General features: G+C 49.9%; 1 protein-coding gene and 1 long non-coding RNA gene across 2 annotated transcripts; both read right to left on the bottom strand.

The window, feature by feature from the left end:
• Positions 1-43974: 43974 nt before the first annotated feature.
• Positions 43975-46340, bottom strand: LOC144108556 (uncharacterized). The gene is made up of 3 exons (XM_077641763.1): positions 46258-46340; positions 44861-44944; positions 43975-44657 (listed from the first exon to the last, which is right to left on the bottom strand). Exons 1-3 carry the CDS (start codon positions 46307-46309, stop codon positions 43975-43977), a joined length of 819 nt encoding a protein of 272 aa, XP_077497889.1. The 5' UTR covers positions 46310-46340.
• A 13903-nt stretch (positions 46341-60243) lies between these two features.
• LOC144106344 (uncharacterized) lies at positions 60244-67961 on the bottom strand. The gene is made up of 3 exons (XR_013308977.1): positions 67757-67961; positions 62192-62280; positions 60244-60325 (listed from the first exon to the last, which is right to left on the bottom strand). It is a non-coding gene; the product is annotated as an uncharacterized LOC144106344 (long non-coding RNA).
• Between the last annotated feature and the right edge of the window lie 3602 nt (positions 67962-71563).

Below are 71563 nucleotides of genomic sequence, written 5' to 3'. Positions count from 1 at the left end.
ATGCAAGTAAATATGCCTGGTCGGTGAATCATACGATCCGTTCACAAGCATTTTCTTTTGTAAGGCTTGCAGTTTTAAGATGTTAGAGAGCGTTGTATTGCCCCAGATAAGGTGGCAGTAGTTGAGGTGGGAGTAACAAAATGCATGATATAAGGTGATCTTAGTTTTGATAGGTAGAATATGCCTATTTCGCGAAATAATTCCGACGATCCTGGAAATTGCTACAGTAAGATTATTAACGTAGTCATCCCACGTCATCGTGCTGCTGACTGTTACGCCAAGTGATTTGAAGGTATCTACATATTTTATGACAGTGCCACTGAGGTATAAGGAAGGGCGATGAAGTACTTGTTTTTTTTAGGCAAGAAGAGTATCGCTTTAGTTTTTTCTTTATCTTTAATGAGTTCACAGATGACCATGTGGCAAGTGATGAGAGCGCGCGGTTCGCTGTATCTGCTAGGCATTGTATATCATTAGAGGAGAAGAACAGGCTGGTGTCGTCTGCATAGATAATGTATTTTGCATGTGTGCTAATGTTGGGAATATCATTTATGTATATATATATTAAGCAAGAGTGGCCCCAAGATGCTACCCTGAGGTACGCCACTTGAAATTCTTAAGGTTTCTGAAGAGGAATGATTAATAGCCACGTATTGAGACCGCGAACACAGATATAATTTAATTAGTCTAAGAGCATGCCCTAGTATGCCGTCGTGCTCCAGTTTAGCGAAAAGAATATCGTGATTTAGGCAGCCGAAGGCTTTGCTAAAAAAAGCAAAAATGCCAAGAGTTATAGAGCTGCTCCTCAAAATTTTTTAAAATGTATTCTTTTTGGACAAGTAGCGCATGCTCTGTAGACCTGTATTCTGTAAAGCCATATTGGCACTCAGTTATTACGCAGTGTTTAAGAAAAAAAGTCCTGAAGACGGGTACGTATTAGTTGTTCTAAGCCTTTAGAAAAATATGGAAGCACAGAAACTGGCCTATAATTTCCCAGAGTGTTTGTATCTCCTTTCTTGTATATCACAGCTACTCTAGCTAGCTGCATGTCGGTTGGGAAAAGGGCTGCCATAAGTGCGGTATTGCATATATAACCTAGGCATGGCGTAATTATGTCAAGGGTGTATTTAACTGGCCGACTTTGAATATTATGCGCGTCAAGACTACAAGTGTCCTTTAGTTTTCTGCATATTTTAATAACTTCCCTTTCGTCCGTTGGTCTCATAAAGAGGGACGCTATTAATTTATCACCTAGAAAATTAGAGATGTCTGCATTGAACTGGCTACGACCGACTTCGGAGAAAAATTTATTAAACGAGTTCGCAAGGTGTGTACCTGATGTTTCTTTGCCATCAATTATTAAGCTTGTAATGTTTCTATTTTGTGGGTAGCGCTCTTAAGGTAGCGCCTTCTTTATGTGGAAGTGCTTGCTCTTTCCTGCGAAAACAAAAAAAAAATTGTAAGGAGGTGGGTCATCTAGGTCGCGTACTTTGTGGCGTCATCACAGCCTGACCACCGTGGCAGATGGCAGTTAAATTAATGATTGTGCGACCCAAGAGTGACTTGGGTGGCACAAGCCCCACCGGTGAACGGCAGCACCTGCCGTAGGAGGGCAGCATCGGTTAAGGCGGAGCTTGAGTGTCCCCGCAAATTTTGTGCCTTTCGCATGCGTGAGTACACGATAATTTGAGCAACAGCCAATTGTTCCCGGTATTATTTTTAACAAACGAACGCGCACAAGCAAGCCGTGTATTTCTGGCCCCTGTCTCGTTTGATTCCCAAAAGCAGGGCAGCGCACGCGCAGCATTGCCGCATTTCGCAAATTATGACAAGTACCCTACACAGCTCAAAGTTAACAAGTCTTGAAGAGGTTTATATGATGGAAAATGGAGGAATTTCATAAAGAGAACCGATAAAAATCAATGAAATGTTTTGACTTAGAACGTGAAGAGTTCCTAATATTAATTGATTTTCATAAAGATGGAGTGTACTATGTCTTTGGGGCCAGCGCTTCTATTGTGGGTACTACAGTTCCTGCAACTGGCCAGCGGCCAGTATGAAGCTTTGCAGAATGTTGAGCTTTCCATAAATTGCACGGCTGAGGTATACTGAGAGGGAAGTTGAGACGCTTTCTAAGAACTCCTTGAGAATCATGGATTCGAATGAAGGTTGTAGGTAAAGCATGCCAATTTTTTCTTCCATTAGCATTTAAAATGGAGACGTGATCATCGATTAAAGTAGCGACAGTATTCACGCTTCTCTTCAACGCCTCGGAGTACCTGCAGTTAGTGACATCACTATTGGTGAGATTTTAAATTTTTGGTGCCTTCCGCCACATCCTGCCGTCTTGTCGTCCGAAAATTAAAAATTGGTTTCTCGGGAAAGGAAATGGCGCATATCTGGCTCAAATCTCGGCGGACACCTGAACCGCGCCGTAAGGGAAGGGGTAAAGGAGGGAGTGAAAGAAGAAAGGAAGAAAGAGGGGCGGTAGTCGAGGGCTCCGGAGTGATTTAGACCACCTGGAAATCTTTAACGTGCACTGAAATCGCACAGCACACGGGTGCCTTAGCGTTTCTCCTCCATCGCAACATGGCCGCCGCGGTCGGGTTCGAACCCGGGTACTCCAGCTCAGTAGCCGAGCGCCCTAACCACTGAGCCCCCCCCCCCCCCCCCCCCCCGCGCAGCCAAGCCAAGCCACGCAGACGGCCAAGCCAATGCATGTGGCTACTGCCTACAACGTCTCCCCCGACAGAAAAGCAACCTCTTGGGAGGAATGACGCAACGTACACACCTGGTGTGCCGGTGGGAGGCGTCAGCGCAGGTTGTTTGTGAATCTTCTAGAGTAGCTGACGTCCCAGGGGGAGATTCCTCGTAGGAGGCGTCAGCACAGGTTGTTTAGGAATTTTCCTGAGAAACTGAAATCCCAGGGTGATTCATCGTATACGACGAATTCGCGGTATTGGGTTTCAAAATTCCGAAGTTTAGTGGCGTCTGGCAAACGGGGAACAAGCCTTCCGGGAGTCAGAGGAATCTTTGTCCGCAAACGCCTCCCCATCAATAGTTCAGAGGGGCTGTATCCATTTTTCAATGGAGTTGACCTGTAGGACAAGAGGGTCAGGTACGGGTCTTGAGGTCTCCTCGATTTGGCTGCACTTTCTGCACCAGTTCAGGAAGTGCGGCACTCTCGCACTCGATTTGACAGTGCAGCCAGTGCCACCTGCACTTCGGCACTCGATTTGGCCTCGTGCTGCACGAGTTCTTCTGCACTGCTGCACTAGCCTCCCGGCGAGTTCTCTTCTCGTGCAAGTAGTGCAAGGTGCTTGGCGCCCTCCGTAGCAGACGGCTCCGCGGCCGCTTGTTTTGTGAGCGGCGTTGAGACCATGGTTGAGACGGCCGCGTACCCGTGAAAGACGCGGCATCTGCGCCGGGCCCTCACCAAACAGCTGAAATGACAGTGCGCGTATACGTGTGTGTATGCGCGTGTGTGCGCGTGTCTGTGTACGCGCGTAAGCGACTGGCTGGCATGGGCATGGACTGCGTATGGGTTCGCATCTTTCTATCCAGCCTCGCACGTTGCTTACACCATTTTTCTTTTGTGTGCAATTATTATTATAGACGCAGCACGATGGAGCGCTTCCATAAGAGACAGATTGTGAGATGTTTTATAATACGTGGGCGATCGCAACGTTTGTGGCTCGCTGCGACATCAGTACCTCCGCTTACGACAGCGACTGGGATTGAGGTCGCCGTCAGCCCACACCTTCGCCTGCCACTTAGCCTCTGACAGTCACGTCGCCGTCACCGTCCGCAGAAAGTGAACGCGATATAGTTCAAATATAGATCAGGCAACTCTTGGCGGACAACCGTAGTCACTTTTCGATAGGACGGAAGCAGCCTCAATCATGCGCATGGACTGTAAAAGATCGTCTCGAGCGGTAGTCTAAATAACCTGTCTAATTAATTGTTGCCTCTTCGAAGTACCCGTTGAATCAGTGACGGTCGACCGGCCTGCGCCCCTTTAAACAACGCAACAGAAAGAACGGTGTCAAATTCTTCACCACTTTTGGAATTAACAAAGTTCATAGCCGCTCCACGAGATGTGCCACTTGGAGCAAATACACAGCGTTTAGTGCAGCTAGCACAATCTCGCGCATATGTGAAAACACGCGACAAACACCAACACGTAGTACATGGCCGCAGCAGACGAAAGTTTCTGCACTTTTGCACTCGATTTGGCCGCTGCACCGACAGCACTAGTGTCGGGCGACACTCGCGCCGCAAGAACTGGCACTACACTGACACGGCACTTTTGTGGACTAGTGCGGAAAGTGCAGCCAAATCGAGGAGACCTTTGGTGAAGAGCAAAACCGCAAAACAGGACGGGACTGAGGCAGGCGACAACACAGGGCGGTACTGACAACTAAGCATTTATTCAGCATTTATTGTTCCGCATGGAGAACTTTTCAGCGTTGTAAGGGAGCTCATCGAAGCTGGTGACGTGGTTGACTTCCAGAACTCCTGTGGTGTGTCTGTGGATTTCTCCTTGGAGCTGCTCAGGTTCTATTTAACTTCAACCATTGTCTCTTTTGATGGTAAACACTAAGTTCAAAAGAAAGGAATCTGTATTGGTTCCAGCGTTGCCCGACTGTTGTGCGAAATCTTTCTGGTCAATTTAGATGGAGTGCTGAAACGCAAGTTGACCCATGCCTTCATTTCTAGCGTTTTTATATACGTGGATGATTTTCTTCTCCTTTTAAAGCTTTCACCTAATGATGTATTAGTTGACGTAGCAGATGCGCTTTTGGCTGTGTTCTCTGGATGTTCACATTCTCTAAAGTTTACCCTTGAGCTTCCCCAAGATGGATATATCCAGTTTTTAGACTTAAAATTCGATTTTAATCAACATGACCATGTATGCTGGGATTTTCAGCCGAGATCGAAGAAAGCTTTATTGCCGTTCGACTCATCCCATTCAAAGCTCGTTAGACGGGCCTTGGCTTCTTCTTGTTTTAGGTCTGCGCTTTTGAAATCATGCCATCACAATGTGCAGCTCAGTTTTCTTCAACTTGAGCGACTCGAAAAGGCGGGTTTTCCAAGCTCCCTTTTAAGATCTGTGGCCGGATCGCTGCTCAAAAAGCTTCGCCAGACGGAAAAAGAAGACAACTTTTCCCATGTGCCACCTAGCCGAAATAAGTGTGTTGTCTTACCATATCTTCACACTATTTCCCACAATCTTAAGAAGATCTCAGGCAGATATGGCGTTGACGTGGTCATGTCTGCGCCCTGCAAGCTCTCAAAACTTTTTAATTTGGTGAGGAAGCAGACTTCAACGCATGTAGTTTGCGGCATGAGGCATTCGAAGAAGTACGTCTCATGCGCGACGGGGGTGGTTTATAAGATTCCCCTCAGCTGTGGTCGATTTTATATCGGACAAACTGGCAGATGTTTAAACATTCGTCTGCAAGAGCATGCGCGCTCCTTGAGTAGGCTCGGAGGACCTGCCCTGCTCGTTCATTGTCGCAGTTGTAAGGGCTGCTATCCTAAGCTGAATCGCCCAGAGATCATAGGAAGAAGAAAGGGGCAGTTGGAAAGGCAAATTGTCGAGGCTGTTGACATCCTGGAATCGGAGCCAGATAAGTGTGTCAGCACGCCTTCTGTGCCTATTTTTCAGAAAGAGTTAGCTTTTTTGTCAGCGTTTCACTAGGTTGTTTTTTGCTTGGTTTTGCGCAGGTTAGTTGTATCATTCTTGATTCCTTTCGCCGCACTGAGTGTTTTCGTCATGGTTGCCATTGAACTGTTTCTACATGCTTCATCTTCTTTTTATGATTTATGATTGCTTTCCAGATTACACGCGCGACTGATCCTTATAAGCTCTGCTGTGTTTCAATAAATGCTCAGTTGTCAGTACCTACCAACTGGCCTACACCAAAGTACTTCTAAGTTACGGGTCTTGGGTCTTCTTCATTGAAGTTGTGATGATTTTTACCGCAGCCTCAGCGAGTCCGTTGCTCTGAGGGTATTGTGGGCTTTATGTGACGTGTTTGAACTCGTATTCTTGAGAAAACTTAGCGAACTCGGAGGACGAAAACTGCGGACTATTATCGGAGACGACCACCTCTGGAATGCCGTGCCCGGCGAAAACTGATTTGCAGTGATTGATCACTGTACTAGATGACAGCTTCTCTAGACGAGCCAGTTCCGGATATCTGGAGTAATAATCAGTCACGATTAACCACCAGTGGCTGTTGAAGAAGAACAGATCCATTGCAACTCTCTCCCATGATCTTGAAGGAAACTCGGTGCTCCGAAGGGGCATTGTTCGGTTGCTGGACGTCTTGATACATTCCGGACAATGTTTTATCGTGATTGCGAGGTCTTTGGCCACTGTAGGCCACCGAACCGTGTCCTTGGCGCAAGCTTGCGTGCTCGTAATGCCGAAGTGGCCTTCGTGCAGAAGACGCAGAATTTCATTCCTGCACGTGAGTGGGACAACCACCCGGGCTGCGTAGAGTAGCAGATCGTCCTCCACGGTGAGTTGGCCACGATGCTCGTAGAAAGTCCTGACGTCAAGGGGCAAATCCCGTCTGGAAGGCCAGCTTTTCTTGCCGAGTCCTCGGAGATACAAGCGCACTTGATCTGATTTTTGGAACTCTTTCAGCCACTCAAGGCAGTGCTGCTTAATGGGAAGAGTTGTCCTCACACAGCGGACGAAAGCTTCGATGTCGCCCTCTAGCTCGGTGTCACCGGTCTGTTAAAGCGGCGCTCTGGAAAGCGTGCCAGCGGCGAGGACGTCTCTTTCCCAGAGACGTACGCCACCTCGTACTCGTACCGCATCATCCTCTTTTTGAGCCTCTGTAGTCGAGGTGCAAGGCCATCAAGACTCTCTCACATGAAGATTGGTACCAGCGGCTTGTGGTAGGTCTCGAGTGTGAACAACTTGCCGACGAGATAGTCACTGAACTTTCCGCAAGCCAAACCAAGGCAAGAGCCTCTTTCTCTATTTGCGCATAGCGTTTCTCTGTGTCAGATAGAAGCCGGGAGGCATAAGCGATGACCGAAAACTCGCCACTGGCCTGTTTCTGTCGAATAACCGCCCCCAATAAATAAGAAGAAGCGTCTGCACTGACTACTGTATCTTTTGCAGGGTCGTACACCCCTAGCACAGGGCGAGACGAAAGTAGTCGCTTCCACTTGTGAAACGCTTGCTGCTGAGGAATGTCCCAAACAAATTCCTGCTTTTTTGACAGTAAGCAAGTGAGCAGTTGGAGCACATCATGAAGCTTGGGTACAAAGCGGGCAAGATAGGCTGCCATCCCAAGCACCCTTTGTAGCTCGCTTCCGTTGGTGGGACTGTTCATCTTTAAGATGGCCTCAACCTTTTTGTCGTCCCGTTTGACTCCTTGCTGGGCAAGCTTGTGACCCAGGAACGTGAGCTGGTCGACGTTGAACAGGCACTTGTTCTCGTTTAGCGTGACACCTGCTCTTAGTTAGTAGTTAGGAACAGTGCGGAGTGTCTCCTTGTGCTCTGTTTCGCCTGAGCCCCAGATAAGGATGTCGTCCATATGACACACAACTCTGTTGACACCTTCCAGAAGTTTTGACATCTGCTTCTGGAAGTGCTCGGGAGCGGACGCGATGCGAAATGGAAGCCTGTTGAAGGAAAACCTCCCGAATGGCGTGATGAAAGTAGTGAGCTTCTTGCTGCCTTCACTGAGTGGTATCTGCCAGAACCCTGAATTGGCATACAGCTTCGTACCCGCCGCGGTGGCTCAGTGGTTAGGGCGCTCGGCTACTGATCCGGAGTTCCCGGGTTCGAACCCGACCGCGGCGGCTGCGTTTTTATGGAGGAAAAACGCTAAGGCGCCCGTGTGCTGTGCGATGTCAGTGCACGTTAAAGATCCCCAGGTGGTCGAAATTATTTCGGAGCCCTCCACTACGGCACCTCTTTCTTCCTTTCTTCTTTCACTCCCTCCTTTATCCCTTCCCTTACGGCGCGGTTCAGGTGTCCAACGATATATGAGACAGATACTGCGCCATTTCCTTTCCCAAAAAACCAATTAAAAAAATACAGCTTCGAAAACACCTTGGCTCCAGGGAGCAGCCCGAGTGTATGCTCAACAGAGGGAATCGGATGCCACTCTCGCAGGGCGCGACGGTTGAGCTCGGTGAAGTCGACGCATATTCTAACATCACCGTTTGGTTTTTGGACTACCACCATTGGTGCACACCATTCAGTCGGCTCATCAACAGGTGAACTGACGCCAATATTTTCCATTCGCTGCAGTTCAAGCCTTGTTTTCGTGTGGAGCGGAATTGGTATGCGGCGAAAGGTGCTCAAAGCAAACGGTTTCGAACCTTCGCGCAGGCGAATGTGGTGTTCTCTTAGTAGCTTGCCGAGGCCTTGAAACAACGAAGGAAATTCGTCACTTGGGCTCACCTTCTTTGCGACGGCGCTGACGAAGGTTAGCACCTGCAAGTCTCTGATGGCGGGCTTGCCGAGTAAGGGAGTGTGGACATCTTCCAACACGTAGACGTCTTGGAGCGTTTCACGTTCATGGTAGGCGAGTTGAAGACGCGCTACGCCCTTGGCTGCGAGAGGTCTACCATCAGGACCTTAGAGCTTTTGAGGAGCTACAGACAACGGAGGCTGATGTCGGAGCATGCTGAAAGTCGTAGGTGGGAGGACAGATTCGTCGGCACCTGTGTCGATATTGAATTTGACAGGCTGGCCTTGCATGAGGATGGTTGTCTCCCATGTCGACGTATCGAAGGACGAGACGGTTCCGAGAAATTCACCTTGGCTGCCGGGTTCTGATGCTTCAACGATGTCAACCCGGCGTGACATACAGACAGACGCGTAGTGGCCCTTTTTGTGGCAGCCCTTGCGTACCTTCGTCCACGGTGGACAGTGAAAGCGGGTGTCGTTCTTTCCCACACCAACGACACGATGATGGAACGCTGTCAGCTGGACGCGGATGTGGCCTTGATTCAAAGTGCTCTCGGCCGTCGTTGACGTGGGCAGCGTTCGTGGGGTGCCTGACTTGCTGTTTGCCTGATGCAACTTTGTTGACGGTCAGCGTTTCGGGGTGAAGCTCCGCTTGCTTCTGACGAACGCTTTCGACCTGCCTGGTACTCTCTAGCGCCTTCTGAAGAGTAAGGTCAGCGTCTAGTCGCAGTCTCGCTGACAATTTCTGGTCTTGAATGGCGATGACCAGTCTGTCTCGAACCAGTTCCTCTCGGAGGGGGCCGTACTCACAATGGTTGGAAAGCGTGTGAAGCGCAGTTACGAATTCTTCCACGTATTCGCCGTCGCTTTGGGCCCTCGTGTTGAAGCGTGCCCGTTCAAAATTAAGGTTGCGCCGCGGTATGAAGTAGTGTCGAACAACTTTAGGACGACTTCCAAGTTATGAGCGTTCTCACCGGAGGATTTGAAGGTTCCGAAGACGTCCTCGGCTTGGTCGCCCATCAAGTAAAGGAGCGTGTCGACTTGGTGTGACCCTGTTTTGTCGCAGAGACCGGAAGCCGTGTAGAAACGTTCGAAACGCTTCTTCCATTTAGGCCAGTCGGCAGGAGTCGTGAAGCAGAAGGCCTCGGGCGGTTGAATGAAGAAGGACGACATGTACTGGCCGCGTAGTCCAGGCCGTAGACGCTGCTGTGACGTGTGCCACCGTTGATGCGTGTCCCAGCGAGAGGGAGCAGCCCCGGCTGGGCTTACTGTGGGAATTGCGTTACTTCTGACAGCATGTTGGGTTGAGGAAAACGAGAGCGTTGAGACGGCGACCGGACAGTTCTCCCGAATGGTGATGACGCTCGAGAAGAAAAGGCGGAAGTGGAACGTGGCGAGGAGCGCGTGCGGGAGAGAACAGGAGGAGCAGGGACGGCGACGGACGTGTTCGAGATCTGCTGGCTTCCCGAGTTTCCAGACTTGGTCCTCAGCCGCAGACGTCCGGGCTACCAGACCTGGACAGCCGTCGTCGAGAGCGTCAGCCACCAGACCCAGGCGCCGCTGCTCCCCTCCTGTCCGGCAGCCTCAGAGCACGGGCCGCCTGTGTCTCCACCGCTGCTTACCCGGCCTACCTACCTGGGGGCCGCGCCTGTGTTCCATCAGGGCCTCGACCGGAGCCCATAGAGGCCCCACCACACCTCCTCGCCCGACGCACCATCTACCAAGCTTACACTTCGAACGCTGAACACTTTGGCGAACATCGAACGCGGAGTGAACGTTTTTTTTTCCTCAAGCTGTCGTTTGTCTTCCGCGAGTGTTGTCTTTGTTTGCTTTCCTGTTCATGTGTTCGTGAAAGCTTCCCTCTTAAGGCGTACATTAAAGTTTCTTTTTTTTCCACGTGCCGCCTGATCTATTTCTTCTTCCGTTTAACGTGCAGTAATCTAACCTGCAGTCCTTCCCCTCATAAGTTTGGTCGTTCACGACAGGACCAGGCGGGTTTTTTTTTATTTGTCTAGCGAACTTTTCTGGGCAGTATGAACGCGTCCGAGCTTGTGGCGGCAGGAGAGCGCATGGAGCTCCAAGGTGCAGAGTTGCGCTCTTGTGTAGAAGAGAAGCTTAAGAGGTCGCGAGATGAGAGGGCCGCTGTGCGGGAAGCTTCCAAAGAACGTTTGGAGAAAGAGGCACAGAATTTACAGTTACGAGTGAGGCTTATGGAGGGCGGGGAGCAACTTGCAGTTACTGAACCATGTGTTCCCAGGGCCGAATCATCTGGGCCCATGGCTCTGCCATGCTGGGAACGGCGAAGGTGCCTATGGCGTGTGGGGACGCGTCCGTCAACGCGTTGGAGATGTCGAGACCCACTTTACGAAGGAAACAAGAGGCGGACGCAACATTGGATGTGCACCTGAACGAAGTCGGCGAGACTTATCAAGGCAAGAACAACACCGCTTATACGTTTCACATCGAAGACGGAATCATACCAAGTGTGTCCCAGCCAGGCGATCGAGCAAGCAGTGGTACCGAAGTGCTTGCGCACGCACGTCCTCACGCTAGCGCATGAGAGTGCACTCTCCGGCATCAGGGCACAAGAAAAACTACAGCTAGGGTACTCAGTGACTTTTATTGGCCCGGGGTCCAGGCTGACATCAAAAGTATTTGTCAGGTCTTGTGATGCGTGCCAACGCACCGTGCCAAAGGGGAAGCTGAGCATCGCTCCAGTGGGCCGAACCCCTTTCACTTTACCCCACTTGAGCGAGTGGTACTCGACATTATCGGCCGTTCATCCCCATCCTCGTGTAAAGGGAAGCGCTACCGGAAAGGAAACCGGAAGGGGACCAGAAGGGAAAGGGGACCGTATTTTCCTCTATGTACAAACCTTCAGAATCCAAACCAACCATCAGTCGCTCAAGTAAGAGTCTAAAGCCAAACATTTAAACAGCTGCGTGTTCCGATGGATCCTCGAGCCTCGTGGATTAGAGCCAGCTGTGAGCTTGGAGGTGTTACTTTAGGCACAACACCAGTGTTTGTGACATTGTGCATAAGCACTTGGACGCATTTGCCCGCCTGCATTGTTGACTGCTTTGTTCACTGCTTTCGTATGCATACTCTGTGTCAAGCGCTTGTGGGGTGAACCGTGGACCAGTGTGAGCCAGCGGGTGATGCGTGCTGTACGTGTGTGGTAGTGTGGTCTGTCTTGTGGGGTGTGCCTTGTGCGGTGAAATGACTCCAGCACGTCAGCGACTCATCAACCATCAAGAGAGTGCCACCGTTCTTATAAATTTTTCCGCTGGAAAACACTTTTCGCTGGAGGGCTTCTCTAAGGAACTGGCGCCATACTGCGGCTGGCGAAGACGCTCGAGAACAAAAAGCGGAAGTGGAACGTGGCGAAGAGCGCGTGCGGGAGAAAACAGGAAGAACGCGGTCGGCGACGGACGTGCTCGAGATCTGCTGGCTCCCCGAGTCTCCAGGCTTGGTCCTCAGCCGCAGACGTCCGCGCTATCAGACCTGGACAGCCGTCGTCGACAGCCTGAGCCACCAGATCCAGGCGCCGCTGTTCCTTCCCCTCCTGTCCGGCAGCCTCAGAGCACGGGCCGCGTCTGTCTCCACCGCTGCTTACCCGGCCTACCTGGCCTGGGGGCCATGCCTGTTTTCCACCAGGGCCTCGACCGGAGCCCATAGACTGCGCTGACGCCCTGCCACATTTTCTCGCCCGACGCACCATCTACCAAGCTCACATGTCGAACGCTGAACACTTCGCCGAACATTGAACGCTGAGTGAACGTTTCTTTTTTCCCCTCAAGCTCTCCCTTGTCTTCCGCGAGTGTTGTCTTTGTTTGCTTTCCTGTGCATGTGTGAAACCTTTCCTCTTAAGGCTTACATTAGAGTTACTTTTTTTCACATGCCGCCTGGTCTATTTCTTCCGTTTAACGTGCGGTAGTCTAACCTGCAGCCCTTCTCCTCACAGCCTCACACCAGCTTATGTAATCCCATTTGTAAAACCATTGGTGTAGTTTTTATCCTAGACGTCTCTTTCTTTTTCTGTACAGCGATCGCTGTTTTTTTTCTTCCCTGCTTTTTTGTCGGCTCCGAGTGTCCCGCCGGTGCCCACCTGTCTAGCTACGCGTGCGGTGCAGGCTCTGAAATCACAATTATGGTTTTATTTCTCTCTTATCTCGCTTCATCCTCAGCGCGGTCGTTGGCATTTCCAGAAGCAGCTGCACGCCACTTCGTTCCGTCCGCCGCAGGCAATGCGCACGAGGCGCTCTCTCGTCGCCAGATCACTGCGCCGCGAAAACCCGCTGTGAAGCCGCGTGTGGTGCAATTTAACTTCCATATATAACTGCTTAAGCCCGAAGTAAACGAGCAGGCCCATTCCGCCCCTACGGGCATTTTTGTACACAGGAGACGTGCACGTGACGTACACGTGATGGCAGCTATGGCCACGTTAGAGTTAGGCCATGTTATATCACTGCGCTCCGGACGGGAAGGCGCGATAGCCTGCCTCTACAGCACCCGCGGGCAAGCTTCCTTGCAAGCAGCTCTCCCCGGAAAGAAAGCTTTCCCACAGCATCGCTTAAGAAGACAGGCAAGCGTTCTTGCGTTGAAGCTCATTTTTCCGGGGAAGTGCTCTACTTACAAAATGTTTTCTTTTTAATGCGAAAGCATTGCTAGTTCCATTACGAGAGAAGCCGGCAGCGTGTGCTAGTGTGTGTGCGTACTCGAACACGGTACGGAAAATTCCAGCGATGGCAAAACAAAAGATAGGGTGACGTCATCAAGCGGCAGTATGACGCACACAGCAATACGAGCACCGTCACTTCAGACAACCCTATGCATGTCGTGTTCTATAAACACTCGTCACTGGCCCACCTCCATGCGGCGCCAGTTTTCCTGGCATTCGTACCAAAATTGTGACGCAACCCTTCGTCGTACAGCGTTCCAGGTGGTGTCATACGATTTCTCGTTCCGTCATCGTGCCTCTGCGCCGAGGGTAATCGCGTTTTCGAAATTCTAAAAACTGATATGACTATTACTAACGAGCAGCTACAGGTCTCTAATTGCAGCTGGTAGCCTAACTGGTGAAGTTAAAAAGTGAATAATCAGAAATTAGTTAAGCGACTAAATAGTTAACATTATTTACATGTTTTCTGATGTCCGCCAACGCAGGCATTATTGTGCCGCAGAAGCCGCCTTCATACCTGAAATAGCCTATCTTCAATAATTTGGTTCACCCTCGCTGAAACACTATATAATGTACGTGGTAGAGTGCAATAATTAGACGATTAATTAACTAAAGTAACTGATACTTTTTATTGTTATTTTAAGGTTCAAAATTGTATTGCGAAATTCAAGGACGTTAACATCGAAGGTGAGACCAGGTACAAAATTTTCTTTATCGGCAATGTTGAAAGCTCGTTGCACGTTGAGTTGGGTTTTCGAGCGTTTCGTATTTGTAAAATAGCGTCCCTGCGCTTAGCATCGCCGCCGAAATAACATTAACTACTTCTACGTCATAAAATGCGCAAACGGCGGCTGTACTTTCGCTATTAGAAATGCACGCGATAGCATTTTATATATACTCAACGCGGAGAATTCAAGCCAACGAGCTTTCAAAATGCGTATTTTTGACATTCGATATTTCAAACCACCGTGCCGAAAACGAGAATTTACAAACTCTGTTCACCTTCGATGTTGAAGGCCTTCGATTTCTCAATATAATCTTTCCTCCTAAAATAAAAAAATAATAAACTGTATTAGTTTTTGTTCATTAATCGTGGACTTATTGGACCCTATCACGTACGCATACGTAATGTCCGTCTTGCTAAACAATCAACTTACATAGATCGCCCCAACACATCTGCCGTAACGCTTAAAATAAAATCTGTAAACGTTAAAAAATGACCTAGAATAATTTAGGTCGTTTCCTACCTTTCTTCGAGAGAGCGCGGACGCTCTGCGACTCTCTTCATTCGCGCGAAGTTTATTTAGTTAAAAGTGGATGCGAAGGTTCTCCTTAATCGAGTTACAAGCGAAACAGTTAGTTTCAGGTGAATTTTTTTTTACGTTGAGTCTATCGGAAGCAAAGAAAATATCCTCACATTGTCTTCATATCCAAGAATTCGTCTAAACCGAGTTTGTCTTACTCATAGTCTACTGTACATCTGTCACAAGCTGCCTTCCAAGCTGCGTCATTACATTATGGCCTCACTACACTATACGCGCCTAGCTTTCTGCGCACGGTTAATCGAAGATCACGGGTGATGACCTCATAGCTCCGGGCTTCACGGCCCCTTGACCTCGCGACCACGACCTCCTAAACTTCGTAATTACATTACAGCATCACCATACCATTGCTGAGCTTCTGGCGGATGTTTGCTCGAGGTAGGCCCATGGATAAATTCCTCGCACCCCTCGGAGAAGGGTTAAAAAGGGGAAGTCACTATTCCTGTCAATGAGTGCTCTTTGGGGAGGCAGCCTTTCGAGTATCTGTCGCAGTATCCTGGCACGCGCAAGCAATTCTTTGCAGCCCTGTCTTATTTACTCCCTCAGCATCATCTTTGGCTTCAAAGCGCTCCTACTAGGCTCGAAACCAACAAAACCCTCGACAGTGCTTCAAACAACCCTAATCTACACTATACGATAGTATGTGCTAGAGAAGACTGGCAAATTGAGGGGAAGACAATAGGCCCTCACAGCGTCAATTAAGGTAGCTGGCGCCGGTGCATGGACCTCGAAGCTGCCGTCGTGCACAGTTGTGGCGCTGTGGTCGCCACGGTAGAGCGGCCGAGCTCCGTGGCGGACTGCGCGGCGTCCACGCAAGAGAAGGCCAGTCGAAGAAAGCCGACGTCCGAGCAAACGAAAACGGCTTTATATACGACATTTGCACGGCAGTACACGGGTTAGGCACAGAGGCCGACAGCATGACGGGCTCGCTCGAACAGGCTAATGCAGCGGCAGAAGAGGCTGTCGCCGATAACGGGCCTGTGAACGGATCCCAAGGACTTCGTCAAAGAAAAGCGGCGCGGCGCAATCGCGAGGCCACCGTGCTGGATTGTGAAGACCAAGCTGTGAGTGTGGGATCATGGCCGCTCCAAATTCATCCAACTGCAGCACAAGCTGAAACGGAAGAGCTCATCTTCGGTGGCCGTGGTCATTGCAGAAACTCTGGCCGGCATAATCGCTACTACCCGCCGCGGTGGCTCAGTGGTTAGGGCGCTCGACTACTGATCCGGAGTTCCCGGGTTCGAACCCGACCGCGGCGGCTGCGTTTTTATGGAGGAAAAACGCTAAGGCGCCCGTGTGCTGTGCGATGTCAGTGGACGTTAAAGATCCCCAGGTGGTCGAAATTATTCCGGAGCCCTCCACTACGGCACCTCATTCTTCCTTTCTTCTTTCACTCCCTCCCTTATCCCTTCCCTTACGGCGCGGTTCAGGTGTCCAACGATATATGAGACAGATACTGCGCCATTTCCTTTCCCCAAAAACCAATTATATATATAATCGCTACTCGCTTTAAGACACGTACTTCTACTGTCGAGAGACTGCGCAGACCGAGAAGCGCATCCGCGTCACCGAGCTACCGCACGTCTGCTGCTTGCATCAGTTTGTATGAACTGAAACAGCTTGAGAATTTCGTACAGGTTGTAATGCCTCCTCCGCTTCGCAACTTCACGACGGACATCCGCATGATAACAATATAGGGCCAGGCATTGGCTCAGGGAACATATAGCGGCAAACAAGCTGCCTTCTATATGCAGGGCAGCTGTGTCGTTTTGCCCCGAGGTCTAGCGATAGCTTACGCGTGGGGGAACAGGACATGAACTGTGATGTCTTGTGCGTCTAGAACGAGAGCCGCCTGCGTTGTCCTTCCGCTGCGGTAGGCTGAGTGAAGTGTACGCCGATGAAGAAAGACCCGCCTTCAGTGCCGCGTCGCCAACTGTTCCTGGGCCTGCCAGCCCGTAAGCCTAGCTCATTTACTGCATTACGTAATGTAGTCACAGAATCGCAAGCTCCGCGTTCGTTTCTCGTTCACCCTCCTATAGTTACGGAGACGACCAAAGGAACCTTTCCCAGTAGCAGTTCCCGCAGTGAGGGGTGTGGAGTGAAGGATGATCTAGGCAGCGTTTTCGTGTGACCGCTAATTAGGAGCACTCTGAGACGCGACTGTCCTTACAGGATGCTCCCATGGGTATTACCCTCCGACCCGCCGCGGTGGCTCAGAGGTTAAGGCGCTCGTCTACTCAGCAAAAGTACCCGGGTTTGAATCCGACCGCGGCGGCCGCGTTTCGATGGAGGCAAAACGCAAAAGGCGCCTGTGTGCTGTACGATGTCAGTGCACGTTCCAGAGACCTCCACTACGGCACCTCTTCCTTCCTTTCTTCTTTCACTCCCTCGTTTATCCCTTCCATTACGGCGCGGTTCGGGTGTCCGCCCAGATATGTGAGACAATTACTGCGACATTTCCTTTCCTCAAAACCAATTTTCAATTTCATTTTTTCATTACCCTCCGGCCATTACGACCGTGCACTCCACATAAGCACCACTGTAAGCATCCCTGTAGCTGCAAAAGAGTATGAGCCGCCCGCTTATGCGCCCTTAAAATTGAGTTTGTAAAGAACTTTTACTGATCAAGTCACCGACACTACTTCCGATTCGCTGCATTACAGCAGGGGGCTGATAAACTTTAATAAATATTGAGCCATATATCCTAGACTATTCTTGGGTGGGCTCTTGGTCGCGTGAAGTGGCCGGCAGTCGGTGACGTCCTGCGACTTCCAAAGCCCAGCCCACCAGCTGCTTTTGGACAGCTGGGTCGGAGCTGGACACCGCGACCTCCCATCGCTCGAGGTCAGTTAGTTGCCACTCTGTTGAAGGCTGAACGCAGCCATTCTCAGCGTTAGAGCTCTCAGCATTCATCGCCAGTGTCGCGCCTCGCTTGGTTACAGAAGGACGTGGTCTCGTCTTACGACGTCTGACTGCGAGTCAATGTCGCCTTTGCATTAAGCCGCCAATGTGCTCCGGGTGTGTCTTAATCAGTTGCGCGATGCCCTTGTTGGCCGCACGAGAACGTGACTGCTACAAGCACGAATCCAGGTAAGTGAATTCAATTCATCCTGTGGTTAGGGCCACGAACACCTTAATCCAAGAAAATTTAAGCGCCATTATTTGTAGTGCGAGGGTCCGAACATCGGGATTAGCCGGAATATCCCAACAGACACCTGACACCCTTCCGCTTTGGGCGCTGTTGACGGCACTCAAAATGACGCCTACTTTGCCTTTTATTACTCCACCAGATCCCGGACATTAGGCTAGAGCACTTATGTCACACGTATTCCGACCCTGCTCACTGCTACTGGGTCAGGCTTCACTGAAGATGACAGTGTAAATAAATTTAGTTTGAGCGACGCAGGAAGGCACTGGAGAAAACCGTGGCGTTAAAAGCAACATATCACTAAGTCACTTTCCTTCATAATTGTTGAGCCCCTCCTAGACAGCAGCCTAACCAGCGCATGCACTGTCATATGCCCATTAAATAACTGCAACGGTGAATCTCTGGCAGTGACTTCGAGATAACACTCCATAGACACAATACGACTAAAATACGAAGGAAAATTATTCAGCACCTACTGTTTATATCTCCAAGACACTCACGCTGCCCCCAAAAGTACACAATTATCATACAGAAAACAAGCACACAAGAAAGCCAGTCAGTCAAAATGCTTAGTCCATATATTACTATCATGGTCGTGAATACAGCAAGCAAACACAAAAAACAGGCAGTGCATGTAATGGGATTACGTACAGGCAGCATGATCTGTGAAAATACTTGAGGAAAGACGCTAGGAGTGCGCTCCTGCAATGACGCTGACAACTGTGCTTGTCAGTGAAAGCAGTTCCAAGCTTCCCAGCACCTCCTTGACAGCTGAATCTCAGCTGTGCAGTCACGAAACTTGTACGATGTTGCAGAGGCTCTTCGTCAGGTCATCGGTCTTGTCACAAACTGCTTCATGGTAAATGCTAACACATTTGGAATAATCCTTTTTTTTTTATAACTGATAGAACGTCCCGGAGAAGAACCCTCCACAGGGGAAGCCGACATGAATGCTTTGAAGGAATTTCGGCCGCTCTGTTTGCGCTGCAGCATTGACTTTTACTGTGTCCTTTGGAGTCATTGCTATATGTTCGTGTACTTGGTCATCTGCTGCTGTGGAAGGTGACTCGTGTGGTCCTTGTCTCCGGGCTGTTACTGCATCAAAATGAGCTGCCGCTTCAAGTCCATGTTTTCCTGCTTAGTTTAGTCAGCATCAGGGAGGTTCTAATCAGGAGACTATGCGGTCAGATAACTAGTGAACCCACGAGGTAAGTCTGCATATGCCAAGGAGTGATAAAATAATTCTTAGTGTTTGAATCTTCGAAAGGGTCCGGTGTTTCCTGATCTTGAGCAGCATGGCCTTGAGTCCATTGATCTCTGGCACACCGAACGGCGCAACTCACCCCGTCACCATCGCGCTCGTAGTGCACAGGGTGGCCGCGGCCGCAGGGAGACGTGGATATCCAGTGAACCCACGTTGACACGTGATCGGAATCGCCAACTCTGTGCCTGCTTGCCATGTCCGGATGGTGGGAGCTCCTGAGCCTGGGACGAGACCTCCATAGCTACTTAAGTGTCGTCCACGGCGCCCGCGAGTGTCACGTTCTGCGCAGCCCATCACATGTGACGCAGCCGCGTTTCTTCGTCGACATTCAGGCGCTGGAAGCCCGGTGCTGTATACGCTGGACACGGGAAGCGTGGGCCGCCGGCACCTGAACGCTTCCAGGTCACAGGAGGTCGCCTTGCCAGCGCTGCGCGAAGGGCTCGCTCCGTCCCCAGCTACCACGGCGCTGCTGAATTCCACTGCGTCGCCACTGGCGCCCCTCAGCATACCTCAGGGTCGTGGCACCTGGCTGTCACCTCGGAAGTACTGCCCTATAGGAACACTCGCCTGCTCTCGAGCTTGACTGCACGGTGTGTGGTGCTGCTGGTGTCCTGCTCGCCCCTTTCCGAATGCGGCACATTGATGATGATGATGATGTCGTCCTCAGGCTTAATTGCACATACCCATGGCGGGGGATTGGCCAGGGTGGCGGCGCATTGCACCGGCGCTCTGCTCTTCTTCATTCATAATTTTCCATTTATGTGGCAAATACTGCTCCTGCGTAATTCCAACCGGAAATTTGCCATGAAGGCTGGTCGGCGAACAGCTGTGACTTTCTAGTAGCGCTAAATAAGCGAGCGTTAAAATAGCATCTATTTTTTAGGTAAATTTTGATAAAGCTGTAGTAACGAGCAAAAACCATGATGCAGGTGGCCTAGCGGAGTCGACTCCATGGGTGGTCCACGGCGTGTTTTTTCGCGGCAGAGAAGTCCAGTAGACATCTTTCTGTCCCTGAGCGTATCTCAAGATGCATTTTTTTGCACAATTTTATCCACCATTAAAAACAAAAACGAGGCAGACAGCTTATTTTAGTGCGGTAGCCCTATGCCGCTATAGCCTTTTCCTTCAAGGTCCCTCTGCGCGCCCACCGGGATGTGCACAACCTGCCCTAGGTGGCCCCCCTAGGGGGCAAGTGGGCTGTTGAGCTCACGTGACTTTGTGACATAATGAGAACCCGCCCACCCAATTGTGAGCAATCTGCCCGCCGTGGCAGGTGGCAGTTCAATTAAAGAGGCTCTCAAAGAGGCTCTTAATAAAGGTGCGGTATGCCTCGGATGTTATAGAACGCCGCTTCACGAATATCCTTCAGCGAGAATTTTTTTTAAATACGTTTTGTAGAAACTAGTTAACTGTAGTCAAATTTTCAATTCCAGCGTCGTCGGGCCTTTCCCCTCTCCTCTCATCACTTCTTGCACGCTCAAAGGTCGGCGCTCCGAGCGCGGGAATTCCTCGGGGAGCGACGCTGCATGCTGACTGGCCGTGGCCATGTTAGGTGCGTGACACCTGAAAGAATCTAACCAATGGCCATCTCTGAACGCAAGAACATGCGACGGAGCAGGGCGCGAGCATGAAAAAGTCGCGGAAAAGGATTCGCAAACTTTCGCTCGCGATTGTCGGCTCTTATATGTATACAAGTGTATTATTGGGGCTCAGGTGTTCATGACGCGAGAATGTAGTGATTAATTTGTTTATGTACTCTCCTGAGAAGGTATATCAGAGCCCTTTTAGTGATCTATCGCACATGCATAAGAATGTGTCCGGAAAATAACTGCACTTTCTTCGAATCGGACACTCATAAACTAGTATGAGGTGTTTCCCTGGTAATAAATGACTCAGAAAATTACTCCCTTGCAATACCGCAAATGCAATACTCCACAAAAAATGTAGTTCAGATGCTTGCATTTATTTATTCCTTTCTACTTTACAGACCCGCAAGGTCTCTGCGTAAGGCGGCCACAATTTGTAAATAAACACAAAATTGCGGAATCATCCTGACGAGTTGGAAACAAGAATGCGAGTCGTGTGCAAGGTATCATGTTATGTTAGTACTAAAAAATATTCACGAAAGTGTTTAATCATTTTTTTTCTAGGGACAAGTTGCGCCAACGATATATGTGACATGAAGGCGCCTGTATATGTGCCAGTAAACAGTTGTTATGCCAGTTGGCTGCTGGATGGCGTCAGGCGCACTGTGCAAGTGTGATTGCAATAAACAGCATGGCTCTGCATACCGGCCATGAGATCTAATGAGAATTTCTGAAAGCTACAATTCCGTATAGTCCGCGCCTCAAGGCACTGGCGACATATGAGATCGTCAACAGTAACGCTTTCAAGATCAGGAACGCAAGACTAGAATACTTGGAAACAATATATACCGCGTGTTACAAGAAATACTTTAAGTAATTTTCAAAAATAGGATTTTTGAGGCAGAAATATGGTTTTGTGGCTTGGTATTGCCAGTGTTGGCGGACGCCAGAAAACCGGGGATCTGGTTAACTAATGTCCAATAATAAGTAAGCTGGTTAACTAATGTCCAATAATTAAATTTTAACTATTAGAGTTAGGCGCCTAGTTGCAATTAAAGATTTTTGCCTGTCGTTAGTAACAGCTATATGAGCTTTTATAACATCGAGAACGCGATTACCCTCGGCACTGTGGCTCGACAAAATTTGTTTCCTTTTTTCGAGTAGTTACGTGCACTGGAGGGCTTGCTTTGCCTGCATGCTTTCGAAAGAGCATGTATATTTTCGCACGATGCAGCCATATTTTGTAGAGCCACAGCGGCGAAGGTAATCGCTTTTTCGAGATTCCAAACATTTATATGGCAGTTACTAGCGGCCGGCTACAAATCACTAATTGTGACTAGACGCCTAACCGTAATAGTTAAAAGTTAATTATTGGAAATTAGTTAACCATCTCAGAGACCATATTTTTGAAAATTACTTAGTCTTTCTGTAACACCCGGTATATATATTTTTCGAAAGTTCCGAGAAAAATGTGCGCCGCTTTGGCTCCTATTACAGCAATCACGCCAGGAGGCAGCCCATAATGGGCGCGCCAAGGCGCTGTTGCAAATGGGTTGCAAGCCCCAAGGGTAGCGTTGGCCTGGCGGCCTGGGGCACAGCTGGAAACATCCGAAGGTCCCGGCAAAGGATGAGTCGACTGCCAACAGAACAACTTGTTTATTCTGGCATCGCAAAAGAGCAGCCGGTCAGGGCGACCACGTTACTCGACGGAAGAAATCGAAGTCTCTTTGGCGTCCGGGGCAGCCGCCTTTATACCCTCGGAGTCGAGGGCAAGAAGGAACGGCTCGGGATGAGGCGCCCGATACGGCGACGCTCGGACATGTTGAGACGTGACGTGCGCGTCCGCCGGGCCGGCGCCGGTCAGACCTCCTCGCCTCCCAGTTGGGGAGCTCCTCTTCCCGGCTGCCGCGCTTTGACAAGCGTGGGCACCAACATTCACACACACACACACGCACACACGAAGACACGTGGCATTGAAACCTGCCTGGACGCGCTTGGCGGGAGGCGTTGCGGCAGCACTGAACGGGCCAAAATGACCGCCATTTTGAACGAAGCCCCGGCGTCCGTTGCATTCGCGCCGGCTATACCGCGCGTCGTAGGCGAAACGTAACAGACCGCCCCGCCGGGAGAAGGAGATCCCGATGGTCAGGGGACTGCATCCGCTGTCCGGAGGGATGTCGCTCGATGATGCTCGTAATCGAAATCGGTCGTCCCTCGGCGTTGCTTGAGCGCAGCGCACAGAGAAGGCCTCGTTCTCAGGTTCAGGTTCACACAGGACACTGCAAAGTGACTTCGGGAGAGTTGCCATTTTTGTGCTCGTTCCCAGCAAGCGTTAGAACTATGCCGAAACGCAACCGCTCAGTCAGCCAGCACGAGACAACCCTCACTAAGCTCTGCCAGGCTCTTTCCCCTTTTATACTACTGCCTAGTTCCTTACAGTAGTCAAGCAGCACTCAGAACACGTCCACAAATGGGAAAATTGCACAAGAAAGCACGTCATCACTTTGAAACACTAAACAAAAGCAATATGTTAAAAATCCTGCCTCAGGAAGAAAACATCAGTAACAAACAACTTTGAGGCGGATTCCTACGTTAGGGGCCTCGACTTAAGCCATCGGCGTTACCGTTGAGACTCCCCTTTTTGTAACGCACCTCAAAGGAATATTGTTGCAAAGCGAGGCTCCAGCGCAGGAGGCGGCCATTTTTGGGAGAGATGGTCTGCAGCCATTGGAGAGGGCAGTGATCCGTCTCAATGATAAACCTCGAGCCGGCTAGGTAGCATGACAATTTCTGAACGGCCCACACGAGACACGCACACTCTTTCTCGGTGGCGCTGTACGCCTGCTCACGACAGGTCAGCTTACGACTAGCATACAGGACGGGGTGTTCCACTTCTCCATTGTCCCTATGGCACAGTACAACGCCCATGCCTCGCTCACTAGCATCGCACTGAACAACGAACCCTTTTGTGTAGTCTGGCGATCGTAGCACAGGCTGGCTTGTTAGGGCACTCTTTAGGCCGCTAAAAGCTCTTTCCTTTGTCTCGCCCCAGACGACTGTTTGGGGCTCTGTTTTTCTTAGAGCATCCGTCAGGGGAGCCGCGATATCGGAGTACCTGGGGATGTACCTCTGATAGTAGCCCGCGACACCTAAAAACGACCGAATATCGGTCTTCGTGCGCGGTTGCGGGAAGTCTCGCACAGCGGCCACCTTTATTTCAGAGGAGCGGCGACGACCCTGTCCAATCACGTGACCGAGGTAGACAACCTCGGCCTGTGCTAATTGGCACTTGGGAGCCTTGACTGTCAAGCCCGCTTCGCGCAGGAGGGTTAGCACTGCCCGCAAGTGTGCCATATGCTCAGACCAGGATGCGGAGAATATCGCTACGTCGTCTAAATACGGTAAAGCGAATTATTCCTGTCCCCGCAACACTTTGTCCATGAGGCTTGAAAAGCAGTATGGCGCGTTCTTCAAACCAAAACTCAAAACTTTAGGACGGAATGTTCCTATTGGTGAAATGAACGCCGCATACCTACTAGCCTCTTCTGTAAGTGGAACCTGCCAATAACCCCTGACAAGATCTAGGGTGGAAATAAACTGAGCGCTACTAACTTTCTCAAGGCGCTCCTCGATGTTAGGGATCGGATAAATTTGATCCTTAGTGATGGAATTAAGCCTGCGGTAGTCGACGCAAGGACGAGGTTCCTTGCCCGGTACCTCAACTAAAATCAAAGGGGAGGTATAATCACTCTCACCCGCCTCAATAACACCGAGCTGTAGCATTTTCTTTACCTCAGCCTCCATAATATCGCGCTGGCGGGGTGACACCCGGTACGCCTTGGATCGTACTGGCTCTGGGGAGGTAAGTTCTATATCATGAGTAAGGACAGAAGTCCTACCAGGCCTCTCAGAGAACTGACCTTGAAACTCTTGTAAGAGTTGGTGTAGTTCGGTTTTCTGCTCAGGCGACAGCGGTGCTTTAATGATTAAGTCACTAATGACCTGATCAGTGTCTTCCCACTTCGTCACTGAGCCTAGTCCCGGAAGCTCGACCGGAAGCTCTTCTAACTTTCCCGTGTCGGGCATATCCTCTCCAGTACCTGGTGCCTTCAACGCTACAGGCTCAATTTTATACAGTTCGGACGTGCTCTGAATATCAGCTTGCTGCGCCTCCGACCCTTTCTCATTGTTCGACAACGTCGGCCCCGCAACTAAACTACCGCCTTTGCAGCGAGCTCCCGAACTCTCGATCTGGTTAAGGCCTGAACGCTAGCCTCACCAAACAAAAGCCCCTTCTCGCGCAGGAGGTGATCGGACCTGTTCGAAAATAGGTACGGGTACTGGGGGGGGGGGGGGGGGGGGGGGCAGCATAGATGACACTACGGCCTCCGTCTCAAGTGCTCCGAAAGGTCAATACGCACTTTTGCTACGGGCAGACACACGCTATGAGCTTCCACGGCTTGCTTGATCCATGCGCACTCGCCCGTGAACATATTGGGTTCTACGTAAGAGGGGTGAACTACATCCATTGTAGCTGCGGAATCACGAAGCACTCGGCACTCTTTCCCGTTCACGAGGAAGTCTCGCATGTAAGGCTCGAGAAGCTTCATGTTCTCGTCAGTGCTACATAATGACAAACACACGACTTTTCTTTTTGTTTCTGGACACTGCGCCGAAAAGTGACCCGGCTTCTGGCACGTATAACACGCGCGCTTGCCTCGTCTCGAACCGCTTTCTGCGTTCGGCTTCGGCTGCCTCCGTCTCCTTACGTTCGGTCGGACTGCTTTCACTCGCATCCGCACTACGTGTGTCCCCCCTTGCTCTCATGGGTGTGAACTTCGGCCTCTCAGACTTGGAGCCAAATTCACCCTTTTGACCGTCCTTAGCTCCGCGAGCCCGACGCGTCACAAACTCCTCGGCTAGCTCGGCGGCTTTAGCCACTGTACTAACGTCTGGCCTATCCAAGACCCAGTACCGCACGTTCTCAGGTAACAGACTATAAAACTGTTCCAGCCCGAAACACTGCAGAATTTTCTCGTGGTCACCAAACGCTTTCTCTTCTTTGAGCCACTCCTGCATGTTTGACATAAGCCTGTAGGCAAACTCTGTATATGACTCGCTTCTGCCTTTTTCATTTTCCCGAAACTTCTGACGGAACGCCTCCGCTGACAGCCTGTACTTTTTTAGCAGACTCGATTTCACTTGGTCGAAGTCCTCTGCCTCCTCTCTCTTCAAGCGAGCGACTACGTCGGCCGCCTCGCCGGGTAACAAAGTGAGCAAGCGCTGTGGCCACGTTTCCCGAGAGAACCCCTGCTTCTCGCACGTTCGCTCAAAGTTAACCAGGAACAAACCAATGTCCTCTCCAAGCTTAAACGGCCGCATCAGGTCAGTCATTTTGAACGATACCCGTTCTCCTGCACCGTGTGCCTGACTTCCATTACGAGCGCGTTCCATCTCTACCTCGAGACGCTTCATTTCCAAAGCGTGTTGACGGTTGGCTCAGTGGTTAGGGCGCTCGACTACTGATCCGGAGTTCCCGGGTTCGAACCCGACCGCGGCGGCTGCGTTTTTATGGAGGAAAAACGCTAAGGCGCCCGTGTGCTGTGCGATGTCAGTGCACGTTAAAGATCCCCAGGTGGTCGAAATTATTCCGGAGCCCTCCACTACGGCACCTCTTCTTCCTTTCTTCTTTCACTCCCTCCTTTATCCCTTCCTTACGGCGCGGTTCAGGTGTCCAACGATATATGAGACAGATACTGCGCCATTTCCTTTCCCCCCAAAACCAATTGACGGTCGCGCTCTTTCTCTTTTAGTTCTTTACTTTCGCGCTCGTCTTTCTCTTTTTGTTCTTTACGGTCGCGCTCTTCTTTCTCTTTATCTTTTTGTTCTTTACGTTCGCGCTCGTCTTTCTCTTTTTGCTCTTTACGTTCGCGCTCGTCTTTCTCTTTTTGCTCCCTCTCCTCAATGGTCTCAAGGCATTCCGACAGCTCGTCATCCTCAGCCTCCAACTCAAGAATCGCCCTTAGCAGTTCTGGTTTTCTGAGTTTGTCTGAGACATCCAGACCCAACTCTCTTCCAAGCTCCAGCAATTTCGGTTTGCGCAACGACTTCAAATCCATGGCTGCTCCGAATGCTGCTTTCTCTACTGCCTACTATTGTCTTGCCGCAAACTAACCCGGCAGCAACGACAACCACAATTACCAGCTCTGTTTCTGACACTAACAAAAGCCTGGCAAAACTCGGAAGAAGAAAGTCCCGCACTCACCAAACCTCGCAGCCAAGAATTCAGCGCAGTCGTTCCGCTGCAGGCAACCAGTCATCACACAGGGCTCGTTGCACTGCTCCCGGATGGTCGTTGTGCTGCTCAGCATACAGTTGACCGCATATCTTCGCTGCTGGCCTCCGTTGTCGCGATCCCACCGCTGGCAACCAGTTGTTGCAAATGGGTTGCAAGCCCCAAGGGTAGCGTTGGCCTGGCGGCCTGGGGCACAGCTGGAAACATCCGAAGGTCCCGGCAAAGGATGAGTCGACTGCCAACAGAACAACTTGTTTATTCTGGCATCGCAAAAGAGCAGCCGGTCAGGGCGACCACGTTACTCGACGGAAGAAATCGAAGTCTCTTTGGCGTCCGGGGCAGCCGCCTTTATACCCTCGGAGTCGAGGGCAAGAAGGAACGGCTCGGGATGAGGCGCCCGATACGGCGACGCTCGGACATGTTGAGACGTGACGTGCGCGTCCGCCGGGCCGGCGCCGGTCAGACCTCCTCGTCTCCCAGTTGGGGAGCTCCTCTCCCCGGCTGCCGCGCTTTGACAAGCGTGGGCACCAACATGCACACACACACACACGCACACACGAAGACACGTGGCATTGAAACCTGCCTGGACGCGCTTGGCGGGAGGCGTTGCGGCAGCACTGAACGGGCCAAAATGACCGCCACTTTGAACGAAGCCCCGGCGTCCGTTGCATTCGCGCCGGCTATACCGCGCGTCGTAGGCGAAACGTAACAGCGCGCGACATATAGGCTCACTAGGCGCGCTTTGCCGGTCGAGTGTTCGCGACAACTGTGTCAGAATCCGATTAGGAACGTGTAGCAGTAACCGTACGCGCGTGTGGGCCGTGTAATAACACGTGATAATAATAATAATAATTGGTTTTTTGGGGAAAGGAGATGGCGCAGTATGTCTCATTTATCGTTGGACACCTGAACCGTGCCGTAAGGTAACGGATAAAGGAGGAGTGAAAGAAGAAAGGGAGAAAGAGGTGCCGTAGTGGAGGGCTCCGGAATAATTTCGACCACCTGGGGATCTTTAACGTGCACTCACATCGCACAGCACACGGGCGCCTTAGCGTTTTGCTTCCATAAAAACGCAGCCGCCGCGGTCGGGTTCGAACCCGGAAACTCGGGGTCAGTAGTCGAGCGCCCTAACCACTGAGCCACCGCGGAGGGTAATAACACGTGCGCAAGGCAGCAATTACGGACGGCCACGTGTCGACGGCCGACCACCGAACAATGTCACAGCTGCTCTGTTCTCGTTACCCGGTCGATCCGACGGCAAACAGTTGGCGGTGCGAGTGCGTCTGGTGATACACGGGTCGTAAATGCCGCCAATAACGGACAGGAGGACGGAGTGTATACGATGTCTTCTCACTCGCCTTTACTATACTTACGTCCGATGTACAGCGTCGTCCGGCAAAGGAGACTGCGTATGATTCCGGCCGGCGGTGTTACTGCACTTGGATGGGAGATGCCGCGCAAAAAGTTCTCGTGTGCTGTGCGATGTCAGTGCACGCTAACGAACCTCGGGTGGTCGAAATTCTCCCGGAGACATCCGCTACCGAGTCCCTTATAGCGACGCTTTAGAGGAAACGGAATTAAAGAGGGGGAGAAAGAAAATCCGCAGAGACGCTTAGGACCGCTTATGTGGGAACGCGAAAGCATTACTGTCCGTGGGTGAATTGACGCACACAAACACGCACACGCGCGCGCGTATGACATCGCCCGGAACGCTTACGACGAACGGCTGCTTCACAATTTTAATATGAAAGTCTGGGAAGGCATACAATTCAAGGTGCATATGTCATCGGTTCGAATCACTGTCGCAAGCTAGCCTCCAACTTGACTAGCACATGTAAGTTATATGCAACGAGAAATCGTATGACACCACCTGGAACGCTGTACGGCAAGTGGTGGAGTCACATTTTTGGTACGAATGTCTCGGAAACTGGCTCCACATAGAAGTCGGCCAGTGGCGAGAACATATAGTCGAACGACATGCGGTGCTCGACTTTTTGTGTGCGTCATACAACTGCTTGATGACGTCACCCATTTTAACGCGACAGCGTTCAGGAGTTCGCGTCGCAGAAAAGCCGGTGTCGTCGGCGTCGGTCGTGAGCGAAAAATCCCCCCTCCTCCACAACTACAACCCAATCAAATATTACAACCCAATCAAAACAATACCACAACCCAATCAAAAGCGAAATCCAACAGATTGATGCGATTATACGCAAAGCATACAAAACAGCACTCCATCTACCGCAATGCACATCCACAGAGAAGCTTTTAGCACTAGGACTTCATAACAACTTTGAAGAACTGAGAGAACGTCGCCCAGTTGCAGAGACTACAGCAGACTCCGTCTAGCAGGGAGCTTCTGCGGAAGTTGGGATGCAACGAACAAATACAAGAAATCCAACGAACCGCGACTATCCCGGACGGCATACGAGGCGCAATTAGAGTGACCCCCATCCCCAAGAACATGGACCCCAACCTACAGGAAGAACGCAGAAAGGCGAGAGCCGAGTACATCCAAAAATCACTAGCCCGCCAGACAACAACGGTGTATGTGGACGCAGCCACATACCCCAGAAGGACGGGACAAAACCCCAACGCGGTAGCGGCTGTGATAAACTCGGACATGCGGGAAATCATCAGCGCGTCGCTACGGGACTGCACGGTAGTCGAGGCTGAAGAAGTGGCCGTCGCTCTAGCGGCAGCGGAGGGCTACCGGACTAAGCGATCCTTAACAATACTAACCGACTCTCAAACGGCATGCCGACATGTTAGGCAGAATAGGTCACAGAGCGCTCCGCATACTCCGCTCTGGGGACCGACCCAAACAAAGCGCAGAAGAAGAACCAATAAAACATACGATGGTATGGACGCCGGGACACGCGGGAGTGGAAGGCAACCAAGCGGTCGAAAGGGTAGCTCGAGGGTACACTTTTTACCGAGCTCCGCCCACAAGCACGCGGTGAGCGGCGAAGAACGCAGCGCACATCCAAAGCGCGTTCACCACGAAGCTTGCGGCTTGCTGCCCGTTCGTTCGGCGCGGAAGCTATGGCTGGCGTTCGTGGCATCGGGTTTGTCGAGAAATGACTGATTGAAAAACTTTATTTCAAAATATATACAGGGAGCGAGTGGAGCGGTCTTTAAGGGGCCGTTCCTTACAAATGCTAGGTGGGCTGCTCATTACAGCAGCCCATTGGCGGTAGCTGCTGCTTGGGCGCGCCCGACCAGTGCCTTTTGGCTCTTCAGGTCAGAGAAGCCGAGCAGGGCCGCCTCCCAGTCCTCCCGGGTACGGTTGGGGATAGGGGGAAGATGCGGGGTTGATGGCATGCCCACACCATATGGTAAATGTCCGAAGACTTTTCCCTACAGTGCGGGCGCTCCCCTGTGCACGCAGGGTCGAAATGTTTGACGACTGCCGCGAACAGCAGTGTTTTAGTATAAAGGCGAAGGAGTAAGCGTTCCTCCGCCTTCGTGAGGCCCTTGCAGGGCTTAGGAAAGATTGCGTGGCCGAAAGGGTAATACTGGATGATTTCCTTGAAGGTAAAAGGCGGATTAGGGTCGGAGTCCGCATCGGGGGGAGGCGAGGGCGATGCCCGGAGAGTGAGCGCGCGGGAAGCGGCGTCGGCCGCTTCGTTGCCCTCGAGACCCTTGTGCGCGGGAGTCCATACTATTTTGCGGGACACTGGAGCCCCGAGATAATTACTATGTCGAAGTATTCGGTATACCAAATAGGGAATAAAGCCCCTTTCGATGTTCCTGCAGGCCCCTCGCGAGTCGGTAATGATGACCCGCGAGTCCTGATCGGCGGCGGCGAGCGCGATTGCCACCTCTTCCGCATGAGTAATGTCTTATGGTTTGAACGTAGAACTGCGGTGTTTTGGTGGACGACTGCGGCCGTGCACCAACCCCCATGGTGTGGGCTGGTGGCGTCCGCGTAGAATACTCCGTGTTTGTTTCCATAGTAGCGTGCCAAGGCTTCCGCCCGCGTGAGGCGCCGCCCACTACGGTCGTCTCGTGTCATGTTGGCTGGAAGAAGGCGTACGTGCAGGGCGTATCTCCAGATTTCGGGGATGCGCACGCGCTCTTCCGTTAGTGTTGGGTGGTGGATGTGAAGTCGGGCAACCAGGCGGCGACCCGACGGCGTCTTTGAGAGTCTTGTGTAGTGCATGGTTTGTCAAGTGTGCTTCTCGGAGCTCCACGAAGGTGTTGACCATCCCCGTGCCCAGGAGGCGCTGACTGGACGTGGTGAGCGGGAGGTCGAGAGCACGCTTGTAAATCTTACGGAGAACCACCTCAAGGAACCACAAGGAATCGACAGGTTACGAATGCGCGCGCCAGCCGCAAGGCATCTTTGCTCCGTAACCCCCCGCGGTTATTGGAAACCCGGTGGATCATGCGGCCCACCTGGCCCCCACCTTGCGCAATTTGGTCAGTGTTGTGTCGAGTCTTGACACGGCTTTGTTTATTGATAGAGAGACCCAGTACTCTGATCTCAGCGTGTTCTGGGATGGGTCCGCTCGCTAGGGACAGTTCGATTTTGGTACATGTATGAAGAAAAAGGGGAACGCCGACCAAAAGGTTGTTTAAAACGAAGACGTTTCCGTATGGAAGGCTTCCGTATGGAAGCCGAAACGTCTTCGTTTTAAACAACAACCTTTTGGTCGGCGTTCCCCTTTTTCTTCATACATGAATCTTCTACCCGACCAGACGAGATTTCGTCAGACTTTAGATTCGATTTTGGTAGTGCTTTTCGGCGAGGGTCGCATGTGCACAAATTACAATTTGGCCGGGGAGCAGGCAAGGCCGCAGCGGCGGGCGTAAGTGTCCACAATCTCCGCCGCTTGCTGCAGGTAATAGGGAATAAAGCCCCTTTCGATGTTCCTGCAGGCCCCTCGCGAGTCGGTAATGATGACCTGTGGTAATGATGGCACCAATGTCTCCTATCGATCCGTGCTTAGCCTAGATGATGATGTCGTCGGCATATAGCGCATGCTGTATGCCTTCGACACTTTCCAATTGAGCCGGTAGTTTCATCATTGCCGAATTGAATAGTAGAGGGTAGAGGACCGTGCCCTGCGGGGTACCACTCGTACCTAATTGGTAGGGGCCGTGTTATTTATCTTGTATCCGGATATAGATTGCCGGGCGGAGAGAAATTGCCTAATGTACTGAAACGTGTTGTGTCCACAGTTGGTTTGGGAGAGGTGCGTCAAAATTATGTCGTGTGTTACATTGTCGAAAGCCCCTTTCAAATCGAGGACGAGTACTACCTTGTCATTAAAGGGGTACGTGTTCGACGGGATTCAGAATTTCGCGGTCTAATTCAAGCAGGACATCCTGCGCGGACCGGTGCGGGCGGAACCCGAACATGGTGTCTGCGAAAACAGTTTGGTTTTCCAAAAAACTCGGGCAGTCTGTCTCGCTCCATAGTCTCCATCAGCTTTCCCGCACAAGACGTCAGGAAGATGGGGTGGAGGTTGTCCGTGTTTATGGTTTTGCCGTCTTTAGGAATGAAGGTGACCAGGGCGGTCTTCCATTCGATTGGGAGGTGTGCCTAGCTCACGTAGCCAGACTGAGTTTATGTCGATGTGCCGACGAACTACGACTGCAACTTGAGTCCCGCGCGTTTCAGCAAGGTGCCTGGCACCGCCTCTAGGTGGTTTGCCGCTCCGCGCGTCCGTTTCCCGGTACATAGCAGAGCAATTGGTCTAACGGGGAAGGCGTCGAGCCGAACGGGGGATGGTGTTCCGTGGACTCCCTGGCAGTGCTGCAACACGCTGTCGCGTTCCACTCTTAAAGGCAGAGCTTAAGCGTCCTGCAACTTTTTTTCTTGCCATCGTTGGGATTTTCTGTACATCTGTGAGTGCACACACACACTCCACCCGCTTTTCTCGTAATGAGACTAGTAATGCTTTCGCATTGAGAGGTCCGCGCCTTTGCTGCACTACGTTATTCTGCTCATTTGCGAGATCACTACAACGCACCACTAATTATCACTTGCATTAACCGCTATCATTGTTATATGACTTATAACGAAAGGGGTTAAGCTTAACTTGAGGACAATGCAGCGAGCTATGCAAATAAAAATACAAGTGTAACGTTAAGATGCCGGAAGCGGGCAGAGTGGGTGAGGGAAGAAACGCGGGTCAATGACATCCTAGTCGAAATCAAGAGGAAGAAATGGGATTGGGCAGGGCATGTACCGCAAGATAACCGCTAGTCTTTAAGGCTAACGGAGTGGATGCCAAGAGAAGGCAAGTGTAGCAAGAGGGGGCAGAAGGTTAGGTGGGCGGATGACAATAAGAAGTTTGTGGGGATACGGTGGCCGCAGCTGGCAATAGACAGGGATAATTGGAGAGACATGGGAGAGGCTTTTGCCCTCCCGTGGGCGTAGTCAGGCTGATGATGATGATGTGTCTCCAGTTAACCGTGCACTGTGCTAGCTGCGGCCACCTAACCTTCGGCCCTTACAAATGCTACATAATGCCACGGACCAGCGAAGACGAAGCAGTAGAAGGGATAACGAGGTTTAAGAGGACGAAAAAGAAGAAGAAGAGAACGAGGTGGAAGTTGGGTGCGTTCGACGCTATCGGGGACTGACATGTACGCCTGGCGTGAACCGACCTTAAGCAAAGGTTTTGCGGCCGTAACAATATTATCAAACCGAACACTGCAGGGACATTTCACGCTCACGCTCCAACGAACGAGGATAGGAACCGACTATTATGACTGGAAGCTTGTCAGCGAAGCGCAACTTCCACGACTAACATGCAGATCAGTGAAGAAAGTACCATAGCTCCATATGCTATTGATACCAGTTCAATCAATGACGGCCTCGGAACAACCACTGCGTGAGGACGGTTACTACAGGAAACCGACCCTTATGACAAACGTTCGGGAACGTCGAGCAATAGCGCGCGCTCTGCTGAATGGGTAATAAGACCGTATCCATACAGCTATAAATACCAGCTCTGCGGTACCTATTTAGGTTAAAAATGAGCGATTGTGAAGAACAACCTTATGCGCAGGAAATTGTTCATTGCCATCCTCCGTCAGGTTTGGAAGCATGCGCTCCTTCGGTAAATAAATGACGCACACACTGCGAGAAAGCCATCCACAGCGAAGGAGTATTAAGTAGTAAGTGGTTTTTATTAAAATAATGATAAAAAGGAAGGAACAGATTGTTGCTAGCCCCGGCATCTGCCATCGATTCTGCAGCACCCGAGCTGGGGCCGCGGAAATAAAGGATAGCAGGCAGAATGGAGAAATGAAATGAAAGAGGTGATGGGACAGGAAGAGAGGATAGGGGGGAGAAGTAACATACACAAACTATTTACACAATAAGAAATGTGTCCAGGTTGTGCGCGTGATTGGTTCATGATAGAGCAATAAAACATTGTAGGACGCTTAAGCTTCGTCTTTAAGAGAGACAAGACAGCGTGTTGCAGCGTTGCCAAGAAGTGCACGGAACGCCATCGCTGTCGCGTTAAGGAGGAGGAGGAATAAACATTTTATTGAGATAGCAGACTGAGGTCCTTGCAGGTGAAGCCCCTATTCCAGGGCCCCACTGGTTCTAGCGGCTCGTTCGGCTTGGTCCAAGGTTGCCTGCTGGCTTCCCAGGTCCTGCCGGGCGAGTCGCGCCTCCCACGACGTTTCAAGTTCGTTGCGCGTGACGAGGGGTGTTTCCCTCTGCTGGTCTTTGTTTGCAATGCCAAGTGATATCTTTGGGTGTTGGTGTGTCGCCGCACCAAGGACAGCAGTCATCGTATTGGGACGGGTGTATTTTGCTGAGTGTGTGTATGTTGAGATATGCGTTGGTTCGTAGGCGTCTCCAGTCCCTGGATTGCCAGCGTGTGAGTTTAGGGTGGGGTGGCGTCATTGTCTGCCTGGCGCGTCTTTGGCTATCGAGGAGCTGTCGCGTTAAAACACACGCGCACAGCACTATGCTGACTACAAATGGAGTGGGGCGTCCAGTTGTTAATCGTCAAGGTAGCACTCGCGGAGCGTTCGCTCACTGCGTGTAACTAACTACCTGGCGGAGAACAGACGGGACGTCAAGCCCGCCTGTTCGAGGAACGCAGAGGCTCACCAAGGTTCGCTCACGGCACGGAGCAAGACTATATTGGAGGTGAAACTCCCGTCAGAGCGAGCGAGTGTCACAACTGTATGCGCCGACGGGGTCGCATGCAGTGGCGGCGCCATGTGGCGCCTCGTAGAAGCCGCAGCGAAAAAAAAAAAAAAAAATGCAGCGCCCGGGCAGGCGCTTTGGCGCGCTCTCCGGCAGCGCGCGCTCAAAGCAGACGACAAGCAGACGACACGGGTGTGTGCTTCAGCGGGCGCGCCGTGACGTTGTATTTCCGAGCCCTTAAGTAAAACAGCAACAGTTCTTGTCTGTGTCTGTTCGAGGGCCGTAATACTAACAGCGCTGCTACGCACAGTGCGGCCTCCTTCGGAATTTGCTAGACTAATGGTACCTTCGACTGGTCGCTTCAGAGCGCTCTGTAGCGCTCTGAGAGGCGAACGCGCATTCGGCTGGTCGCAATCTGGCGCTCTGACCACGTTCGGCTGGCTCGCGCTCACCGCTCGCCTCTCGCTCAGAGCTGCTCGAGACGCTCCGGCTTTTTTCTCGGAGCGACTGGGCGCTCCCGCAGAGTTGTGGTCACGTGACAGATATTCACCCTATTTCGACGGCCACCGGTTATTATGCATCGACGAATGCGAAGGCGCCAATAGTTCCGTTCCGTTCTGAAGGTTGGTCCTTCCTACGCGATTTTTGTGCCGTAATATATAATGGCAAAGCGAAAGCATATTGCTACATTTGGCGCCCCGTCAAAGCTTCTTCTGGACTTAGGAGACTGCAGTGACTCCACTAGTTCAGACGAAGACTGTGGAGCTTACGAGCTGATGTTCGTCAAACTCTTAATAATAATTGGTTTTTTGGGGAAAGGAAATGGCGCAGTATCTGTCTCATATATCGTTGGACACCTGAACCGCGCCGTTAGGGAAGGGATAAGGGAGGGAGTGAAAGAAGAAAGGAAGAAGGAGGTGCCGTAGTGGAGGGCTCCGGAATAATTTCGACCTCCTGGGGATCTTTAACGTGCACTGACATCGCACAGCACACGGGCGCCTTAGCGTTTTTCCTCCATAAAAACGCAGCCGCCGCGGTCGGGTTCGAACCCGGGAACTCCGGATCAGTAGTCGAGCGCCCTAACCACTGAGCCACCGCGGCGGGTATCAAACTCTTCGGTGTTCCGAAAAAAATACCGAAAGTAACAAACTACTTGGAGACAGTAGTGCGGCTTTACTCCGAGGAAGAGGTAAGGAAAAGGTACGTCAACATTATGAAAGCTGCTGTCTATAAATGCCTTTTCTGAACCAGTTTCGCAGGAATTTTCGTCTCCCTGAGAAGACATGCCGTGAGCTAATCGAGAGATTCTCGGGGTCTCCGTTTTACCCCTCGGACCGAACTCACGGTGGCTCTGCGGTGAAAACTGCAGAAGAGCACATTCTCTCCTTTCTTTGGTGAGCAGTCTTTTGTTTATTCTGTATACTAAATCGAGAAAAAAATATGTTCTTGGGGTGCGTTTACCGTGCTGTTTTGTACATACCAAGTCGATCGGCCGCATGGCTATTCTTTAAAGCGATAAAAAAAATACTGTATATCCGTATTTTGCAGGCATTCTTTCTTGGTAAAATGCCAGGATTGTACTTAAGTGTGTCCTCCATTTATCACTTTAAATTTTGTTTATTTAAAAAATTCTTTTTAAGTTTTTCCTTATTTTATTCTGTTTCTAGCTTATTTATTTTATTTTTCTTATAATAAGTAAGCCTTCTATGCATTTACATCGTTTTTCATTGAATTAGTCACAAAACCTGCTCCAAACAGCACTTATTTTCATTAATTAAATTTAATTAATTGCAATTCAGCACCCAAACTTTCTTCATTTTCAGGAACTACTCACGCACTGCCTAACACAATCAAACTTTTGCACATTTATCTCCACAGAATGACATAATCGTACGGACAGAATTTGCGCACAATTCTTGCTGACGCAACATAACCATAAAATGCTTTCAGAATAATAATTATTTAAACTCCACGACTGATGTCTACTGACTATTCGCGAACTATATTGCAGTCAAGGGTATCACTAGGAAATAATAAAAAAAGATGCCAAAGAAGCTTCACTGTATATAACCACTCTTTTGCACCGTGATAAACATAATCCCATTCATTGCCTGACAAATATGTGATTTCTGCTGGAACTAAAGAGTTTTTGCTGCCGCCACCACCTTTCCGTCATATATCCTTTCTCGTCATTCTTGTAGCAGGCAGGCGATTGTTGCAGCTGATAATACGGCATGTCAACCACGCCTATTCAAAACTTGCACAGGTTTCCCAGAAGGCGGCAGTGGGAAAAAAAAGGATTTCCTTACATCTCTTTACCCGCCTCTTCGATCGTGCTTTATGAAGTGCTTCAGTGTCTGGAGTGCCGCCAGGCATTTCAAAGTGCTCTGCAGGGACGAAGCACAGCGCATCTCCGCACACATATCTTTACGCTGATGCTCTATGAATGTACACTATTCTTATGTAATGGTAATTTCCAGGTACGCTGGCAACAAGGCGTCAATGCGGCAAGTAGCCACCCTTTTCGACATGGCCGAATCAACAGTGCAAGTGGTAATCACAAGAGTGATGGAATTTCTGTGTGACATTGCCCCAGAAATCATTTACTTTGGAAGCGACAAAGAAGCTGTGGCTCAAGAATTTGAGAAAGTAAGCCCCTTGTACGATGTTACAATTCGTTAGGACTGATGTTTGGGTGAGTTGGTATGCCATTTGGAGTTGGTATGCCAATTAGACAAGGACTGAAGGAAAAAGTGCCCGTCTATGTGTTTCTTCCTTTAGTCCTTGTCTAATTCGCACTGTTCTTCCTGATGATGTTACAAGCTTTCTAGGGATTCTTTTTTTCTAGGTCTGCCTAACAGTTGTGGGCAGGTAGCTGACGCAATTGCTTATTAGGTTGAAAGTCAAACTCTCAGCATTTATACAGTAGAGAAGAAAAAGCATTAGAGTAGCATGCATATAATGCTACACAGAAATGTCATCTTATGCATTTCAGATTGCTGGCTTTCCGAATGTGGCTGGCTGCATTGACGGCACCTATGTTTGTACGCGATGTCCGGACAACAAGGTTAAGTCTACCTATGTAAACAGACATGACCAGGTGTCACTGACAATGCAAGGAATTTGCGGCTCAAGGTGCAGATTTCTGGACGTTTTCACTGGAACACCCAGCAAAATACACGATGCCAGAGTCCTCAGGCTGTCTACAGTGCAGGAAGAATTGCCAGTGGTTTGCGAAAATAACTAGTACCACATCTTAGGCGATGCAGCATATCCAATAAGGGAATATATGATCACACCTTTCAGGAATTATGGCACCATGACTCGGGCAATGATTTCGTTCAACTACCGCCATGCTGCAACACGAGTGAAAATTGAGAACGCATTTGGAATGCTAAAGCAACGATTTCGGCAGCTGCGGTTTGTGGAATTTCACACTGTGGACAAGATAACCCAGCTCATCCTCAGTTGCTGTGTCGTTCATAACATTTGCCTGGACGCTGGCGACTGTGATGTGCCAAGTGATGACGATGTGGATGGAAGGCATTGCAGGCACAAGCAAGCAGACTCGGCAACAGACCAGCAGACACAGCAAACTGCTCGTGAAAGTGCCCTTCGGAGGCTTGGAGAACTGAAAAGGGAAGCTCTGGCACAGCTCTTCTGAAGCTGAAATGATGTTGAGAACAAACGATTGCATTGCCCAAACTTTTATCGCACTTTTAATTGCTCTGTCAAGGCGTTTATTTGAAGCACAGGTCGGTTGGTCTTGGTTGTACGGCGACACGACGGGCACACTCACAGGCGTCGTTCGAAAAACCCAGCTGCACTTCGTCTGCTTCTTCGTTGTCCCGCTTGAACTCGTCCGCTTCTTCGCTGCGCTGCGCCTGTCGGTCCCATTACAATTACTCTCCCTCCGAAAAAGGAGCCATCCTGGCGACTTACGGAGAGGAGAGGATGGGCGGGTCATAGTAAGGCTTGAGGCGCTCAACGTGCACAGTTTCGCGCCCCCGGCGACGGTGGTCCGAAGAGGGAACGAGCGGCTCAACGATATAAGTCACCGGAGAAGTTTGGTGGACAACCCGGTAAGGTCCGTGAAAGCGAGACAGTAGTTTCGTGGCGAGGCCGGGAGTGGAGGAAGGCACCCAGAGCCAAACGAGGGCGCCAGATGGGTATGACGCTGGAGGGTCCGGGGAATCCCGACGGTGCTTCTGATCCCATTGTTGCTGTGTGGTGAAAGAGCGGGCAAGTTGCCGGCATTCTTCGGCATACAGGTGAGCTTCGGAGAGTAAGGTGGTCTCGGAAGGGCCAGGGTGATAAGGAAGGATGGTGTCCATGGTGGATGTAGGCTCCCGGCCATATAAGAGGAAGAAAGGAGAAAACCCCGTTGTTGTCTGAGTAGCTGTGTTATACGCGTACGTGACGAACGGGAGCACTTGATCCCAGTTGGAGTGGGCGGTGTCAACGTACATGGCGAGCATGTCACTCAGAGTGCGGTTGAACCGCTCAGTCATGCCGTTGGTCTGGGGGTGATAGGCGCTGGTGTAGCGATGAACGATTTGGCATTGCTTGAGCAGGGCCTCGACGGCGTCCGAGAGAAAAACACGGCCGCGGTCACTCAGAAGTTCTTTCGGGGCGCCGTGACGAAGAACAAGACTGTGTAGAATGAAGTGAGCGACATCGTTTGCGGTAGCAGATTTGAGAGCCGACGTTTCGACGTAACGGGTGAGATGGTCAACGGCAACGATGATCCACCGATTATTAGCCGAAGTAGTTGGAAGCGGGCCATAAAGATCAATGCCGACGCGGTCAAAGGGACGGCCAGGGCAAGGTAACGGCTGCAAAGGAGCGGCGGCGGGGTGGGGAGGTTTCTTGCGACGTTGGCAGGCGATGCATGACCGAATGTACTGACGTATGTAGCGGTACATACCTCGCCAGTAGAATCGCTGACGAAGGCGAGCATATGTTTTCAGTACACCGGCGTGGCCGCATTGTGGAGCGGAGTGAAAAGAGGCACAGATTGTAGCACGGAGGTGTCGAGGGATGACCAACAGCCACTTCCGGCCGTCGGGGAGGTAATTACGGCGGTATAAGAGGCCATCACGAACGGCGAAGTGGTGGGCTTGGCGGCGAAGGGTCCGGGTCGAAGGATGCGGCGAGGGAGTGTTCAGGAAGTTTAGCAGCGAGGTTATCCAAGGATCCTTCAATTGTTCGGAGAGCATATCAGGGATGTTGAACGAAGAGAATTCGTAGGCACAGACGAGGGCAGAGGTTGACTCGCATGGGAGTGGTGAACGAGAAAGGGCGTCGGCGTCCGAGTGCTTGCGGCCGGAGCGATAAATGACGTGTATATCAAACTCCTGGAGACGTAAAGCCCAGCGGGCGAGTCGGCCAGAAGGATCTTTGAGGGAGGATAGCCAGCATAGGGCGTGGTGGTCTGTGACGACATAGAAGGGCCGGCCGTAAATGTAAGGGCGGAACTTGGCAATTGCCCAAATGATGGCGAGACATTCTTTTTCTGTAACAGAATAGTTTGATTCCGCCTTGGTGAGGGCGCGGCTGGCGTAAGCGACGACGTATTCCGGATACCTAGGCTTTCGCTGGGCAAGAACTGCGCCCAAGCCCACACCGCTCGCGTCAGTGTGAACTTCTGTCGGACAGGCGGGATCAAAATGGCGAAGGATGGGGGGAGAGACCAGCAGGCGACGTAAAGTGCTGAACGCGGTATCGCAGGCGGGGGACCAAGACGAAAGGTTCGGGCTGCCGGCAAGAAGCTGCGTTAAAGGGGCGATGATACTGGCGAAATTTCGGATGAAGCGGCGAAAATATGAGCATAAGCCTATAAAACTGCGAAGTTCTTTTAAGGTGGTTGGTTTGGGGAAGTCAGCGACGGCGCGAAGTTTGGCAGGGTCAGGAAGAACGCCGTCTTTGGAGATGACATGACCTAATATTGTGAGCTGCGTTGCACCGAAGTAACATTTTTTCAAGTTTAGTTGGAGGCCGGCGTCAGTAAGGCTAGTGAGTACGCGCTGAAGGCGGTGCAGATGGGAAGGAAAATCTTTGGAAAAAACGACAATGTCATCTAAGTAACACAGACAAGTTTCCCATTTGAGGCCACTGAGAATAGTGTCCATCATCCTTTCGAATGTGGCTGGAGCATTGCAGAGGCCGAATGGCATCACATTGAACTCATACAAGCCGTCTGGGGTGACGAAAGCGGTTTTCGGCCTGTCGTTCGCCGCCATCGGGACCTGCCAGTAGCCGGAGCGTAAGTCGAGGGATGAAAAATACTCCGCTCCCTGCAAGCAATCCAGTGCGTCGTCGATTCGGGGTAGAGGATAAACATCCTTGCGTGTGATCTTGTTGAGACGGCGGTAGTCCACACAGAACCTGATGGAGCCATCTTTTTTCGTCACCAAGACAACAGGAGAGGCCCAAGGGCTGTGAGAAGGCTGTATTATGCCGCGCCGAAGCATGTCGTCAACATTGTCACGGATGACGCGGCGCTCGCTCGGCGAGACTCGGTACGGTCGCTGACGCAAGGGAGCGTGGGTACCAGTGTCAATTGTGTGAGAGACGGCCAATGCGCGCCCCAAGGAAGGCTGGGAAAGGTCGAAAGAGTTGCGGAAGCGGCAGAGAAGTTCCAAGAGTTGGTCACGGTAAGCGGACGGAAGGTCGGGAGCGATGGTACGACGAAAGACGTCGATGGAAATCGGATCGGGCGCTGTCGCACAACAGGCTAAGGCAGTAACTGGGGAACAGGCACGGGTATCGAAGAACTCGGAAGCAAGAGCAGGGTCCAGTTCTTCAATAGAGCCGAGGCATTCGCCGCGAAGAACAAACGACGGGTAAGAAAATGGGTTGGTGACATAGATGGCGCAGTGGCCATCGGAAATCGAGACAACGGCAAATGGAATGAGGAGGCGCTGATGGCGAGTGGGTGCTGCGGTAGGTGTGAAAAGAACAGGACCGCTGAGGAAAGAGTCGGGGCGGAGCGGAACGAGAGCTGAAGAGGAGGGAGGTATGTCGGTGTCGGCAGCTACAAGAAGCTTAGCGGAGCGCACAGGTAGGTCACACAACGAAACATCACACAGGGGAGAAAGCTCAAGTTCCGCACGGGCACAATCAATCACTGCACGGTGGGTCGAGAGGAAATCGCAGCCGAGGATGACATCGTGAGAGCAGGCGGTCAGCACAACAAACTCGATGGTATAGGCGACGTCGTTGATAGAAACGCGGACCGTGCAGGCTGCGATGGGGTGGATGCGCTGAGAGGTGGCCGTACGTAGTGAAAAGTCAGACAGCGGCGTTGTCACCTTACGAAGTTTGCGGCGAAGAGCATCACTAATTACTGACACTGCAGCACCCGTGTCGACGAGTGCGAGAACGGGGACGCCTTCAACAGACACCTCAATCACGTTAGCAGGAGAACACAGAGGACTTAAAAAGTTGGCAAAACACGCAGTTCTTGCCTCCTGAACTGCGGCAGTCAGTTTTCCTCTGGGAGAGGGTCCGGGCGGCGGAGCATCGGAGAAATGGAACGTCGACGAGGGGAAGGCGAGCGACGAGTAGGGTACTGGGAGCGATGTGTAGAGGAGGCAGAAGAGACATTAGGCAAGGGCGGCCCGGAATCGTAGAGGAAATTGCGCATGAAATCGCCAGAACGAGGAGATCGCTGACGGCAAAAGCGTGCGACATGGCCCGGAAGACCACAGGAATAGCATATCGGTCGATTGTCCTCGGTACGCCAGGGGTTCGTAGGGTTTCGGCGGGGTCGACGAACCGGGACCTGCGGCGGGGGTATAGACGGCGGTGGAGCATAAAAGGCCGGGCTGCTAGGGTTGGCGGCAGAGGTGGGCCAGCGCCGTGTACCGGTGACTGCTTCAGCATAGGTGAGCGGCGCTGCCACAGGAGGAGGTGGGGGACTGGATGGCAGAACTGCAGCGACCTGCTCCTGAATAACACGACGGAGAGTGGGCGTGAGAGATGGCGCCGGGTCGTGCGGAGGGCAGACGGGGTCGGGAAGGTGATGCAGCAGAGAAAGCTGGCGAGCGACCTCTTCGCGGATGAAGTCTTTAACCTGCTGCATGAACAGGGACTGCTCAGCAGACGAGCCACCAAGGGCCAAGCCAGCAAGACCCCCCGCAGGCGCGCCGGACTGCCGCGTAGATGCGCGTTGCTTGCGGAGTTCGTCGAAGCTTTGGCACAGCTGGATGACGGTAGCGACGGAGGTGGGGTTCTTCGCCAGCAGCATCTGGAAAGCGTCATCGGCTATGCCTTTAAGTATGTGGTTGACTTTATCCCCTTCGGACATGGAGGGGTTGACACGCTTGCACAGGTCAACGATGTCCTCGATGTAGCTTGTGAACGTCTCGGAAGGGAGCTGAGATCGAGCACGAAGACGTTGCTCGGCGCGAAGCTTCCGGACGGCGGGGCGGCCGAAAACGTCGGCGAAGCTTGTTTTAAAGGACGACCAGGTGGGAAGGTCGGCCTCATGGTTGCGAAACCATAGGTTGGCAACGTCCGTTAGATAGAATAGGACGTTGCTAAGTTTCACGGAATCGTCCCACCGATTGTAAGTGTTGATGCGCTCATAGGAGGCCAGCCAATCGTCGACGTCTTGGTCATCGGTGCCACTAAAAGGAGAAGGGTCACGCTGGCGCTGCACCCCGTGACAGAGTACGGTGGCAGGGAGGGGCTGCGATGGTTCACTCGGACCTTCCGGCATGGTGGCGGAGACGAGGAGCGTTCCACTTCGAAGTTCCAGGATGAGGACCGGGACGGGAACCGAGGCACCTCCACCAAGTGTCAAGGCGTTTATTTGAAGCACAGGTCGGTTGGTCTTGGTTGTCCGGCGACACGACGGGCACACTCACAGGCGTCGTTCGAAAAACCCAGCTGCACTTCGTCTGCTTCTTCATTGTCCCGCTTGAACTCGTCCGCTTCTTCGCTGCGCTGCGCCTGTCGGTCCCATTACAGCTCAAACTTTTATTGCAGTTTTATGAACACATGTTGTGACTTTCAACAGGTACAAACAAAGAATTCTTGAATACAGCACAGTTTGACAAGGAAAATTCTTGAATAAATATGCTCTTTCAATCAAGAACAATTTCTTATTTTGAGTTCAAAATATCCTTCAGCACTGCCATTTGCTCCGCATCAGCTTTGAGTAGTGCCTGGTGCCTGTCTACTTTTCTCTGTTCTCTTTCTTCGCGCCGAGCTTCTTTTTCATTGTTGATCTTTCGAATTTCCTCAAAAAATAATGCCATTTCCTGCATCCTAGATGTGCTCGGGCGCATCTTTCTGTCTGTGCGGTACCTTTTATTTTCTTTCTCCTCAAATGATGAACCAGAGTCTACCGTAGGGTCATCAGATGATATATCATTGACGCTTTCCTCGATGCCATCAGAGCAGCTGACACTCGAAGGAGCTGCACTAGCAGTGTTTGAGATGGTCTTTTTGTATGAAACTTTTCCCACACCTCGCAGAACTTCAGGCTCAATGCTGTCATCAATTGCTCTGATAGCTGCAAATTCTTCTTCATACGGCACTGCACAGCGAGACTGTCCAGAAGTTCCATTATTTCTGTCCTCATTGCGTTTTCGTTTGGCCAGCGTCTTGAACCTGGTCTCACACTGGACTCCTGTGCGAATGACTCCAAGAATTCTCTGTATGTCTTGAGCAATCTGCTCATACATCATTTTCTTGCTGCGGAACCTCCTTTGAGGCCCCACCTGTGGCGTGTAGCGTACATAACAGTCCAGAAGCAGCTTTGTTTCACCTGTAGTCCATGGTCCTGTCACAAGATATGAATAAAAAAAATTAGCACATTTGTAACATTTGATGCTTGCAGTTAGCTTGCTCTACTATAGATGCAAAATACACATGCACTAATACTACTGCATGACAAATGTTATTACAGACATGCAAGGCTTTGCAAGAAGGTAAATGATTTCAAATCGAAGACATGAGATTGCACCTGGCGGTATATATACATACCATAAGGTGACGTCATGCTGCTGCTCGACTGCTCATTTTCAGGCACTGTGTGCAGCTGTACTTGATTTTCGCTTCCTTGGCTCTCTGTTCAGGAACAAAAATTGGGAAATATTTAAATTACTTCCTCACGCATGGATTATAGACAGAAGGTAATTTATGCCTGCTGAGTCTGCGACAGAAACCGACAAAAAATGTCACAATATGTAAAGTGTGTTAAATCCAATAGCTGTCAAGAACAAAATAACCCACGTCCTCAGCCCTGTAAACAACATATACTTTCCTGGTGAGCTGACATAACCGATGAAGTTTGTTATGGTTTTGTTTCTGGTTTATGGGAGTTTACCATCCAAAGCGACTCAGGCTGTGAGGGACGCTGTAGTGGAGGGCTCCGGAAATTTCGACCACCTGGGGTTCTTTAACGAGCACTGACATCGCACAGTACACGGGCCTCTAGAATTTCGCCTCCATCAAAATTCTACCACCGCGGCCGAGATCGAACCCGCGTCTTTCGGGCCAGCACGTGCCATAGCCACTGAGCCACCGCGGAGGCTGCAGTTTATTATGAACCCGGTACTAAATTTCATGTGGGAACACATTACATTTTGGAGTTTCACTCTTGCTGATGATTCCACTGAATATTATGAAGTTTCGCTATGTACACATACCGCTCCACGCTGCCCGAAAAAACCACCTGGGCCGTTGTTGAATCGGGCTGAAGTGTACGTTTTATACTGGTCGACACTCCGCGTAATCGTGCAACGATCAGGCTTTTGGCAGCTCAAGCCGCCGTGCGGCCTCGGTGCCCATACCTAGTTGTGCACGAAAAAGCCGCCGCTAGCCGTCATTACTTCCTCTGACACATATGTACCATAGCACGGAGTACGACTTGTAACAGGTATCAGATGGTACGAGCACATGCTACGGGGCAGAGAGCCCGGCACTGCTGCTGAGTCCTGAACGTACTGCAAGCCTACTACACAGCTGACGAGCAGCGTGCCCGCATACTTGGTGCTGTGCACTGGCGCATTCATTCGCTATCAAGCGCACATGTCCAGGACAGGCCACAACGCAATTCGTAAATGCACCTAACAAATAAAGGTTGTTTCAAATGCGAAACTACAACGCTCGCAATTTCTACTGCCGCGGTGCACGCACCTGTTTCGCGCGGCCAGCGCGACAAGGTTCCAACGAAAAAGTAGGAAATTTTTCACTACGTCGCGCCACTTGTCGTAGAATTCGCTCAGTCATAGCATGTGAAACTGCTTTAATAATGTGTACTTCGAAAGTGAGGCGCCCACACCACACCATGCTGACCAAGCGACACAAAGCCTGAGCGCGGGAAAGAGCCAGTTGTGGGTTTGAACGCACTGTGCACACTCTTCGTATTGCAAACTTACCGTCGTAAAGGGAGAATAACAGCTGCTGCGCAGCGGTCGTCGGGGTGTCCATACTGGGAAGCAGTCAGGACGGTAGGGATACGTTCGTGGACTTTCGCTTGCACTTCGTAGGCAAACAGAAACTGTCACTCCTGTTGGGAGCGGGCGTCGGCTGCTTGGCGGCGCTGTGGTCTGAGATTGGAGGAAGTAGCCCTTTCCTGCGATTTCCGTCCCTCTCACTGCTCTGAAAAGCACTTGCACATTCAGCTGGCGAGTCTTGCATCCTCCTCAGATCGGGAGAGAGAGAGAGAAAAACTTTATTGTCCAGAGGAAATCGGGGCATGCCCCTGGGTCCCCGCACGACCCCACTTCACTCAAGTGTTTGTCCCTAAGGTCCATAACACTGGCAGCCCGGCCTGTGGCGATGGTCTGCACGGCCGGGTCCTCTGAGTGCAGCAGGGTCTCCCAGTCCTCCCAGGTCTTGAGGTCCTCTAGGCCGCGCGGGGGAGGGTCCGCCGGGCAGAGGGAGAGGATGTGGAGGGAGGAGGCGAAGGGTTCTGGGCACAAGGTGCAGGCAGGAGTGGGGAAGGAGGGATGATAGTGGGCTAGGGTCAGGGGTGAGGAGAGTGTGTGTGTCTGTAGTTTGCGCCAGAGTGTTGCGTGTTTGTTATCTAGGGAGGGGTGGGGCGAGGGGTAGAGCTGGCGCGAGGCTCTGTAGGCCTGCGTCATCTCGCTGAACGAGTGCATTCGCTCCCTCGCGAATCCCCGATCCGAGGCCACCTGAACCCGGTTTAAAGAACCGCGGGCTAAAAGGTTGGCGGCCTCGTTTCCGGGATTCCCGGAGTGCGCAGGCACCCATATAAGCTCTACATGGCGGGGTGGGGGTGCATCGGGCGAGTCCAGTATGCGAAAAGCAGGGACGTGGACTCGGCCTCGCGCAAAATTTAGAATTGCAGTTTTTGAGTGTTAAAATGTACCGGGCTTCCGTGCGGGTGATGGCAATTGCAATGGCGGCTTCCTCTGCAGCCTCTGGGGCGGTGTCTCGGGGGAGAGGTAGTGTGAGGAGGGCGGATGAAGAGGAGTCCACCACGGCTGCGGTTGCTTCGTCACCCGTGCAGGCGGCGTCCACCCATACGGCGTCCGCCTCGGAGCCGTATACTCGGTGGAGTACCTTCGCACGGGCTCTGCGGCGTTGCTCATGGTGGGAAGGGTGCATATTTTTTGGCAGTGGCTTGATGACCAGCTCTCGGTGAAGGGATCGAGGAATGGGGAGGAGGGTTGGGTCGTTGGCCGGTATTCTGATTCCGAGGGAGTACAGGATATACCGGCCTGTGGAGGTTTGTGTAAGCCTTATGTATTGGGCCTGTCGATGGGTCTCCACGAGTCCCCCGATCGTGTTGTGGAGGCCCAGGCCTAGTAATCTGTCTGTGGGGGTGTTGAGGGGAAGATGAAGTGCGACTTTGAATGCCTTGCGGATCAAGGCATCCAAAACATTTATGTCGTGTTTGGATAGTTCTAGGTATGGGGTAGTGTAGAGCACACGGCTGAGGACAAAGGCATGAATGAGGCGACAAAGGTCGCGCTCCTTCATGCCTCTATGATGGCCCGAAACTCTGCGGATGAGATGCGATATCGCGCCTGCAACCTGCTTGAGTTTCTTGAGGGTGGTGGTGCTTTTGCCATCGTTCTGGATATGCAGGCCCAATACGCGGAGGGTGTCAACCTCCGGTACAGGGTCCCCATTCAGTTCGATGGCAATGGGGGAGCGGTGGTTCTTAGGCCGGATGAGGAGCAGTTCGGAATTCTCTGGGGAACAAGACAGTCCGATGTTCTGTACATAATTTTGGGTGAGGGTGGCTGCTTCCTGTAAGATGTTCTCTATGTCGCCGTCACTGCCGTGGGTGGTCCACAGTGTGATGTCGTCGGCATAAAGAGTGTGCTTAAGGTGGGGAATAGTTGCCAATTTTCGGGCGAGGGGGATGAGGGTGATGTTAAAGAGGAAGGGGGAGAGGACGGACCCTTGAGGGGTTCCGATACTCTGAAGCGTGTAGGAGGGGGAAGAGAGAGGGCCAAAATGTATCTCAGCCGTGCGGTCAGTGAGGAATGCTTGAATGTAGGTGTACGTGCGCGCACCCACATTCAATGGAGATAGGGCAGTCATGATCGCCTGATGTTCGATGCAATCAAAAGCTTTGGAGAGATCCAAAGCTAAGACTGCCTTGGTGTGACCAGGCAGAAGCGGGTCGAAAATGTCATGTGTGAGTTGAAGCATGGCGTCCTGTGCGGACAGATGGGGGCGGAATCCAACCATGCTATGCGGGTATAGATGGTTGTCCGCCATGTGCGCTGTGAGCCTCGCTAACACAACATGCTCGAAGAGCTTTCCGAGGCATGAGGTTAGCGAAATGGGGCGAAGGTTTTGAAGTGTAAGTGTTTTGTTTGGTTTGGGTATGAATATTACCATCGCATGGCGCCAGGACTGCGGGAGGATACCCTCCCTCCAGCACTGGTTGAAGTATTGCGTAATTTGGGTGATCGATTGGTCGTCCAGATAGATTACGGAGCATGGAGTTTGTGATTTGGTCGGCACCAGGTGCGGAGTTGGTTCGGAGAGTCAGGAGGGACGCTCTGACTTCCGTCTCAGTGATGTCTGTGTCGAGTGTTGGATTGGCTGGTCCTGTGTAGGCGGGTAGATGTGTGGGGGCACCAGGAGAGGTGTATGTATTCTGAAGTGTGTTTATGAGGGCCTCGGGATCGTCAATATGTTGGTGTATGAGGCGTGTCACGTGGTGTTGTGTTGATGATTTGGTGTTTGTGGGGTCGATGAGGTGTCGGAGGAGTTGCCATGCGCGTTTGCTGGACAGGTTTGCCCCCGCTCCGGTCGCTCTAACTGAGGGAATCGGAGCGACCAGTCGAAGGTACCATAAGATGGGACGCAGGTGTTTTGTTCGAAATTGCAAAAGCGGTTACAAGTGTTGCAGGGAGGAGGTGAACAAGGTGAGAAGTTGTTGCCGCTTGTTGCCTTCTCGACTGACGTGTAGTCATAAACGCTGCGCCATACGACGCCCGCGTTCTCCTCCAGCAGATGAAACTTAGCGTGCTCACATACTCGACGAACGTGAAGGCATGTTTGCCTTCGACGAATGCCAGCAGTGCTTATACCCATCCAATCAAAGTCATCGCGCGGGTGTCAAACAAAAGCCCTGCGTACAACCAGATGCTACAGCTAATTTTATAGCGGTCAAGGAAAAGAACGCGTCTTATTTTTTACTGTGCTCAAAATGGTTGAAGCGTAGCACCAGTTGCTCTTTGGGCTACCAGCGGTAAAGAAGCGCGCGAGAGTGTCCTCAAGAGAAGTCAGGCGCGCGCGGCCGAACGGGAGCAACACGCTCGACCGGCTGCCCTGGCACCCGAAACGGCAGTAGTTCCTTTCCAGGCCGCCAGGCGCCGCCAGCATGATAGTGGCGCCGCGGGCTTGTGACCTTTCCTGGTCGCCGCAGACAGCGGAGTTTCCACTCCTATGTAGTCTTCCTCCGTGGCTCACGGGTGCGCGCACTGCCTTGCGGCCACAGTAGCGTCTTGCTGGAGTCTGGTAGTATGCCCAGCGCCCTATAGGCCGCAAGCATCAGCGTACGAGGCACAGTGAATGAGCAGGTGCTCTAGTGTTTCCACTGCACCGCATCCGTCACACACATTTTACTCGTCGTCGCGAATCCGTGACGCTCCCGTCGTTCCCCGGGCCACACGCAGCCAATGCGCACGCGGAGGATCATTGGGTGGGGTGCTGGGTCGTGGATGGCCGCACGCACGTCCCCCAGCGCAAGGGGCAGATCACTGGGAGGTAGCTGATGTGCAGCGGTCGCGAGGTCATCAGATTCTTCGTTGCCGGCGATGCCGCAGTGACCGGGCACCTACTGTGCACGCACGGCGCATCCTCTCTGCGCGAGGCGCTCGATGCGCGAATGTCCCGCACTAGTGGGATACCGCGGCCGTTGGATTGCAGGCGGCTGAGGGCGGCGCGGGAGTCGCACAGCAGAGCACTCCTGGGCGGCGGAGGGTCGAGGGTGAGTAGCAGGTCCAGCCCGAGCCGAATCCCCATTAACTCCGCCGTGGTGGAGGAGCCCAGGAAGGTTGCGTGTTGCTGGCTGTGCAGTCGCAGGGCGGGGAATGGTAGCCGCCGCAGCAAGGGAGCAGCTGTCGCGGGCCACTGAGCCGTCGGTGTACACGAGGAGATGGTCCTGGAGCTCCTCGTGTATGACGGCTCTGGCCAGCTGCTGCACAGCACAGAGGGGTGTGCTGCGCTTTCCCGCAATGCCGACGATCTCTCGCTGTACCCCCGAGGCAGCAGGCCAGTGCGCGCAGGAGCCGTACGGGGGTGGGCATTGGGTCAATTGCTCATACTCGAGCAGCGCCTCGCCCATTCGTGAGCGCGGGTGCGAGTGCATATGCTGCAGCAGCGAGCCGCCGTCCGGTGCGCGGTGAAGCCAGTCGATGTGATTCAGTGCCCTGCGCGATGCTTGGAGAGAAAGGGCATGAAGACAGGAAAGGCGTGGCGTCTGTATCGCGTTGGGTGAAGGAAGGTATAATGCGGCATTCATGTGGATGTGGCATTCAAGCGCACGGCTACCGAGCCGGAGTTCCCGGGTTCGAACTCGACCGCAGCGGCCGCGTTTCGATGGAGGCGAAGCGCAATCGCACAGTACACGGGCACCTTTTGCGTTCGAACCCGGGTACTCCGTCTCAGTAGCCGAGCGCTTCCTTTTTTTTTTTTCACTCTTACCTTTCTCCCTTTCTTCATGGTGCGGTTAAGGTGCCCACCGTGAAGTGAAGGTTACTGCGCCTTTCATTTCCTGATAACCAATCTCTTGCGACCACCGCGTTGGCGCAGTAGTTAAGGCGCTCGTCTATTTATTTATTTATTTGTTTATTTACAGAATACTGCAGACCGAATCGGTCCAAGCAGGAGAGTCCGAGATCACGGTGTAAGAGTGTCCGAGATCGAACCCGACCGCCGCGGCCGCGTTCCGATGGAGACGAAACGCAAAAAAAAAAAATTATCGGTGGTTTAGCTCTGCTATGCGTAGCGAAAGCTGCTGCAACGAGCAAGGCTTCTCTTCCTCCATGGCTTGCAACTGACAGCCGAGCGCATCGCCTCCCATATTCAGGCGTTGTATATTCGTGGCGTCAACGCGCAGGGGGGTAGGGGGCGAAACGGCGGAGTCGGCGGCGGCGCTGCTGTGACGTCACGCGCTGCGCACCTGTGGCGAAACTCGCGCTTGCGCAGTAGGAGCAGATGGCCGAGACGGGCGAAATCGCTCCAGCTAACGTAGTGTTGCTTTCGCTACAAAATTAGCTGCGGTTTAACTACTGCTGCCTCGTTAGAGAGCGAAAGCTGTGGTGTATCAGGCAAATAGACGCGACTTGGCGTCTGCAACGTTGAGTGCGTTCCGCACACTGGACAGGCAGCGCGCCCACCCTGCCACACTGGCAGTTGGCTGTTAAATTAATGGTTCATCGCAAGAGGTTGGCCACCCAATGAACGCTGCGGCCTATTTTACCGCCCTCTACCGGAGAATCCAAAGGTCAAAGGTAAAGTGGCGCGACACCAAGGTGGACCTCACATGGCGAGGCCTATAGCCACACTCTGGCTCACTTGAAGGTTAACCGGCAACGCACGGCCAATCGGCTTTAGCTATAGCGTATGTGCAGCTTTCGATTCAAAAGGCGCCCCTGTGCTGTGCGATGTCAGTGCACGTTAAAGATCCCCAGGTGTTCAAAATTGTTAGGGCGTAAGCCTTTCTTAGCTCGAGTGCCGTGGACGGAAGTTGTAGATGGAAGTTTGTGGACGGAAGTTGTCCGCACGAACTGTCATAAATTTTATGGTAAATAAAACAAAAATGCAAAAGTTTATTAAGCAACACTTCTTAACCTATATGTAATGAAATAAAAAAAATGACTGGGACTTAGCTAAGGTTAAGCCTAGATATCTCGAAGCGAAAAGGTTCGGTGACGCTTATGGTTTAGCTTATGGTTATGCTTTGCTGCGTCGTTTAGCGAGACGTTCTTCTCGTTGTTCGGGTGTCTCGGACGCTCGTTGAGCTCTCAGCCTTTCATTTCTTCTCTCCTTTTCAGCCAACTCCCGTGGTGTCACTTCTGCATCGGTAGTATCACTCTCTTCTCCTTCCATGTTGAATGCGCACGCCTATTCTCTTGCAAGCGGTTACATAGTCGGCCTCCGCGATAAACACGCGCTTGCGGCGAACGTCAAACGATGACGCATAGCGCGCGGCAGTGGCCACATGCGCCGCGCGTGACGTCACGCGCGGCAGCGGCGAAAGGTCAGGCGACGGAGTCGGCGGCGGCCACCTGCGCCGTGCGTGATGTCACTCGTGCTCCGACATACACCGGCTCGCGCGAAGCGCGGTTTTGACTAGCGTAGTGAAGCTTTTCGCTTCAAAACCAGAAATGGGGAAAATAAAAATTCCCGCCGCGGTGGCTCAGTGATTAAGGCGCTCGGCTACTGATCCGGAGTTCCCGGGTTCGAACCCGACCGCGGTGGCTGCGTTTTTATGGAGGCAAAAAGATAAGGCGCCCGTGTGCTGCGCGATGTCAGTGCACGTTAAAGATCCCCAGGAGGTCGAAATTATTCCGGAGCCCTCCACTACGCACCTCTCTTCCTTTCTTCTTTCAGTCTCTCCTTTATCCCTTCCCTTACGGCGCGGTTCAGGTGTCCAACGATATTTGAGACAGATACTGCGCCATTTCCTTTCCCCCAAAACCAATTATTATTATTATTATTACTGTGAACTATAGTTTTAATAAGCCTATGCATCGTGCTTAATGCCACAGTCATTACTGCCACTGCAGGCCGTCTAGGCGGCGCAGCAGTCGCCCTGTCCGCGACGTCAGGATTCGCAGAAGCGCACTACCATGAGAAAGTGACCTTCAAGAACGAAAAAAAATACGTTTGAAACTGTTCTACCGTGTTTCCCAGTGCCACAGCCGGGTGTCAGTTTTTTGGGGCAAGGAAATTTGAATTGCCGCAAGAAGAAACGGTCGACAAAAGCGAGCAGACCAGTCATTTAACGTCCGCTGAGAACGCACAGCGCACGGAGCACCGTTTGCGTTCCGCCTCCGTGCTCACGAATATCGCCTAGCGAGGAAAGGTATCGATTAGCAAGGGAAAAGTATTTGGACTTATCACCGAATGGGAATGCATAACACGAGTCATCAACACACGAACGAAAGAAGAAAACAAGAAATCAGCGAATGCATTGGGTGCCGCGTTGCGTAATACGCCAATTACTTTCGCGCGGTGATACGACTCGGGCCCCGACGCGACTCCCATGCCATGCCGGGCTTCGCGAGTCCTGTTGTGCAACACGCCAGCCTGTTGCCACTCTCCGCCCCTTCTTCGTGTGTGTGATGAGCTTCACCGGGGAGGCATAAATAGGAAAGACGAGAGCACGATGATTGCGACCTCGCTTTTTTCACCTCTGCGCGTCCGGGTTGTGGCGGCGCGCGCACGCTGTCTTCGCGGTCCCGGATCAGAGCTTTCGTAACGGCCGTCGCCGCGTATGCGGTGTGCAGCTCTGGACGGACGCGGTCACGTTGACGCCTGGCAGGCTGGACGAGTGCACCCGTTGTTACTGAACGGCAACAACACCGGCAACTACAGCTTCTGTGCCGAGCCTGGATCCCGGGAATACACTCCAGGATTCGCAGCTGGCGCTTACGTGTCTACGATTGAGCAGCCTATAGTGCAGCCACGTGACGGGTATACGTGAAGGGGAGAGAACGAAGAACTCTAGCGCCATTACTATGGGCGATTTACGATAGTTATTTAACTGAGAGGCTGCAATTCAGCGGGCATCCACCTGACCGCAGGGTGCGCCTACAGAAAGCTATGCAGCTTTGTCAGTGTCATCGCGCATAGAGAAAAACTTGCCATGCTGTGGGACCAATTGATTTTTAACAACGATGATTCTGGAAAAGTGTGCAGATAGATGTAGATAGGGTGGAGGAACGAAGGGCTCTTTAATGAAAGAGCAGGCGATTTTTTGGCCATTGTATGTAAGGTGCTGACATATATGCTCATCGCAGGGGACGCGGACTCGGGGGAGGGAGGAAGCCAGGGGGAGAAGTGCGCAGAGAATAGTAAACAAAGAGCATAAATAAATTGCAGTCCCGGAATTTTGTCACAAAAATGTGAAGTTGTGATAAAAATATTTTAAAGCTTTTTTTAAAGGTCAATCTCGTGAACCAAGGCCGCATGCATGATGGGAAAACCCGTCACGTGGCCGTGCTCGAACACAGGTAACGACAAAGTTCTATGCATTGGCGCAGCAACGAAGGGCAGAGGAAGCGTTTATGGTATTAAAGAGTTTATCGTCCCAAAGCGGCTCCGGCTATAAGGAGGAACGCCGTAGTGAAGGTCTCCGGATATTTCGACCACCTGGGGTTCTTTACCGTGCACTGACATCGCACAGTACACGGGCCTCTAGAATTTCGCCTCCATCGAAATTCGACCGCCGTGGCCGGGATCGAACCCGCGTCTTTGGGGTCAGAAGCCGAGTGCCATAACCACTGAGCCACCGCGGCAGCTGAAGAGGTCATTTAGTCGTTATTTACAGGGGAGGCGGTAGTTAAGTGCCTTTACTCTCAGCTGATAACACGCTGCAATCTATCATTTACTGTGCATGCCAAGTGAAAAATCATCATCATCATTAGCCTGACCCCGCCCACTGCGGGGAAAAGGCCTCGCGCATGTTTCTCCAATTAACGCTGCTTGAAAAAAAAATGATTAGATTACTCCGCTTCCCGATGGAATTGCGTCACCAGGCCTGGGGTGCGCGGCCTGATCTAGGTGGCCAGAACCGACGACAGAACCGACAAATAATTATAGTGCATACCTTGAGGACTATGTTTGGAATACCGTCGGGACCTGAAGCTTTACCCGGCTCTAATTCAGTATCTGTTCAAAGCTGTCAATTAAGATGTCAGTAACACATATGGCGAAACTGGCAATTCACTAAGTGACGAACTTGAAAAAAAAAGAGATACTCATCAACCAGATATCAGTATGCTTATGGATAATACCTTATATATTGACAATTATTATCATAATATTGATTAGTGATACAGCCTTATGGATATCACTGTTGACGAAAGTAGTGCCGAGAGTAAGCGGTGGAATACCGACGTTCGGTTCCGAAGCGAAATTTGGTTACGATTAGAGTCAGCTCGAAGCTGTGCGATCCGCTCCACACGGTTTTGATAAAGGAAAAAAAAAAAAAACCCAGCTCAGTGGTTTTCCAGATTCCCTCTTCAATTGCCTCGTTTTGTTTTCTATGTGGCGTCGATATAAGAATCAAAAATACGTAAATTGGTTTTTATTAGTTAAGCGACATTTACAGCTAGGCACACTTGATTGTGAAGTCCGGGCCAAACATTAGCAAGAGTGACCGGTGACTGGAGGAGTACATCAGAGGCATATAAATTATGACTAATATATTCTTCCTCTTTCATTGTCTCCTTTGGGGTCGTTCCATGTCAATACTGTTTTCGAAAACATTGTGGTTGGTATAAGGTGTGCATGAGGCAAATAAATAGTATTAGTGTCAGACGTGAACAAGGCGCAAGAAAAACAGGATGGCGCAATACGCTCAGCAAGGAAGCATTTCTTTCTATATATAAATCTCGTGTGTTCTCCGACCTCTAAACAGTAGGCTTGTCCAGAAAAGGGACCAAGTATGGCTATTATACCAGGTATTTCAGGGAATTTAAGACTTTCAAAAATTTTCAAAAATAGACTTTTCGGAATAAACACATAGCAACCCACCTTTTTTCATTTATTTAAGTATTTTACTCATCTCTCACTTCACAGTTTTTATGCCCTGAGGCAATAAAAATCGCCTCAAAAAAAAGAAAAAAAAAACGGCTTTTGCGGCATAGTATTACCAGTGTTGGCGGACACCAGAAAACCGATGAATCGTCTTAAGTAGTAAGCTGGTTAAATAATTTTTAATAATTAAAATTTTAACTAGTAGAGTTGGGCGCCTAGTTGCAATTAGAGATTTGTTGCCGGGTCGTTAGGGTCGTTAGTAACATCCATATCAGTTTTTAGTATTTCGAAAACGCGATTGTCCTCGGCGCTGTAGCTCGACTAAATCTGGCTACATAGTGCCAAAATACATGCCCTTTCGAAAAGCATGCAGGCAAAGCAACCTTTGCGGTTCATATGTAACTAGTAAAAAATCGAAATTTTGTCGAGCCACAGCGCCAAGGGTGATCGTGTTTTCGAAATTCTGATATGGCTATTAATAACCACCGGCTACAAATCTCTGATTGCAACTGGGTGCCCAACTCTACTAGTCAAAAAATTAATTATTAAGAATTAATTCACCGGCTTACTATTTAAGACGATTCACCGGTTTTCTGGTGTCCGCCAACACTGGTAATCATATATGCCGCAAAAGTCACAATTATGCCCAAAAAGCTTTTGAATATTTTTCAGTCTTCCCAGAAACACCTGGTATATAACCCCGGAGAATATACCTGCAAAATTTATCTAGTTCAGCGCTCCGTCGTCATTGGTCAGGCGAGGAGACAGGTTCCAGAAGGTTCGGGCCACTTCTGCGACCGGGCGTCTCCGTTACCGGGCGAGGTGGAGAGGGCATCACTTGATACGCGCAAGGTCACAGCTCGCTGCATCTGTAATCGGAGATCTCCGTTCTTGAAAATGCCACTCCGCGCGCGGGCGAATTTTCATTCGCGCCGCGCCAGCTTTATAAATGTGCGTCGATTTTGGTTACACCCAACGGCAACGAAAGATGAAGCAAAGAAAATCTTACAAGCAAGTCTACGCAAAATCTTACAAGCATTCAGACCCGCCGTGGTGGCTCAGTGGTAGGGCGCTCGTCTACTGAGCCGGAGTTCCCGGGTTCGAACCCGACCGCGGCGGCCTCATTTCACTACAGAGAGTGTACGTTAAAGATCCCCAGGTGGTCGAAATTATTCCGGAGCCCTCCACTACGGCACCTCTTTCTTCCTTTGTTCTCTTGGTCGGATTGGTCGGATCCTCTATCCCTTCCCTTACGGCGCGGTTGGGGTGTCCGCTGAGATGTGAAACACTGCGCCATTTCCTTTCCCCCCAAAACAATTTCAATTTCACTTCGAACATATTCAGCTTCACGTGCCGCCCAAATTTGTCGGTGATGTCCGCAGGTGGTGACCATGCTGTTTTCTTTTGTACAGCGATAGCTCTACCTGACACCTTCCAAGGAATTCAGAAAAAAAAGAAATAGGGAGAGACTAGGGGAGAGGACAGAAATAGGGAGATACTCAATAACTGTCACTCTTAGTGGTTCGAGCTGTGGGAAAAGGAAAGTCATAGAACAAAGAGGCGCCGTAGTGGAGGTCTCCGGAATGATTTCGACCCGTCCCCCTCCTGGGGATTTTTAACGTACGTGCACTGATATGACCTCCTGCATGTTTGTAAACAAACGAGGCGGCGCTGCAGTCGCTAGCGAGCTCGTGGTAGGCAAAAGGGCGGGGAGTGGCGTCGCGGATAGGTGTTGAGTGCGGGTTTTCAAGGCTTGTAGGCGCGTTTCCAGTTTCTGCGAATCAGAGCAATGGTCGATGCTTCCAACTTAGTAATTTGTCGAAGTACACGAGCTCGCGTTGGCCGCGTGTGGCCTATAAAGAGAAATAGTTTGCTACTGTGTATTGTATATATCGTTAGTAGTAAACATGTAGAAAGCGTTCCTGCCGTTTATTTATGCGGTAGGCATTGAAAAAAAAAAACAAGTTTTGACACTCTGCACTAACCGGAATGATTTTACTTTGGGACAATAGTGAGGGGAAGTGCTGGCCTTGTTTCGTCGGTGCAGACATGCGCTCATCGTCTGCTGACATACGTATGTCGCGCTGTGCGAAAAGTGGGGACAGCGTCGTGTCCCTGATCTCCTGTCTCGCTTAGCGCTGTTTTTAGCTGCATGACCACGCACCAGCCAGGCCGACTTGTCCTCTTGTTAAGCTGGTCGATTTGGTGAAAATTTTTTATTTCTAGAATTATTTTCTTTCCTAGCCCTGAATTCGTTTCGTGACGAAAAATTATAGCAAAATATTGAGTACAAATTTATAAATTACGCTTTATAGAAGTGTGGTCCTCAAAAATTGTGAGGTAATTTCTTTGATTTCAGTGCCGCATTTCTTTGACCAAAGCGAAAGCGATGATGCCATAAACGAGGGAATAAACTTTATGGTTCGTTTTCTGACCTCTCACATTTTCTGCGACTGGATCACTCACCTTCGTAATTCGCATGAAAAATCCATTTGCCGCAAACTATTCCTGAGACGTTGAGGAGCGTAATAAATCTCTTGATTTTTTTCCCTACACGTGCAGTACTGTGTTATTTTTTGTAAGAAACGTTTTCATGTAACTATGCATGCATAAGTACTGATCATATAGAAAAAGAACTAATCGCGTCATCGTACAGAACAGGGCTTTATGTACATGCTGGCATAAAAAAACTGTGCACTATCTACTTAATTATTTGAAACCTTGGGGGGACTTGACGACGGTGTTAATTATAATTACCCAGAACTGCACCAGGTATAGCTATAAATAAAAGGAATTACTGAAACTAGCGTAGGAATTTCATATTTGCACCAAGTTTAGTTACATATCGCATGCATGAATAACGAAAACACTTTTCATTGCCGCGTCCCGTCTCAATCTCGCCACATGTCTGTTAGTAGCACGCCTGCGGCTGCTCCTTTGCAAACAAGCTTAGCGATCATGTACTACCTCATGAAACATGACACATTCATGATGCAATGAAAAAGCATATGGCGTTTAGCACACTTAAGGTACGCTATTCTAAGCACACCAACGCGACCGCGCAAGATTGACACAACTTACCAGACTTCTTTCTACTCGAATGAAATAATTACGTCGTCATATCAAGAAACAGTTTCAAGTAAATATTAAATTTCATAAAACGCGCCATTAAAACATGGTGTGCTATTAACAAAAAAACGCATTCCTTGGGGGCGAGTGAACCTGTCGGGGCCCGTGCACTCCGGCTCAAGGTGGTAAGTACGTGTGCAGCTGCATATGTCTTTTTTTTTGTTGAGCAATAATCAGCCTACTATCCTGAAGTTCAGGTGAATGAACGCAGTAATTTGCATGCTATTAAGTGCATTGAGTGGCAGTGCCGATCGACTCCCAGACTTCGCGCTTTACTTCCCAGCCAACCAAGTTATGTCCAGTGGATATTCATATAATATCCTCCACAAGATATCAGATGTCCATGTGATGTTCACAAATGCTCATATTACATCCATGTAATGTCCATACAATGTTCATTTTGATTATAGTGGATGTCCATATAATGCTCATATTATGCCCACATGTGACGATTCCTAGACATTCAGAGGATGTTAACCAGATATTCTGCCAATCTATTTTCAGGTTGGGGGCTGGATGCTGTACCATTTATTTTGTGCGCTGTACAGCTTACAACAAAACAAATATGATGCATGATATGACAGAGAGATACAAAGCAAAAACCAAGAGTTGCTCATTACACAGGAAACTTCAATATTTTGTACATGATCTGGGAATAATATTTCAAATAACAGGTGCATTATGAGAAAATTACACACTGGGCTCTGACCAATGCAATAACATAAACATGCCACAAAGAAGTGTCATTTTCTGGTATGCAAGTTACTTGAAGTGTCATTTCCAGTATGTGCAAGATAGAACATTCATGTGTAGTGAAGTCCTTAGTTTGTGCTCTCTGTGACTTTGTGATCTTTCATCATACTCATTCTGTTCTTGTAAGCTGTACAGCGCATAAAATAACAAAGGGTAATCAAACAGCTGCAGTTCTCGTTTCTTCAGAATATTGCACCTCGAGGCAGTACGCAGGCAAGGAATATGCACAGCACAGGCTTCGAGTACAGAAGAACGTCAAGGAATTCAATCACTTGTTTTGCCCTCAGCCATATTTTATTGCCCAGTAGCCATAATGATCAGCGTCTGTTGCTGTCCATTCTTTTACTCCAGGTCCTCGGAGGCCTGTGAATATAACAGTGCATTGTGTTGAACAGTAGTAATGACACAGCAGGAAATATGGACAAAAAACGGGTGCACAAGATAATGCAAAAGCTAATGTTTCATCCAACTGGCTTTGTACCTTTTCTGAAAAGTAATGAGGAAAAAGCATGCGGTAGAAGCCAAGTACACAAACATGCATCCACTATAACCTCTAGCCTTACCAGAGGTAAGACTAAATCCAGACAGGGGTTTTAGAGTAAAAAGATCACATGCAATAGCCTGAATGCTTAACATGAAGAAAGAAACCCAAGCCTCAGCAAACACAAGGATGACAACCAAGAATTTCAAGTACATATATGCAACCATACTTTTGCAATGAAGTTAGAATGTGCACAGCAATAGTGAATAATGTTGGCTGGCGACTGCATTCGAATAAAACTCAAGAATGAAGTGGCAAATGCCTTCTCAAAGCAGGCCCTCCATCCACTAGCATCAACAGTCTCATGACATGGGTGTTACCCCATTTGCACCAGCTAGTGTGACGTCGTAGATGAAAGGGGATTAACCACTATGGCATGATAATCGATCACCGCCTTTGGATGGAGCAACATCTGTCGCTTTGTTCTTAATCCGTATCCAAAAATACTGCAGTGGGACAGTGGTGAAAATGAAAGAAGGCTTTCAGCAGGAATGAGCATGCGTATATCACCATACTGGGTGACATATGCTGACTTCATGAGTGTGGTTGGTGCATGCAAGTATGAAGTAGCAGGTATAACAAAGTGCGATCAGAGCCAATTGTGGTGTATTGAAAAAGACAAAAGACACCTTATGGCAAAGAGTGAGGGAGGATATTTGGTTTCTTCATGTCTATGATGTTTGCAGTAAGCAGGCAGGATGAAATGCATTGAGCAGGTGTGCACATTCTTGAGGGAATTTATAAGGAGACCAGCCATGGCCCACATAGGACAAGGATATCGTAGATTAAGCCAGATATAGGTAGGCCTTTTCAGTTTCACTGGAAAAATTATGCAATAAATGCAGCAGCATGCAGCTAGATTTTCATGTTAGGTAGTCAATATTAGACTTCCATGAATTTTTGTTAAAGGTTGTAATATCTGTCAAAGTACTTGTATGCTAGGGAGAAGTCAAGGTGACTATATTTTGAAAATAATAGGGACAGGGTGACTGGTTATGAGAAATGCTCAAATTTATAAAGTAAAGCTCCATACTCTAGCGAAACCATTACACAGTGTTATTAAATTTAGTCCAAAGTGATGCAATGTTAGAACTATCAGAACAACTAGCAGCAAGAAATAGAACTAGAAACAACACTGAATGAACTGCTAATGCAGGTCAGAAACAATAAACATGCTAAAGCACATTATTGACGCATGCCTGAAAGGGTGGGAAAACCATGAGCTGGTTGCATTAGCAGTCATATGTTGTGTAGTTAAAAAGGAAGTCCGTGATCCTGTAGAGAACCAAGTAGTCAATGTTGTGGTGCCTTAGTTTTATTACAGAAACCTGGAGCTTAACAGTGAGAAATGTCTTGAAGACATCTAAGAACAAAGCTCTTTCCAAACCCAGAAGCTCTAAATGTATGTTAATCATTGTAGAACATTAGAAATTGTTTTTCACGAAATAATTTACGGAATCGAAGTTGGGACAAGTGGGAAAACAGGTTTAAATGAAGCGAGTCAATGAGGCCAAAGAAAAGTGATTGATTGAATTTTTTGTGTGTTATGTGAGGAAGAAAGGCACGGCAGTAGTTGGTAATTGGCCTGTAATTAATGACGAACTAGAAAATATTCGGTGAAAGCTATTTGCTTTCCGTAGTCATGACTATAACTACCTAAAAATGAAGTATGAAAAACAGTTTCATACCAGCTGTTTGTCTTCATGACGCAAAATGCATCTACTGAGTGGCAAGATGCGTGAGGCTATTGTTTCTCTGAACATGTTCTACAAAACATCTGAAATGGAACAGCAAAGAAAAATAGTCATGCCCTGCTGCATTATACGAGGTTTACAACCAGCAACTCTCATTGTATACATAAGATGTAAACCCTTGCTGGGGCACACAATCAGTAGCAAGAATTTTCACAGCACAACTTTCATTCTACGCACTGTAATAAAAAAGAAAATTTTAGAAAAAGCAGTCAAAGCCACGAGCTGAAACAAAAAGTATTCAGTAGCCAATTATCTTGAAATGTGCTACTGAAATAAAAGGAAATTACAAGAAGCGAGAATAGACCAAGTTCCCACAAAAGTTTAAAAGCACAAAGATGAAAAAAAAAACAATTCCGGGTACAAAAAATGCAGAGTTAGACACAAGGGCTTGACTAAACGAAGGCAGATAAGAGTGTATTTAGCGCTGTTAGCAAATTTTACAGCAACACAAGATCTGCAAAAACTCTGTCTTCTTGAGCCGACGGAGAAAGGAAACTGTCCCCTCCCCACCCTTTCCCCTGTAGTAAAGGCCATAGCATGCCGGACGGCCGGAATATGCAGTGGAATGTGGGCCATCAAAGTGCAGGCTATTCCAACAATTGTTAGAGGGCACAGCTAACTGCCAACAACTTTGCCTTACAACTGAGCACTGAAGTATCATACGTGCAGGCTGTTAAGGCAGAGAAGTGGCACAGAGCGCAGCCATTCCCGCAAAACTACTTCGGGGACAAATCGAGCCCCAACTAAACACCACAGATTTTAAATCCATGTCTGCACTCCATGAACTGATAAACCGGGTGATGAAATTGCCAGCATGAAAATTGCACAATGCCACAAACGAACACTAATACCCGTGTTACACGGGCGTTTTCAACGGCTGTTCAGTTGAGCCTCAGTTGAGGATCTCAACTGCCGTTGAACTCAACTGGAATCGCTTGCTGTTACACGAGCACTTCGCGTTCAGTTCAGTTCAACGTTTAAAGAGATCTAAAAACGTTGGTTCAGTTAGCCCTCTAACCACGTGACCTCGCAACTAGAGCCAACTAAAAATATAAAAAAGCAGTGCATGCATTTTTTTATTGTTGTAAATGACCGCAGTGTATATATTCTTTTATAGTTACAATTATTTTTGCGTATTTTTTGGTTTGGTGTAGAAATTTGCGCGACGATGTCGATTGGTAGCCAAGACTATCCGATGTGTGGGCCGGTTTGTTGGTCGTCGTTTTCTTTGTGACGCTTCTTGCAATCCATCGTGTGCCGGCCCATCCATCGTCGAAAGCTGCCTTTTTATAACGTGTCTACTTCGAAGCATTTTATTGCTGCGGTGCGCTTGCTCGCTTCGGCTCTGTGACGCACGCCAACCGGCTATGTTGGAATATCAGCGCGATCGTAATCGCCACGATGAGCTGTGCCTTCTGCTGGTGCAGCAGCAGGCTTTTCTTGCTTCCAAAAGATGTGAGTTGCACGCACAGCTACTGAAGAATTTCACCATAAAAAGGAAGAGGCAAGCGGCGGAGAAGCGGTGCCGCTTCCTCATGGCATGCGCATTAGATATGTGCGCGGAGCCACGACTGTGGTCGCTTCATCGACCCCCGTCCTGGTATGACACTACAGTGCCAACGCTCTCGGACCAAGATTTTAAGGCGAACTTTAGAGTAACGAGGCAAACGTTCGCCTATATTGTAAGCTACTGCAGGCGGCTTCAGCGAGTAGACACTAACATGAGGAGGGCTATCCCCTTGGAGAAACGCGTTGCTCTGTCCCTGTATAGGCTCGCTACTTCGGGTGAAGAAAGAACCGTGGCAAATCTTTTCGAAGTGAGCCGCCCTTCCGTGAATGTAATCTTTAGGGAATTTTGTGACGTTGCTGTGGACGAACTAAAGCCTTTGGTGATGAAGATGCCCACAAGAAACGAGATAGAAGACCACGTCAGACAATTCACAGCCGTGACTGGGTTCCCACAAGGGTTCGGTGCCCTCGACGGGTGCCACATCAAAGTTTCACCGCCCAAAGAAAATGCCCAAGATTACTTTAACTATAAGGGGTGGTATAGTATAATCTTGCTGGCACTTGTTGACCACGCATACAAGTTTATGCATACGATTGTGGGATCACCTGGTAAAAACCATGATTCCAGTGTTTATGACTGCACTGTGATACCAAAGTTAGCTGAGGCAGGCTACTTTTCGGTGCCAAGGAAGGTCATTGCAGGAGAAGAGGTTGGAGCCATCATATTGTGCGATCAAGCTTTTCCCCTACTGCCTCATCTAATGAAGCCGTACCCTCACCGTCAAACAGGAGATGAAGCTGTGAACGCCTTTAATTACACGTTGTCAAAGGCAAGGCGTGTTGTAGAAAATGCTTTCGGAAGGTTGAAGGCAAGATTCAGAATTTTGAAGGGGCTAGAATGTGATATTTGCCATGCCAATCGTATTGTGCTAGCGTGCTGTACTATTCATAACATTTGTGAGCAAATGCGAGATGAGTGCGACAGCCACTGGAGTGAAGAAGTTGGCAATCAGCTTCAACAGCCAGTGAGCATTAGCAGCGCTGCAAGTGTGTCCGCAGAGAGAGTCCGAAGCGCTCTGGCAAGGCATCTCCTGACCATGAATGTGTAAGTTTCACCACTCTCCAGTCTGGAATCATTTCAGACCTTATAAAATTTAAATAATGACAGGTGAATGTGTGCAGGAAAAACTGTTTTATGTTGCTGCACAGTAATAGAATGACAGCCGCATATGTCTGTTGAAGAAAGCCTGTGCTTTTGGAAGCGAAAAAAGAAAACAAGACTCGCTCAGTAAGGTGTGGGTGTGGGCTAGTTTGTAATACATTGTAAGACGAAAAGCGCGAAAAAACACACGGATGCAAGAAAAACGAAGGACAAGTGCTTGTCCTTCGTCTTTCTTGCGTCCGTGTGTTTTTTCGCGCTTTTCGTCTTACTTGCTCACACCTTCACATTTTATTAAACTCCATTATTGAAATATTTAGATATGACATTAAGAATCCCTTTCTGTATCTCATTAGCTTCTTTTTGCAAACGGTTTGCCTTTCTTGCAATTTTCAGTTCCTCTTGAGAAAGCAGGGCTGCTCTTTTTGACTCTGCTTCGTAAGCATTCATAAGTCGGTCGAATGCTGAACTCTTTTTCCTTTTCTCCCCTCGAGAAGTGCATCTAAAGTTTCCTGTTGCTGCAGGCCCATCTGATCTGCTGCATCCTGACGATGGGCTCCCACTTCCGAAGACCTCCTCCTCTGTGCCCAGTGCAGTTGCGTCTACAGCCTCTTCTGGTGAAGAAGCTACCACTTCCGCACCTGCTGACATTTCAGTGACCACCTCCAGCTGAAAGAAAAGAGGAACATTTACATAAGTAACCCCAGTACACTTCCTTGTACTGTTATGTGCCGAGCTTAAAACTTTCATTTGCTTTTAACTTGTTTCATGGCCGAATTTTACATTCGTGAATAAAGGAAATGGTACTTCTAGAAACTTGTACCTTCACCAACACATCATTAATGGCCGACTTTTTTTGGACTCTTGCTATCTGTACTTGTTGAATTAGCTAATATTTTGCAGACAATTTTTGTTGTTGACCTTACTACCATACGGGGTGCGGTGTCATACAGCAAGACAACTATACCGATAAGACTCAAATGTGCAATAAAGTGATCTGCTTTGACATCATGCATGATGTATTTATTACTGCCAAGGTAACATTCTGCACTATATGGCTGCAATTTTGCAAGACAAACTGTTCATTTGATTCAAAATCATACATTCCAGTCTTGACTTCAGAGAACGTATCTCAACTGACCCACCTGGAAACTTTCTTCTAAAAGGCTTCCATCATTGCAAGGCAACGTTCCCAAAAATCGGTGCAGGCGGTAAAAGTAAGGCCACAGGATGGCACCAGACCCAGTTGAGCATCTCACACGCTTCCTGTACATAAAGAGAAGCATAAACAGCAATTTTATAATTGTGGCAACATTTCTTACCATTAAAGGTATTCAGTCGCAACGTATGGAATTGTGAGGCTCTCTTGGTGCACCACTAAAAATAATTTCTTTTTTCAATGCAAGCAAATGCCGGAACAATTGCAGAAAATTGTTTCATTTGAAGTCGACAATCACTCAGTAAATGAACACTTCTGTTTCCCACATTCTGGGTACACTCCACCGTTTCAATAGCCATTTCCGATGATCCCTAAGATTATCTGGAACTTATTTGTTCTGGAATTCCATCCCTCCACTTACCCACACGTTTTATTTTTGTGCGTGGGCGCTCTGCCAAGCCGAGTGTAATCTAGTTATTCCTTTTGATCAACACTCTCGGTACTACCAACAAAGCTTCCTGTACCGTGGAAATGCAAGCGATAGAGGTTACAGTAGAGCTGCAGATAGTATTGTGCCAAGCTGAAATTGCAATCGCACATATAGCAATCTGCAATACAGTGCCACTGATCTTGCTAGCTGCCAAGTAAACATTGTCATTCTGCATGTTCCTGTCTGTCCAAGCCGGGTGACAAACGCTTTTAGGCAGCAAAGTTCGTACTGAATTATAATAACGCAGCCACTTACCTGTACTGCTGATTCAGATTCTCCAGTTTCTGCCGCACCTGCTTGACTGTTACGCAGTAACACGTGCTGGCGATTAGTTCATTGAATCGCACGGTCATTTCAGCATATAAAGATGCATTATGTTTCTGCGATCGCCGCTGGGGAAGGTAATCTTCCCATAAATCAATCAAAAGGTTCGTCATCGCTTCCGTCCATACGAAGCGCTTGGCCACGACGGGGCCACGCTGCGCTGCTGCCAAACTTTCTTCAAGAAGTACTTTGATTTGGGCTAGTTGGTTCATATCTTGAAAGAAGTTAGGACGGCGCTAAAACGACAAAGACAAAGAGGCACGAACACAACAGGACGGGCGCCCGTCCTGTTGTGTTCGTGCCTCTTTGTCTTTGTCGTTTTAGCGCCGTCCTAACTTCTTTAAAAAAAAACTTTCTTCGGTGGCTTCCATGCTGCTGCCCACGTGCTGCTACAACTGCTACTGCGCCGCTCACACGGTTCACACTTCGCGCGGCAGTCGGACAGTCACGTGATCACGCCTTCAGTCACGTGATCACGCGACAAAACTTTTAACTAAGTAAACCTCTTTGTTGTTTTGTTTTATTTTTATACGTTTGTTTAATGCATCTCAAGTTTTATTTGTCTTGTTTATTTAGTTTTATGCTTTTCTTATGCCGCTGCACACTGAGCCAAGACAATCCATTAAGGGGGCAAGTTTTTCGGCCCATTGGTCGCCATCTTGTCAGTTGGCCGTTCAACTGGGGTCCCCGATCTCAGTCGAACTCAACTGCCGTTGAGATTTCAACGGCAGTTAGCACTGCCGTGTAACACCGCTAACTGCCGTTCAGTTCAACTGAGGCTCAACTGAACTGCCGTTGAAAACGCCCGTGTAACAGGGGTATTACACTGTGTTTGACAGAACAGTGTCATAAACACACCATTATTGCTGTTATCCGCGTAATCCTCGAGTACTTCCACCAGTGAGGGCTCAGGACTGTACAACATGCACAACAAGCTTGCCGCCACAGCGAAGAAAATGTGAACTCGCGAAACAACAAATAAAAACTTGCGAAGAAACGCTGAAAGAAATCATGAAAACGTTGCGGCCGCCGCAACAAAACTGGTAATGGCGCTTGGATTGGATTGGATGTGAAGCTAGCGTCGCGGCTAATGACGGTGCCCATGGCCGTTAGGCTGCCCAGTGTCAAGAGAGTTCTAATTATTGTTCTGGTTTTGAAATCGCGGCGTTTGTGGCTGTCGGTCTAACTTGAGCAATTTCTTTAAATAATCATACCGTACATGCATTCGCACGCATAAAATAAAATCAGGGCGTGCAATAGTCGACTGCTTGAAATAATTAGTTCCTGAAAATGTAAGACTGCGAAAGCAGGAATGATTAAAATCTAAAGGTAGCATAATTTCAGCATGTTCATGCCTTCCAAAACAATAATATCTAGTTCTGGTAAGTTGTTAGCACATTTCCAAAATTTTCAATGTGCTGAAAGAACATCATGCATATTCGAATATCCTCTGAATATCCACTAACTGATATCTGAATCCAATAGTCACCTCAACTTGCAGAGGATATCGATACATGGACATTGGACGTTAGGACCATTTGTGGATATCCTCTGCATATTCGTGGTTTACTGGGTACCGTGGCCCAATGCCTGTTAGCCAGTTTCCGAATGCGGCATTTATGCGCGAGAAACCTATCGAGGCAAATTTAATATTTTTTATGCTACTACGCGGATCCAGCAGTGACGCAGCTGGTCAATATATGCTGCTTCTGCAGTGCACAGGCTTGAAGCAGCCGCCGGTAGCTGCGGCAGCTGCAGTAGGCACGGGCAGGCGGAACCTGTCTTGCCTACCATGCGAAAGTCGCTGCTAACATCAGTGCCACCGCATCTTCGTGACGTCGCGGGGTGAAGGAGGTCCATAGCGCACAGCACACGGCCGCCTTTTTGCGTTTCGCGCCCATCAAGAACTAGAGCATCATTTTCGTAAAAAGCAAAAGAGCGCAGGCGAAGCCCTCAGTATCCTGCACCTTGTAGACCAGGACGAGCTGATCTTTCAGTGCGCCTCCGATAGCCAGTAACGGGAGGAGTGGGGTTCACGAGATGGGGACGAAGGAATGGGGCAGGATGAGAGGACAGTGCTTTAAATTGGCACAGGGAGCAGTGTAGTTGGAACAGGGAGAGAAGGGCAGATGTAATAAAGGACTTTGAATAAGTATGTGCGCTTGGGTAAAGTTGAGGTGGATGGGCCTGCGGTAGGTGTTGGAATGAAATTTCGAGTTGCTAATAGTGTTTTGTAACTGTGCGTTTTGTAGGTTGACGTCTCGCGCGAAATTTCAGGGGTTGAGATGCGAAAATCGCGGGCTAGCTGGTGAGCCAGCACATTTCCAGCGGTCCCTATATGACCATGGACCCACCGTATGGTGTTTGAGGACGGAGTCAGAAAGTTCAGAACTTCATCCCGATCTTCCTCAGCCCAGCAGCCCGGCAGAATCAGCCCGGCATCCGTTAAAAACTTCAAGATCGCAGTTTCTTAAGCTATACAATCCCAAAAATTGCTCTCGAATGCAAACCTTGGTTCCTGCCTTGTTAATGAACCTAATGCATATAGACAGCTCTGTCCCAGCAATATCTGCAGCTTCGTCCGCATAGAGGGAAAAAGCAAACGCTGTTAGCTTCGGCTACTATGTGCTCTCTCAGGATGTCGCTACAGATTGTGATGATCTCATTCTGAACGCGGACGGAAGTGTAATTAGCACTGCCAGCAGAAGAAGCGAAGTCTTCCTGAAGTCGAGTATCTCAATCTTCTATCCGAAAGTCAAGGAGATCATTGAGACTTCACTGTCAGACTCCTTCCCGCGAATTGGCAAGTCATGCGCTGCGCAAAAGATAATGGTGGAAACTATAGGAAATAGTTTTTCGCGGTTCCTTTGAACTTGCTTGTGTAGTGCTCTGCTCAGCTGCTGTAGAATGGGTATAGCTGCTTGCCAGTCAACACATCCATAAAATTCTGCGATGCAGCCATTGCCTCCTGGATGCCATTGAGATTTTACGCGATCTCTGCACGCCCCGTGCATTTTTTTTGCAGTTACTGAAGCGCGCACAATAAAACTGCCTTGAGTACCCCGGTGAACATTCGAATGAAGAGTACATTTAATTTCTTAAACTCGTATGTAACATTTGGCGATCATAGGTTAGTAAGAAGGCGTAACTTCAACAGTCCGGGGTGCCTGTGAGTTTAGCTTTGCCTACAAAAGAGGATGGAGAACCCAGTAAAAAACAAACATTGTAACCAATTGGATTTCCAATTGGTTCCAATTGGATAGTCCAAATGGACGAACCAATTGGACCAACTGGGATTCCAAATGGTGAGCCCAATTGGTCTTACCCATTGTATTCAATTGGTCAGCCCAGCTGCAGCCACTGTATCCATATATGAATGTCTTGAATGTCTGCATACTTGATACACAAGGCAGAACTAATCTGGTTCTTATAAGAGCTCTTCATCTGTTCCTTCGTGCTGGTGGACAAGCGGTGAATGGCTTTGCTGCATTCCGTCTTTGTTTTGGTGCGATCCATTAGGCTCTTTAAAATCCTCCACGTTTTAGCCGTGCTCAACGTGCCGTTAAGTGAGTTGCTGAATTGCTCCCAATTTTGTCTTGCTAGCTGCATCGCGTATTCCTCCGCCTTTGCTGTAATTTCGGCGATCCTCTTCTTTAACTTCCTATTCCACTTTTGCTCTTTCCATCTTTTCATGAGGCCTCGTCTTGCCTCCCACATCTTAATTAGTCTCGAATCTACCTCTGGTGTAGTCTCTAATCTATCTATTTCCTGTGTATACAGCTCTTGCGCTTGACTTAGCTGTTGGGTCCATTCCTCGATTGAGGTGATCTCCCCTTTGATCTGTTTACATTTCTTGCGGAAATTATCCCAATCCGTGATTTCGGCGGTGCCAATTTTTCTTTTGACATGCTTGGCCTCTACCGTGGTCTTGATTATGTGGTGATCGCTGCCCAGGTTCTCTAAGAGATTTGTCCACTCCGCCTGCTTTCCTCGGACGAAGGTCAAGTCTGGGCATGTGTCTACACTGACGCTATTTCCGATGCGGGTGGGTTGATTTTCGTCTGTGAGGAGGGTGCACCCTATGAGCTCCGCTGCTTCGTTTACTCTTACACCTTTCCTTTCTCCAATTTGGTACCCCCACTTTGGATCCCTCGCATTGAAGTCTCCAGCTATGATGAGGATGTTATCCTTAGCCATCTTGCTTATCCTTTTGAAGAGTTTGCTGAAATCTCCATCCTTCTGCCTTGAGGGGCTGTATAAGTTTACGACGAAGGTGCCCTTTGCCTTCAGCTTGCGTTTCGGTATTACTTCTGTTATCATGTGTTCGATTTTTGCGTCCGGAATCTCTCCGTGATCTATTGTAATTAGCTCCTTATTAATGAGGGTTGCTATTCTGCCATTCTCTTCGCATTTGTAACCCTTGAGTGCCGGTGTAGTTTTTATTTCCTGCAGTAGGATTAAATCTGGCGGCGTTCCCTGTGTATAAATGAATTGCTGCAGGAGTCCTTGTTTCTTTTTGAAGCCTCTACAGTTCCACTGCCAAACATTTAATTGGTTTTGTCCAGCCAGGATAGTTCGTTGGGGGTGTTGCTTAAAGCAGTCAGACAAACCCGCGTCCTATCAAGAGAGCTATAAAGGCAGAGAAAACTCGGAGCTAGACAGGCC

Source organism: Amblyomma americanum, chromosome 10 (genome assembly GCF_052857255.1).
Source record: "Amblyomma americanum isolate KBUSLIRL-KWMA chromosome 10, ASM5285725v1, whole genome shotgun sequence".
Taxonomy (NCBI): Eukaryota; Metazoa; Arthropoda; class Arachnida; order Ixodida; family Ixodidae; genus Amblyomma; species Amblyomma americanum.
Note: the sequence above shows the minus strand (reverse complement) of the source record. Positions and strands in the feature narration are given on the sequence as shown.

Bases quoted from the DNA above. Each gene is read 5' to 3' on its own strand.
- LOC144108556 (XM_077641763.1), bottom strand. From the start codon at position 46,309: ATGGACACCCCGACGACCGCTGCGCAGCAGCTGTTATTCTCCCTTTAC. The intron at 44,945-46,257 runs GTAAGTTTGCAA...GTTCCTGAACAG, and splicing joins GTTATTCTCCCTTTACGACG to AGAGCCAAGGAAGCGAAAAT. The intron at 44,658-44,860 runs GTATGTATATAT...ATCTTGTGACAG, and splicing joins CAGCATGACGTCACCTTATG to GACCATGGACTACAGGTGAA.